Raw genomic sequence first — 72089 nt, forward strand, 5'->3', positions numbered from 1 at the left:
GGCTGGGAGCCTGGGTTCACTTGTGGCTGCGGCCATCTTGTCTCATTGCTTTAAATGAGACATTAAAGTTCAGCGTTTTTACCTCAACAGTGTTTGTAATGTGATCCTATGTGTGTGCCAATCTGAAAGCAAACACAGCCCAGTGCTGCAGATATAATGTAGGAAACGCAGCAGCCAATTTGCGCACAGCAAGCTCAAACATCAACGTGGTAATCAGCAAATCTGTTTTTACAATGTTGATTGTGGGATAAATATTAGCCAGGTCACCAGAGATAACGTCCCTGCTCTTCTTCAAAAAAGCACCATGGGATCTTTTACTTCCCCTCAAGAAGGCAGACAATGGCCTTGCTTTAACATCCCATCTGAAAGATGACGCCTCTGACAGTGCAGCACACCCCCAGTACTGCAGTGGAGTGTCAGCCTTGGTTGTGTTACTGCAGAGGCACAGTCTTTGTGTGTGCAGGTTACGTTAGACTTTGGGCAGGATTTTCAGGTTGTTGGGCAGGCCTGGGAATGGCCATGAAACGGTCCACCTCCCGTGATCGGCCACCGACTGCGATTTCACCCTGGCTGGGAGCTCAGCGCTGCCGGAGTGGGGGTGGGAAGAGTCCTAGTGCAAAAGTCTGTGCATGTGCGGGGTGGGGGGGGTGGTGGGGGTGGGGGGAGTGCGCACTGAAAGGTCCCTGAAGGCAGGAGGCTGCCTCAGGGAGCTGAACAATTTTAAAATTACAAATAAAGATCCCGGAAATGAAAACCAAATGGCCCCTTGCAGGACACACTCACAGGACCATAAACGTTATAAAAATGATGTCGAAACATTTTTCTTCTTGTTTTCATTAATGCTGGAAACCTCATCCCGCCCGTGGATGAGGTTTCATAAAAAAATCCAAAGGCCGCCTGGCCGATTTGCCCGCCTGCCAACTGTCAGGTTGGACGGGCAGCGAAAAATAGGTTCCAATTAATTGTTCAAGGGCTTTATTAGGCCTCTTAATTGTCGGCGGGGTGTGATGTCGAGTCTCGCACGCGCCCGCTGACCGAAATATTGGCATGAGTGTGTAATGATGTCAGGACGCTTACCCGACGTCATCATGCTCTATTTACGCATGATTAGGTGGGGCGCACGCCCACCTGCAGGACATAAACTCCTGCACTTGGTATTGTGTAATGTGACAGGATTAATTAATGATCTCAGAGTAAAGGCACCCCTGGGTAGCAGCGACCACAATATGATTGAATTTTACATCCAGTTTGAAAGGGAGAAGAGTGGGTCTGAGACTAGTTTCTTAAACTTAAACAAGGGCAACTATGTGGGGATGAAAGCTGAGCTGGCTGAAGTGAACTGGGAAGCTAGGCTAGAGGATAGATCAATAGCGAAGCAGTGGCGGACATTTAAGAGGATATTTCAGAGTTTTCGGAATAAGTACATTCCTATTATAAAGAAAAATTCTAAGGGGGGGACCTACCATCTGGTTAACTAAAGAAGCCAAGGAAAGCATCAAACTTAGGGAAAAAGCATACAACTCTGCAAAGATGAGTGACAGGACAGATGATTGATCAGAATATAAAGAACGGCAGAGAATGACTAAAAGGTTAACCAGGAGAAAAGAATTAGTGTATGAGAGGAAGCTAGGTAGAAATGTAAAAATGGATAACAAGATTTTCTACAGGTATTTAAAAAGGAAAAGAGTAAGTAAAGTGAGTGTTGGTCCTCTAGAGAGTGACAGTGGGGAGATAATGGTAGACAATAAGGAAATGGCAGAAGAAATGAACAAATATTTTGCTTCTGTGTTCACTATAGAGGATGCAAAAAACATTCCAATAATAGCTGCAAATCAGGAGGTGAAAAGGAGAGAAGAACTTCGGTGAAATTGAAATCACTAGGGAGACGGTACTGAGCAAATTGATGGGGCTGCAGACTGGCAAGTCCTGATCGATTACATCATGGGGCCTTAAATGGGGTGCCTAATGAGGTAGGCATTACGCTGGTGTTAATTTTCCAAAATTCGCTAGATTCTGGAAAAATTCCATCATGCTAGAAAGTAGCAAATATAACCCCTCTATTCAAGAAGGGAGGGAGGCAGAAAACAGCAAACTAATGGGCCAGTTAGCTTGACATCTGTTGTGGGGAAGTTGTCAGAATCAATCATTAAGGAGGTATAGCTGGGCATTTAGAAGAGCTCAAGGCAATCGGGAAGAGTCAGCATGGTTTTGTGAAAGGAAAATCAAGTTTAACCAATTTATTGGAATATTTTGAAGGAGTAACATGCACTGTGGATAAAGGGAGCTTGTACACGTTCTATTCTTGGATTTCCAGAAGACATTTGATAAGGTGCCATATCCAAGGTTATTATGGAAAATAAAAGCGCATGGTGTAACGGGTAATGTATTAGCATGGATAGAAGATTGGCTGACTGGCAGAAAGCAGAGTATGCATAAATGTATCTTTTTCGGATTGGCAGGATGTGACGAGCGGAGTCCCACAGGGGTCTGTGCTAAGGCCTTAACTTTTTACAATTTACATCAATGACTTAGATGAGGGGAGTGGAGGCATGGTAGCTAAATTTGCAGATGATACAAAGATAGGTAGGAAAGTATGTTGTGAAGAGGACATGAGGAGGTTGCAGATGGATGTAGTTGATTGCAGATGGTTGCGTGAGTGGGCAAAGATCTGGCAAAAGGAGTTTAATGTGGGAAAATGTGAAGTTGTTCACTTTGGCAGGAAGAACAAAAAAAGTAGAGTTTTACTTAAATGGAGAACGGCTGCATAATTGTGAGGTTGTAGAGGGATCTAGATGTTCTCGTACATGAGTCCCAAAAAGTTAGTATGCAGGCACACAAGGTGATTGGGAAAGCTAATGGAATGCTATCCTTTATTATGAGAGGAATTGAAGATAAAAGTAAGCATGTTATGCTTCAGTTATACAGGGCATTGGTGAGACCGCACCTTGAAAATACTGTGTGTAGTTTTGGTCTCCTTATTTAAGGAAGAATGTAAATGCATTGGAGGTGGTTCAGAAGAGATTTCCTAGAATGACACCTGGAATGAGTGGGTTGTCTTATGAGGAAATGTTGGACAGACTGGGCTTGTTTCCACTGGAACAAAAACAGAATTACCTGGAAAACCCAGCAGGTCTGGCAGCATCGGCGGAGAAGAAAAGAGTTGACGTTTCGAGTCCTCATGACCCTTCAACAGAACTGAGTGAATACAAGGAGAGGGGTGAAATATAAGCTTCTGTTGAAGGGTCATGAGGACTCGAAACGTCAACTCTTTTCTTCTCCGCCGATGCCGCCAGACCTGCTGAGTTTTTCCAGGTAATTCTGTTTTTGTTTTGGATTTCCAGCATCCGCAGTTTTTTGTTTTTATTTTTTTGTTTCCACTGGAGTTTAGAAGAGTGAGGAGCGATTTGATTGAAGTATACAAGATCCTGAACGGCCTTGACAAGGTGGACATGGAAAGGATGTTTCCTTTTGTGGGTGAGTTCAGAACTAGAGGGTACTGTTTTAAAATTAGGGGTCGCCCTTTTGGGACAGAGATGAGAAGAAATTTTTCTCTCAGAGGGTTGTGCGACTTAGGAACTCTTGGCCTCAGAATGTGGTGGAAGCGGGGTCATTGAATATTTTTAAGGCGGAGGTAGATAGATTCAAGAGATAAAAACAAAAAACAAAAAACTGTGGATGCTGGAAATACAAAACAAAAACAGAATTACTTGGAAAAACTCAGCAGGTCTGGCAGCATCGGCGGAGAAGAAAAGAGTTGACATTTCGAGTCCTCATGACCCTTCGACAGAACTAGGCGAATCCCAGGAAGGAGTGAAATATAAGCTGGTTTAAGGTGGTGGTGGGCGGGGGAGGGGGGTGGGGGGGTTGGTGTGGGGAGAGAAGTGGAGGGAAGTGGTGTGGTTATAGGCAAAAGCAGTGATAGAAGCAGATCATCAAAAGATGTCACAGACAGCAAAACAAAAGAACACATAGGTGTCGAAGTTGGTGATATTATCTAAACGAATGTGCTAATTAAGAATGGATGGTAGGGCACTCAAGGTATAGCTCTAGTGGGGGTGGGGGGAGCATAAAAGATTTAAAAATATTTTAACATAATGGAAATAGGTGGGAAAAAGAAAAATCTATATAATTTATTGGAAAAAAACAAAAGGAAGGGGGAAGAAACAGAAAGGGGGTGGGGATGGAGGGGGGAGGTCAAGACCTAAAGTTGTTGAATTCAATATTCAGTCCGGAAGGCTGTAAAGTGCCTAGTCGGAAGATGAGGTGTTGTTCCTCCAGTTTGCGTTGGGCTTCACTGGAACAATGCAGCAAGCCAAGGACTTTTTCCAATAAATTATATAGATTTTTCTTTTTCCCACCTATTTCCATTATTTTAAAATATTTTTAAATCTTTTATGCTCCCCCCACCCCCACTAGAGCTATACCTTGAGTGCCCTACCATCCATTCTTAATTAGCACATTTGTTTAGATAATATCACCAACTTCGACATCTATGTCTTTTGTTTCGCCGTCTGTGACATCTTTTGATGATCTGCTTCTATCACTGCTTTTTCCTACAACCACACCACCCCCCTCCACTTCTCTCCCCCCACCCAACCCCACCCCCTCACCACCCTAAACCAGCTTATATTTCACCCCTTCCTGGGATCCACCTAGTTCTGTCGAAGGGTCATGAGGACTCGAAACGTCAACTCTTTTCTTCTCCGCCGATGCTGCCAGACCTGCTGAGTTTTTCCAGGTAAATCTGTTTTTGTTTTTTAGATAGATTCAAGGGTTGATGGGGGTAGATGGGAATGTGGAATTCAAAACACAAGCAGATCAGCCGTGATCTTATTGAATGGCGGAGCAAGCTCGAGGGGCCAAATGGCCTACTCCTGCTCCTATTTCTTATGTTCTTATGTCCTTATGCTGGAACTCGCTACAGTCTAAGTAGCAGGCACATACAGGAACTTTATAGACATTAGGCCTTGTGGCCCACATCCTGTTCTGTCATTGCAGGTCCTCCTTCAGTGACCCTAGCAACTAGGCTGCTGAGTTGACTGAAAGATCCCTGAGTATTTTCTGCTTGGCTTACTGGTCAAACATTAGTGCTTCTTTCTTGTCTGTTGGCGTCTGCTTTCATTGTGGAAGGTTAATCAGTCATAGCAATTAAGTAATTCCTGAGCAGATTTCCCATTGTTCATCAATTACTGCACAATGCTGATAAAAATCCCTTTAACAGCAGGGTCTTTGCATTGGTGTGTTAAACCTGTTTACTCCCAAGAGCACTTTAGGAATGTTGGCAAATATTAATGACCTCTCTTAATGCTAACATACCGTGACTTTGTATGGCAGTGTATAAGAGTGATAACGAATTGGCAGCCCATTTTACAAAAGATGGCACAAAATCAAGGCCAGCCCAAAGTTTCTGAGCTCTCAGACATAGGTGGATTTAGCCCCCAGTAAGTCCTTAGCTTTGTGTATTGTGGCTGGTGGACAACTGATTTGCATTCTTTGTTGAGATCTTGGGTTAATATAAGGTGTACGAATTGGATAGTATTTATTTTCGTGGTGTTATAATTATCTTGAAGGCTGTAAGTGATACTTTCACAGTAAACTTGAGAATTTTGTCAACCTTTACTAATCTGATTCTCATGCTCGCTCTCGTTGAAAATTTTCCAAGAAAATTGTGGCAAAATTTATGAACTGGAAAACATCAAAGAAGTAAGCTGCCATATTGATTTGTAGCACTGCTTCTTAGCATTTATATTGAAAACTGTATGCAAGACTGCAAAATTTAGAATATAAACTGTACTTGGCTTGAAGCATTTGGTGACTCCAATTTATTGTTTAATTTCAGCAAATTAACTTAAAGCATTGGAAGCTACGTCACTTTGTGATTGAAGTTCATTTTAGTCTTCATCCTGATTACAGCTGCACTTACAGAACACTTTACAGAAACCAATACTTCAGTTGACACTGACTCAGCTGCAGCAGCAGCAGAACTCTGGGCTGAGTATCATCAACCAGGTGACTTTCTCATGCCCTATCCATCTTAAATTGCTTTTAATCTTCATGCTGCTGAATAAACAGAACCTTCTGTTCCAGTGTTTTAAGGCTTTTCAGAAAACACAGAGCCAGGAACACTAAACACCTTCAACAGAAAGTTTTAAAAAATTGGTTTCTTGTATGGTTAGATCTTGTATGCTTGTAGCCTTCTATTTTAATATGACTGTAAAGTGATACTAAAATGCACATGCAACACCAACTGTCAACACCAATACTTTTTCCAAGAGACAATGGGTTTCCATTGGAGACTGAGCTTCTCCCACCTCAACAGCTCAGTGGTTGAACGTACTGTTTTTTGCCCTTTATTCTTTCATGGGATGTGGGTGTCACTGGCAAGGCCAGCATTTGTTACCCATCCCTAATTTGCCCTTGATCTGAGTGGCCTGCTAAGCCATTTCAGAGGGCAGTTAAGAGTCAACCACACTGCTGTGGGTCTCGAGTCACATGTCGGCCAGCCCAGGCAAGGATGGCACATTTCTTTCTGTAAAATACATTAAAGAATCAGGTGGGCTTTTACAGTTAATAGTTCAATTCCTTGACTGAACTGTACTGTTTCACCTTGACCTTGACCAGTTGCAAATACACTCAATTGCCACAAGTTATCCTAGGGGGGTGGGGTGGTGGGGAGGGGGAGTGAAATCAGAGTACATTGGTTACTAAGCTGTGCTTGAGGTTAAATGAGGCTATGCCCAGACTTTGCTGTGACCACTCATGGTTAATGACCTACAGGATCCTGCTCAAATTCTTGTAATGTTTGACCTTCAGCAGTAGAGCAATTTGGTCAAAGGCTACCAGAGGACTGCTGTCTGTGGAGCGGAACGCCAGTGTAAACCCATGACTTCAGGAGAAGGAAAGGGGAGAATAATTGTGGAGGAATGATGCAAGCAAACGCCTTGAAGATGGCACGTAGTGAATGGGATGGATTTTCTTGTCTCTGCACCTACTGGATTGCCAGGCGCAATCCACAGTGGGGAATAGTGGGGAAGTGATGAAGCCCATAAGGGAGAGTGCTTTATTAGTCCATTTTAAATGAATGGAAAGAAAATTGGTTGGTATCCCTAAGGGTACTTGATTCACCCTGTCAAGTTTTCCGCTGCACATGTCAGCTAGATGATCCAACACGCCCAGGAGCAGGACAATCTATCCTGACAGGTTGACTAGGTAAAGCGATGATGAAATTAAAATGTTCTTTTACAAAGCCTGGTAATGGATAGATATTTGAAGAGAGGGAACGGGTTAACCTGAGCTCTATTCTCCATTTGCCATGAAAATGAAATGCTCTTCATGGCCTGCTCCCTCAGTGCATCAGTTACTTTATAATCCAATGTATAACCTGAAACTCTTTGAGAATGAAAATGATATTTCATTTCAATCTAATTGCTGTTTGATGCTTAATATGGAAATTCGCAAGGTCTTCTGAGCACCTGAAGGCAGTAATTATAAAATCTGTCTTGCTCTTTTTTGCCTTGAGCCATGGATTTGCCCTCAAGTGACTAAATCTTCCAAAAAAAGCACTTTCAGCAGTTAATTCTTCAGCCATTTAAAGACTGAAATAACAGGTCTGTACCAAAGTAAAGGTTGCAATGATTTTTACATTTACGATTTGGCATTATTAAAATATTCCACTTCAGAACACTGCATGGAAGAAGCTTGACAATTGAGAGCTGAAAACCTGACCTGTCTTCAACAAGTAAATGGCCTTGATGAAGAAGACCATATGGATTTATTAATGTCTGTTAAGCATTGGGATAGGGCATCCAGATATCCTGAAAACCCTCCAAAGTGGCAACCACAGAGCCTGGGTAGATATTAGCCTCTCCAGTTCATCACTCAAGGCCTGAATACACCAATCAAAGTCTACTCCAAGTCCTAGGCTTCAGGTATTATTGACAAGTCCTTTTTAATGTTTCAAGGGAGGCTTTAGACTTTAAAATGGAGACTGAATTATGTTTGTACATCCTGGTCTAATTATCACCTGCTCTCTAAATCTGGAGGCTATACTCTCCACATACAACATCACAAGAGATCAACTGGTATACTCTTTATAAATCTTCAGTTTTAAACGGGATACTGAGGGTTGCACTGTGCCCAGCTCCCTCTGATAGCTGAAGCTATGGCAGAGTAACTTGGGACCTATTTACAATAATTCACAATATATGCATTTATACAAAAGCTATTGATTTATCTAGCAAAATGATTTAAGTGTGGACCAGGGCACAAAATACTGTATGACAAAAAGCAGTACAAAGGACAGTGAATGGGTTCACTAGTGATATCAAGAGAAAAATGTTGATATTACAGTTAATAGATGGTGGACATCAAAGCTAGCAGTTTAAAGAGACAAATATATAGTGTTTCTTCCCGTGGGGAAGAGCATAGCTAGAGGCCATCGATATAAGATAGTCACCGAGAAATCTAATACAGAATTCAGAAGAAACTTCGTTACCCAAAGAGTGTTAAGAATGTGGAATATATCTGCAGGGTGAATTAGCCAGAAAGTGGTGAATCTATGGAATTCATTGCCACAGAAGGCTGTGGAGGCCAGGTCATTGAGTGTATTTAAGACTGAGATAGATAGGTTCTTGATTGGTAAGGGAATCAAAGGTTACGGGGAGAAGGCAGGAGAATGGGGTGAGAAACTTATCAGCCATGATTGAATGGTGGAGCAGACTCGATGGGCCGAATGGCCTAATTTCTGTTCCTATGTCTTAGGGTCTTATGGTCTATAGATGCATTTAAGGATAAGCTGGACAAGTGTTTGAGGGAGAAGGGAATAGAGGATTAAGATGGTAGATTTAGATGGGAGGAGGTTCGAGTGGAGCATAAATACTAGCACAGACTGGTTGGGCCGAATGGCCTGTTTCTGTGCTGTATACCCTATGTAATCTTATGGGTGGAATTTTCTGCTCTGAAGTCTAATTCGGTGGCGGGTGTGGAAGTGGAAGTGATTCCCGCTGAGTGGCAGGATGGCTGAACACGGGTGAGCTTGCATCGTTCAGCTCATTGCTCATTATTCAGACTGAGCCAAAGACTGAAGGAGTCCATTCACATTCAGTCTGTAATCATTGCTCTGGCTTGTGAGCACTTGGCTGCCTCAATGGAAAGGGCGGCAGCCGCTTTGGAGACCCAGGTCCAGAAGAATGCACAGTCGCTGCCGGATATGTGCTCAGACCTGCACTCGGTCGCTCAAGCATTGGTGCATTGCAGCAGTTGCTAGGCGAGAGGGCGATGGGCCACCTCGACCTTCCTCCCTTCTCCTTAAGGAGTCAGGGAGGTGCCATCGGGCACCCACAGGGAGGAGGAGCCCCAGGCAGGCACCCTGGGGTCTTTGTCCCAGGAGAAGAGTATCCTGCTACTCCACTTCTCCTCTGCCAGTGACCCCATCACCTCCAGCAGAGGAGGGTGCACCTGTGTCTGGGCAGGAGACCTTTAGCAGGCCAGGGCCCTCTAGGCTTCAGGACATCAGAGGACACCTGCCAAAGTCTCCACAGTCAACAGGGCATGGCAGTTAGCAAGCAGGCTGCCTCTCAGACGAAGCGACAGGCAATGAATGAAGTATTGAAGGCACACAGGTGAAATGGATGTACATTCATTGTTTATAGTTTTGGCACATGTAAATATATGTTCACTTGCACAGTTTGGAAGTCTCCTGGATTCCATCTCGTTGCCACTTGCTTCAATGGTTGTGGGGCATTTAAGGCTCTGAAATGTGGGACCCCATCAGAGTCCGATAATGAAGTCTGACAAATTCAGCTCTTCCGCATTATCAACATAGTCCTTACTCAATAATCCCATGTCTGCATGATTAAACACTGGCCGTCATTTGTGAGTGTGCGGCCTGGCCATGCATCATGCAAGCCAACACTTGCAGCTCACCATGTTCTGACCTCTGAAAATGTGTTCAGCGAGGTCATTGCAGCTCCTGCTGGTGTTGCCCTGATGTGAGATGTGGGTGGATGCCATGGTTACTCGAGGGGAGCTAAACCTGCTATGTGAGTGGCAAGGGTCTGAGAGAGTGAAGCTTAATCCTGTCTTCCTAACCATAGAAAGCCAGATGCTTCCCGACATGTCTGGAGGAAGCTGTGTGGGGTATGGCCTTCCTTGATGATTTGTCAGTTTGAGTTAACATGCGAGCGAAGATTGCAAGGAAAAAGGTAATGAGCACATTAGCCTTGACTGCAAGAGGGATTTGAGTGTAGGATTGACGAGGTATATATGCAGTTGCTTGAAGCCTCATATGGAGATTTGTTTAGCTTGCTTGTCTCCTTTTCAATGATTACAGTAGACCTTGCATAAAGGGTTTGCAACCAAAAATGCATTGGACATAATTGAAAGACCAGAGTTTTGGTGATTGAGGAGCGAGAGAGTAAAATGGACCTGTTCTGGATCGTGCGAGGACTGTGAGGCTATCCATGTAAAGCAGCAGCAGCTCTAGCAGGGCCCATGTAGGAAAGAAGCTTACCTTTGCTGGGGTATCCACAATGATGGATCACAGTCTTGCACTAATGCTAAGGCCACCTAGGACTGAGACTTGTAGGGCTCTCTGCAATTAGAGGGTCTAGAGAGGTTGCAGCTCAGCAACCTATAGTGGAGGTGAGGTGACCTCAGGGAGTGGACTACCTCAAAATGTCTCGGTATGATAAAGATTTCAAGGGATATGGGTTTACTGGGGGCAAGCGGCCATCGGGTGGGGTTGGGGGAGGGGCCGCAAGAACACGATATACCCTTATCAATCTGCATGGAGGAGTGATCTCAAGGGGTCAAATGGTGTTCTCATGCTGCTCCTTCCTGCAAACCCATCTATCTGGTTCGGCCCTCCCCCTCTTTGGGGGCAGGTGTCAGGTGACACGACTGCATCCCCGCCATGTTTAGATTTGATATTGCTTCCAGGTTGCAATGCATGCCCTTTGTAAGAGCATGGTGAAATCGCATTTCTACTTATAGGTGCCTGAGGTTGTGGGAGAATGGAGTGCTGTGCGGGTTCTAATGAACGCATTCAGTGCCAGGACTCTGCGTGTTAGCATAGTTTGGCACATGCAAAGTTTCAACTCAGCAGCAGGGCAGCCGGTAAGTAGTGCAATTTAATTCAGCTGTCATAAATCAAGGTATGTTAGAGAAAAATAATGTCCGTAACCAAAAAGGTGCTGGGGCCTTCCAGCCAGCAGAGGATAGAAAACCAATAAGTTCAAAAAAACGTGCCGGCAGCTTACTCTGCCTGGATTCAGGTAGCGATCAGATTGGCATGGGCCTGTCATAACACTGCTACGGCCTCTGCACCTGGCTTGGTGACATCCTGGCCCTTGTCAGCTCCATCCCCTTCGCTATCGTCATTGTTGGAGGAGACATATCCGTCCTCCATGTCTCCCTCAGCCAAGACATCCGTCTCTGTAGTGCCAGGTTGTGTAGGGCGCAGCAGACATTTATGACCTGGGACACTCTCTGTGGTGAATATTGGAGAGCCCTGCTTGAGTGGTCCAAGCATCTGAACCTCATCTTCAGGAGGCCTATTGTCTACTCAATTACGAATCTGGTAGAGGTACGTGCATCCTTTTAGCTCTCCTCAGCAGCACTCTGCGGACGGCAAACTGGCGTCATCAGCCAGGTCTTCTAGGGGTATCCCTTGTCCCGAGGAGCCAGCCCTGCAATTGCCAAGTTCCTTCAAAAACCTGTGGCATGTGGGAGTGTGTCAGAATGTATGTGTCGTAAGAGCTTCCTGGGGTTAACCGGCCACAAACATGTAGGATTTGCCTTCTGTGATCACAGATGAACTGTACACTCAACGAGTGGTAAGCTTTTCTTTTGATGAATGTTACTGAAGTATAATAATTTTCACAATATTATTGTGGTTTATTGTAGAAGTAGGTTAATAGTGGGGTTTGGATAGTGTGTTGTGTGTATGAGTGTGTGTGTTTGTGCGTGTGTGTGTTTGTGTGTGTGTGTGTTTGTGTGTGTGTGTGTTTGTGCATGTGTGTTTGTGTGTGTGTGTTTGTGCGTGTGTGTTTGTGTGTGTGTGTGTAGAGACGGCTGGCCTGGAAGCTTTGACTCATCAAAAGAAGCTAGGTTTAAAATGTTAAATACGTAAACATGGCTGGAGCCTTAGAATGTAAGGTGTGAGGAGAATTTGCATTTTTAGATAAATCGGGACAGTTTGAATTTCAAAGAGATAGTAGGATGTTTCTGGGCTTGTTTGGCATCTCATCCACAAATATTCACTCCTCCACCACTGACGTACAGTAGCAACAGTGTGCACCATCTATAAGATGCATTGCAGGAATTCACCTCCAAAAGCACCTTCCAAATACATGACCACCACCATCTAGAAATACAAGGGCAGCAGATAGAATACCACCTGAAAGTTCCCCTCCAAGTCACTCACCATCCTGACTTGGAAATATATCACCATTCCTTCATTGTCGCTGGATCAAAATCCTGGAACTCCCTTCCTAACAGCACTGTGGGTGCATCTACACCACATGGACTGTAGTGGTTCAAGGAGGCAGCTCATCACCTCCTTCTCAAAGGCAGTTAGTGATGGGCAATAAATGCTGGCCCAGCCAGTGAAGCCCACACCCTGTGAATAGATAAAAAAAGAATCTAACAAGAGATGAAGGCCAAGTAGTGTGTTTATTTTTCCCAAAGGTTACTGAAAATATTAGCACCATGAAAAGTACAATTTCAAAGATATATGGGACAATGGAATGCTCAGATTAAAAAGAGAGAAAACGTATATAAGGGAGAATGAAAGGCCTGTGACATCTAGCAGAAGCTTGTGAAACATCCTCAGAAATGCCTCCAGCCATTTCTGTATGAGTCTGTTGCATCCAGCCTCTAAAGGTGGTAACTGTGCTGGCCTGGTTTTTTTAACTTTAAAATCTAGTTTGTACTGTTGCCTTACAAAAGGGTGTATTTGGGAGTTATGTTAGATAGGAGTTTAGTATCTACTATAGCATTAAGTAACTGGAATCTTATGTATGTGCTTGACATCTTTTCTTTTGTTAATAAATATTTTAATTTAGTTTTGTAAAAAAAATTCTCTAAAGGTTTTGCTGGACTTATTACTTCTGAATTCAATGCACGCAACTTGAAATAAATACATATTGCAAAACTCATGATAGCAGGATCAGGTTTCCCTCATGGATTTGATCATCTACCACATCATAACAATGAATATGTTTCCATGAGCTCTCAAGGCCACATGTGTATAGTCAATAGCACCCTCCACTTGCGGGAAACCTGAGATTACTGCAAATCCCAAAGGCCTTGCATCCCGGCTTTCAGGATTCAGGTGGAATTGAGCGTGCTCTCCTGAACAGGGCATTGGTGACTTCCCGTATGTACATGTGTGTCGTTGACTGGGAGGTGCCACACAGGCCCCCACTTGAGCCCTGGAATAAACCATTGGCAAAGGATTCAAGGTGGTGGTGACCGTCAATACCACCAGTTTGGCATTCCCTCCAAGCTCTTGTGACCACTGCTCGTCATAGAGAAGCTGGCAGATGTGAGCAACCAAATCTCAGGACATTCAAAGGCACCTCTGGCATTGCCTTTTACTCGTTTGTAGATAAGAGCACCACCCCCCCGCCCCCCCACCCCCGCAATACACCTGTGTTTGGGCCAATGGTCACCATTGCAGTGGACCCAAGCTGGCAGCATCTTGACCTTCTTAAGGCCCCACTCCCTCTTGCTGCCTCCGTGACCACCCCCCCATGAAACCTTAACCTACCAGACTATCACTCCGAACCTGCCACCCTACAGCATCCCACCCCCACTCTGACTGTGACTGATCCCTTCTCAGACCAGTACCCTGAGTTCAACTCCCAGGACCCACTGTTGACAGCACTGACCCCGCCCTCTAGGACACTCCCCACTCCCCGCTTCCCTGGGTAGTCTCTCCCCCCGACCTGACCCGGACAGTCTCCCCAACTTCCAGCCTTTGCCCGCCTTCCCTGTTCGCCCTTTGCCCCACCCTTCTCTCTTCGCCTGCCTCCTGTTTCCAGCCTTGGCACAGCTTTTGCTATTGGCACCTGATAGGAGTGAATTTATGTGAGGTCCCTAAGAAGGCGAAAGCAACATCTACTGACCTCAAAGTCATTGAAGGAGTGAAGCTCGCCAGCAGCATGCCACTTATATACAGTTGTAAAACTGAACTTTCTAATTTCTCACTGGCAGAGTACCTAACTTTGGAGGGCAAACTTAATCCCAGCAAAGTGGCTTCCAATGAGCATGCGTGACATGCTAATGCATGCAAAAGGGGCTTCCCAACAAGTTTTTTCATTCTTTCAGGGTTTGCAGGTGTCATTGACTAGGCCAGCATTTATTGCCCATCCCTACCTGCCCTTGTTTAGGGGGCATTTAAGAGTCAACCACGTTACTGTGGGTCTGGAGTCACATGTCAGCCAGACCTAGGTAAGGATGGCAGATTTCCTTCCCTCAAGGGCATTAGTGAACCAGTTGGGTTTTTACAACAATTGACAATGGTTTGGTGGTCATCATTCCAGATTTTTTTTTTTAATTGAGTTTAAATTCCACCATCTGCCGTGGCAGGAATTGAACCCAGTCCCCAGAGCATTACCCCGGGTTTCTGGATTACTAGGCCCAGCAGTAATACCACTACGCCATCACCATCGCCATCACCTCCCCCTTGCCCTGTCCTTCAGGAACCTTGACCCACTTTTAAACAGAATTATGACAGTTCGCCCTGATGTCGGGAAGCTGACCTTTGGCCTCACACCAAGTTAAGTTCCCCTGCTCACCATGCTTCCTGCTGCTGGTTGGAGTGGAAGAGTTCACCCAATGTAGCTAAATCATTTAGTCACTCTGTTGGCAGTGGTTGAGGATGGGAAGCATTATAATGAGAAATGACTACATTAAAAAAAATAATTTGTGACTAATATTACCGGCAGTAAAATCTAAATAATTTCTTCATATCCCTTTCATTTTTAAAACTAACCTTCTACCCATCCTACATCAACAACAATGCAAATATAAACCCCATTCCCATAACCCAACACTCCTCTTCCATTCTCAACACACTATGGCTTCCAATCATTCTGAATAATAACAGAAGAGATTCATACAAACATCACATCCAATTATCTAAGACGCCCATATCACACCGCGCTTCAATGTGTCTTTTTTTCCATAAATGTTATTTTCTCTGAGACATTTTTGTGACCTTGTGGAGGTTTCAGTACAGTTGCTAAACTATGAAGGACCAAGCATTGCAAAAGCGCTTCTAATCTGCAAAGTGCTAGGGATTTTCCAAGCAACTGCTAATCTACAGAGGAAGAACTATTCTTTGGTTAACCTCAGGAAATGCCTGCCAGGAACTAGCCTCTAATCGATCTCAGGGTGTGCCTTTTTACAGTAAACCTTGTGGTTTTAAAGGGATGGGCAGATTACACACTGCTTCATTCTAGTAACAGAATAATGCAACGTGAAAAAAAAAAGTTTGCATTTTTAGAGTTGTTTTCAAAACCGCCAGGCATCTCAAAGCATTTTACAGCCTTTAAAGGCTTTGAAGTATGGTCATTGCTCTAATGTAGGATACATGACAGCTAATTTGCACACAGCGAACTCATCCAAAAGATGGGACCTCTGAAGAAGGGTCATATGGACTCGAAATGTTAACTCTGTTTCTCTCTCCACAGATGCTGCTAGACCTGCAGAGTTTTTTCTGGCATTTTCTGCTTTTGTTTCAGATTTCCAGCATCTGCAGTATTTTGCTTTTAACTCCAACAGTGCAGCATTCTCAGAGTACTGCACTGAAGCGTCAGCCTTGATGTTTGTGGAACCTTACGATGGACAGACAAGAATGCTACCAGCTGAGTCATGACTAATACAGAGACATACTTTATAATGTCAATGACTTCACTAAACAGCAAACCCTTCAACTGACCATATTGTCTGGGATTGGGTAAGTAAATTTTGCCCCATCTAACGTATTCATTATCTTAAGATTGTTCCCTTCCATTTGTATTTGTAGCCAATACCAAGGGAATTCAGTTGATGTTTACCCTTGCTATTCACTGTACTAATTAACTGCCCCTTCATATATATTATTTTCTTATTGAAGGCTGAATTTACCATTGCACTGTTTGCAGTGATTCCTCTTAATTGTGACATGAAGAGAATGTGGCATATTCCAGCACATCTTAATCCTGAGTAAGGTTGGATATACATAATAATTCTCCTTACATCTTAGAAACGTGCGTAAATTTCAAACTAGGGTAATTTGTTGACACTATTACAGTTCAGCAGTTTGAGGTGAAGAAGGAAAGAAAAATTAAATCAGATCACTGTAAGTAAATTTATGTACTATATTAATGCTCAATCCTTTAAATTACCAATTAAGCAATATTAAAGTTTTGCTCCTGTGAGTTCAATACCTCCAGGCAAAATGAATAACACGTCTGCATGTGCCTTCAACGCAAATTTCCGCCATGTCTGTTATGAAAAACGGAACAAGCCGTTTATGTGATCTATTATCCACTTAATTCAGTGCCCTTAAGCCATTCTGACCAGCTAACACAATGTAGTCAGTCGCATGCATTTTTAAAAATGTACACAGATACCGAATTGATGAATAATTAAGTGACGAGAAGACCACAAAGGTCACCCCAAAGTAAGAATTTTTCAATGCTGTCAGTCGAGAAAATGGCAAAGGATTGGTAAAAGTCATAAAAGAAATAATGCTTGATTATCTCCTCTGTAGATTAATTGACTCTCATCAGATGAATTTGGCTGTCTGATCCAACAGAGGGCAGTAGTGAGAAGTGACTGAGAAGCGTTCTGGGAGAAGTCAGCGCAGTCACCGTAACTCAGAAGAGGATTGAGGAGGATCCACTGTCAAAGAATGAAATAGCCCCAAACATTACATTGCTGAAGTGTTGCTATCCCTCTCTCCTCCACAAACCAAAAAAAAAGAGAGAGAGGGAGAGGCAGTACCTTCAGCAGTGCACCAGACTGCGAGGGACACTCTTCCCGAAAGTGGATTTTAAAAAAAGCAGCTGATTGGTGAGTAAATCCTGGTGTGTTATTTTTTTCAATCTATTAAAGTAATTCATTGTTTAATACTGAGGTAGGAGCTAAAAAAAAAGTTCTTAAGTATAGCATAGTACTGTACAAGTATAATTAGTCAAGAAACAAGGTTCCTAGCTAACATAAATAAGGCCCCAAGCTAGTGTATTTTTTTTAAGGGGATAACTAGCTTAATCGAGAGGGATGTCGTGGCAGGAGAACTCAGACCCATGATATGCTCCTCCTGCAGGATGTGGGAAATGAGGGACGCTGACCATGTGTGCAGAAGGTGTGTCCAAATACAGCTTCTAGCTAACTGGACTTCACAGCTGGAGCTGCGGGTGGACTCATTGTGGAGCATCTGCGATGCTGAGCAAGTCATGGATAGCACATTTAGCGAGGTGGTCACACTAGAGGTGAAGATCACACAGACAGAAAGGGAATGGGTGACCATCAGGAACAGTAAAAGACTCAGGAAGGTAGTGCAGGAGTCCCCTGTGGTCAACCCCCTCTCTAATAGATATACCGCTTTGGATATTGTTGGGGGGGGGATGGCCTCTCAGGGGAAAGCAGCAACAGCCAAGTTCACGGCACCGTGGGTGGCTCTGCTGCTCAGAGGGACTGGAGAAAAACAAGTGGCAAGGCTATAGTGATAGTGGATTCAGTAGTTAGGGACACAGGCAGACGCTTCTGTGGCTGCAAACGTGAATCAAGGATGGTATGTTGCCTCCCTGGTGCCAGGGTCCAGGATGTCACAGAGCGGCTGCAAGACATTCTGGGGAGGGAAGGTAAACAGCCAGTGGTCGCGGTACACATTGGTACCAACGACATAGGTAAACTAAGGGATGAGGACCTGCAAGCTCAGTACAGGAAGTTAGGAGATAAATTAAAATGCAGGACCTCAAATGTAGTAATCTCAGGATTACTCCCAGTTCCACGTGCCAGCGAGAGCAGGAATAAGAGGATAAACCAAATGAACACGTGGCTGGAGAGATGGAGTAGCCGGGAGGGATTCAGATTCTTGAGGCACTGGGACCTGTTCTGGGGAAGGTGGGACCTGTACAAACCGGGCAAACTGCAGAGCTGGGACCAGTGTCAAAACAAAAACAGAAACAGAAATACCTGGAAAAACTCAGCAGGTCTGGCAGCATCGGCGGAGAAGAGCACAGTTGACGTTTCGAGTCCTCATGACCCTTCAACAGAACTAAGTAAAAATAGGAGAGGGGTGAAATTACAATTTACCCCTTTCCTATTTTTACTTTGAAACGTCAACTGTACTCTTCTCCACCGATGCTGCCAGACCTGCTGAGTTTTTCCAGGTATTTCTGTTTCTGTTTTTGTTTTGGATTTCCAGCATCCGCAGTTTTTTTGTTTTTATCTCTGGGACCAGTGTCCTTGTGGGGGCTTTTGCTAGTTCTGTTAGGGAGTATCTAAACTAGTGTGGCAGGGGGATGGGATCCCAGGAGTAGGTTTAGATAGGTCAGATTCAGATCAGAGAAATGGAGGAGAACATTAGCTAGGGATGTTGTGATAGACATGGAGTTACAGGAGAAGCAAAGTTTACAAAGTGTCCAGCAAGGGAAATTGACGGGGTTAAACTGTTTATACTTCTATGCAAGGAGTATTACAAACAAGATGGATGAGTTAAGGGCACAGGTAGACACATGGCAGCAGGATATCATTGTTATAACAGAGACCTGGCTAAAGGAGGTACAAAACTGGCAGCTTAATATCCCTTGTTATAGAGTCTTCAGACACAATAGAGTAGGAGATAAAAAAGGAGAGGGGGCTAGCACTAATGGCTAAAGAATCAATTCCAGTTGTGAGAAGGGATGATATACTAAATGGGTCAACAAACGAGGCTTTATGGATTGAGCTTAGAAATAAAAAAGTCACACTACTGGGAGTATACTACAGACCCCTAAATAGTGAAAGGGAGATAGAAGAACAAATATGTAGGCAAATTTCTGCTTGTAAGAACAAGAGGGCAATAATAGTAGGAGATTTCAACTATCCCAATATCAACTGGGATTCAAACAATATAAGGGGTACTGAGGGAGAAAAATTCATGCAGTGTGTCCAGGAAAATTTTTTTCAACCAATTAGTGACAAACCCAATGAGAGAAGATGCATTCCAGACCTAGTCTTGGAGAACGAAGAAGGGCAAGTGGGTGAAGTGACAGTTGGTGACCATATCGGGGACAGTGATCACAATTCAGTTAAATTTAGCATTACCAAGGGAAAGGACAGAGATAAGGCAGGAGTAAAAGTCTTGATCTGGGGGAAGGCAAATTTTGCAGAAATGAGAAGGGACTTGGCTGAGGTGGACTGGACAACACTGCTGGAGGATAAAACAGTGGAAAACCAGTGGGAAGCACTAAAAAGTGAGATCCTAATTGTACAAAGCAGACATGTCCCCTACAAAATTAAGAATGGTGCTGCCAAATCTAGACCCCCCTGGTTGTCTAGAGGAATACAGGGGAAGATCAAACAGAAAAAGAAAGCATATGATAGGCACAAAGAACTAAGCACTGCAGATAGCCTAGACGAATATAGGAAGTGCAGGAATGAAGTAAAAAAGGAAATAAGGAAATCAAAGAGAGGGCATGAAAAAAGATTAGCAAGTAAAGTTAAAGATAAGCCAAAGATGTTTTACCAATATATTAATGCTAAAAGGTTAGTTAAGGAAAAAGTGGGGCCTATCAGAGATGAAGATGGAAACTTGTGTGTAGATGCAGAGGCTGTGGGAAGGGTTTTGAATTAATATTTTGTCTCCGTGTTTAGGAAGGAAAGGGAGGATGTAGATATAGTAGTCCAGGAGGAACACTGCGAGATATTGGATGGGATCGTCATAAAGAGAGAGGAAGTACTCGAAGGGTTGAAATCCTTGAAGGTTGATAAGTCACCAGGGCCAGATGGATTGTTTCCGAGGCTGCTGAAGGAAGTCAGGGAGGAGATAGTAGATGCCCTGAGGATGATTTTCCAATCTTCACTAGATACAGGAGAGGTCCCGGAGGACTAGAGAAATGCAAATGTAGTTCCCTTGTTTAAAAAGGGATCAAAGGAAATGCCAAACAATTATAGGCCAGTTAGTCTTACATCGGTGGTGAGCAAATTAGTAGAATCAATCCTGAGAGATAGGATTAACTGTCATGTGGAAAGGCATGGACTAGTCAGGTTTGGTCAGCGTGGATTTGTTAAAGGAAGGTCTTGCCTCACAAATTTGATTGAATTCTTTGAGGAAGTGACAAGAAGGGTTGGTGAAGGTAGTGCAGTGGATGTTGTGTACATGGATTTTAGCAAGGCATTTGACAAGGTCCCACATGGCAGATTGGTCAGGAAAGTAAAAGCCCATGGGATTCAGGATAATGTGGCAAATTAGACAAAATGTTGGCTTTGTAACAGGAAACAAAGGGTAATGGTCGATGGATGCCCTTGCAAATGGAAAGTTGTCTTAAGTGGTGTTCCACAGGGCTCGGTGTTGGGACCCTTGTTGTTTGTGTTATATAGTAACGATTTGGACGTGAACGTGGGGGGCACAATTGGGAAATTTGCAGATGACACAAAGATTGGCCGAGTAGTGGATAGTGTAGAGGATAGCCATAATCTCCAGAATGATATAGATGGGTTGGTGGAGTGGACGGTAAAGTGGTAGATGGATTTTGACATAGAGAAGTGTGAGGTCATACATTTAGGGAGGTCAAACAGTTACAGGGATTACACAATAAATGGGAATATACTAAGAGGTGTAGATGAAGTAAGAAATCTTGGCGTACAAGTACACAGGTCCCTGAAGGCAGCAGTTCAAGTAGACAAGGTTGTAAAGAAGGCATATAGAATGCTCTCCTTCATTGGCAGAGGTATAGAATATAAAAATAAGGATATCATGTTGGAATTGTATAAAACACTGGTGAGGCCACAACTGGAGTATTGTGCACAGTTCTGGTCACCACATTACATGAAGGACGTAATAGCTCTGGAGAGAGTGCAGAGGAGGTTTACAAGAATGTATCCAAGGTTAGAAAAGTGTAGCTATGAGGAGAGATTGGATAGGTTGGGGTTATTTTCCTTAGAACAAAGAAGGCTGGGAGATGACTTGATTGAGATGTACAAAAGTATGAAGGGAATAGATAAAGTGGATAGGATAAAATTGTTTCCCTTGGTGGAGAATTCTAGAACCGGGGACATAGATTCAAGATAAGTGGCAACAGGTGTAGGGAAGACATGAGGAAGAACTTTTTTACACAGAGGGTAGTGGGTGTCTGGAATTCACTGCCCAAGTTGGTGGTAGAGGCAGAAACTCTAAACTCTTTTAAAAAGTACCTGGATCTGCACCTTTAGTACTGTAAGCTGCAGGGCTATGGGCCGGGTGCAGGAAGGTGGGATTAGAAAGGGCACCTGGGTGTCCTCAGGCTGGCATGGAAAAGATGGGCCGAATGGCCTCCTTCTGTGCTGTAACTTTTCTATGGTTCTCTGGTCTGTTGATACCTGGAGCTTACTCAAAGGGGGAGGTTTGCTCTGCTAAATATACATATAATCCTAAGTAATGAAGAGGTGCTTTTGCCAATGTTTCTCAATCCTCTTTATTCCTGTACTTCAGGGTTTCGAACCAGTGGAGACTTTGTGGGAGCAGATATTTCCTCTAGATTTCCCTCTTCAATAACATCATGAATTGGAAGTAGCGTTTACAAGTTGCGCAATCCTCACTCATCATAGTGTGCACCTAATAACTACCCAAGGTAAGAAATAAAAACAGAAAATGCGGGAAAAATTTTGTTGGCCTAGCAGCATCTGTGCCAAGAGAAGCAGAGTTAACATATCAACTCTTCTTCAGAGTCATACAGACTCAAACATTAACTCTGTTTCTCTCGCCACAGATGCTGCCAGACCTGTTGAGATTTTCCGGCATTTTCTGCTTTTATTTCAGATTTCCAGAATCCGCAGTTTCTTGCTTTTATCTAGATGAGGTAAAGGTCGCCGAGGAAGAGAGGACTGAGAGAGAGCTATGAGTATCTAACTGTCTTTTTCCTAATTACGTGACAAGAGCTAATGTCGCCTTTAAATCTATATATTCCTCTTTACAATAACTCAAAAACAAAAAAACAATGTATTGCCCACAAAGAAAGGTTTTCCTGTGATGTGTGGGTCCACCCCCATGACTGGGATGTGCAAATGTTTTAGTTGATTGTGAGAATCTATTTTCCTGCCTTTGTTCTGAACAGAACAATTTTTTGGCAAGTGTAAACCCAACATGTCAATGAACTATGTCGAAAATGTTCTATTTTATTTGATGTGGTCAAGTGAAGGGGAGAACTGAGATGACCTCGCAACACAGGACAATGACAGACCCTGTAGTGATTCAGTTGCTATTGGAAACAGCCAAAAAAAAAAAATTACAGATGATACAGGAAACAATTAAGAGGCAGGCCACTGATTTACAAATAAATCTATGTCCAGTTTTACAGCGAGATTCCTAGCAGAGTTTTGTGATTGAATTTTGAGATTCCCTTGGTGGGGGGAGTAACAGTCCCTGCCCAGAGGAAACCAAGCGGGTTGGCAGGGGGAGTAGTTGCGGGGGGATGGTGGTGGTGGGGGGTGGGTGTAGTAATTAAAATTGAGAGGACAATTTCTCTAATCCATTTCTGCCCTGCTCCTACCAACCGTGATTTCAAATAGTAGGTGGCAAGGAGATCTAGCTGAAGCTGGCAGTTTCCCTTTATAAATCCACCAATCGGGTTCTGATTATTTTAGGCCCAAGCAGGGGAGCAGTAGCGGTGTCCCTGGGGTCAAACCTGCTGTGAACAGGAGCCAGGACCAGAGGTGATCCTCAGGGTCCACAAGGAAACCATGGGCCTCTCTTGGAAAGCTCCCTCCTCCACCACCCTTCACCCCCCCACCCCCCCCCTCCACCTCCACCCACGCCCCTGCCCCTTCCCCTTCCCCATCACAATTCCCCTCTCCAAGTCCTTGAATCTCCCCATTGTGAGGTATGATTCAATCAGTTAAAGCCACGCAGTTTAGTACTATAGAATATCTCTCACTGACTTTTCAACCATCCTACTTGCTATGGCTTTGTTTTGCAACGTTATCTGTACTCAAGAGGGAGAGCCCTAACTCTCAATGACAGCTCAGCCCCTTCAGTTTCCATTAGTGAGCCTACACTGACATGTCAATCATCAGCGGCACTCTGAGTGCCTGTCTGGTTCAAACATTGGAGTACTGAGCCTGTTGCAAACAGTTGACTGAAACTTCCAACTCGCTTGCCATCTTGAAAGCAGATTGAATCCATATGATTAACACCTTCCCAAGGAAGATATCACCAGTTGGTTGCAAGACAAGCATAGGATAAGCTGTCTGTGGTGGTGGTGTGTAACGGTCCACTCAGGGATTCTGAGTTGTTGTGGAAACATGCATTTTTACATGCATGATGTAGTCTGGAACTATGGGGAGTCATGTTAGAGGCTCCAACTTTATTTTCATCACATGGCTGTCCCGGAATCTTTCCCACTCTTACCATTGGCGTGTGTTGGAAGGAATTAAAAGTTGATAATCAACCTTTATGGCCATGTTATGAATGCACCTTCCTTGGCCATTAAATCCTGGAGTGGGACTTGAACCCAGAGCTTCTGGTTCAGAGGCATGGATACGATCCACTGTGTCACAAGACCTCCCTAAGCACTCTGTATATAGGCAGAAAAAACCTTATGCTTGGTAATATAAGCAGCACAAATAACCATAAATTCTGTTGCCACCATCCTTCTGATCATGGGCACACCATTCCTTATGGAATAGTGGTTTAACCAGTCGAATGTGTAAGGTTTCAGCAGTAGTTGTAAGTCTCTCTACAACCTAACAAAGACAGATGCCTAGCCCTGGCAATAGGGCCCCCAGGTAATATCTTCCAGCAGCAATAACCCTGAGCATTTCCTCAGCAGCAAGTTGGTGAACATCTGCGTCCAGTAGGGTGTAAGTGCCTACATAGGGCAGCTGGCATAGTGCCACATATCATAACTATCTGCTTAATCCAAGGGCCTCATGTGAGCAACTATGTCAAAGAGGTGTGCTTTCCATGAGGCTGACTTCCTGTCCAGGAAGAGGGTAGCTGTAATAAATACTAAAAAAGCTGGAAAATCTCAGCAGGTCTGGCAGCATCTGTGGAGAGAGAAACAGAGTTAACATTTTGAGCCCATTTGACTCTTCTTCCGAGCTAAAGAGAAGTAGAAATGTAATGGATTTTATACTGTTTAAGAGGGAGTGGAACAGGTAGAGCAAGATAGAAGTTCAGTGATAGGTGGGAGCTAAGGAGAGGTTGACTAAGATGTCATGGACACAAGACAGAGGGAGTGTTAATGGTAGTGGTAAAGACTAAAGAAGGTGTTGATAGTGACATAAAGGTAAGATAGCAGAATGTATTGATAGCAGAACAAGGGTCAGTGATCTGTAAAAGCACAACGTAGAAATCAGTGACAGATGGCCATATGGAGTGGGGGATGGGAGGTTGGGGGTTTGGGGAAAAAGGGTAAAAAATGAATGAATAAAAATAAATAAACAATGAAAATAAAAAGTAAAATTTTAAAAAATGAATTTAAATAAGGGCATAAAGATGGAGGAGAGAGTTCATGGTTTGAAGTTGTTGAACTCAATGTTAAGTCCAGAAGGCTGTAAAGTGCCTCGTCGGAAGATGAGGTGCTGTTCCTCCAGTTTGCATTGGGCTTCACTGGAACAATGCAGCAGGCCAAGGACGGACATGTGGGCATGAGAGGGAGCTGTAGGCTGGAATCTTGTCTCTCTGCAGCCAATTCTTTCTCTAAATTCATTTATGGGATGCGGATGCCGCTAGCTAGAACAGCATTTGTTGCCCATCCCTAATCGCACCTGAGAAGATGGTGGTGAGCTACCTTCTTGAACCGCTGCAGCCCATTGGGTGTGGGCACACCTACAGTGCTGTTAGGGAGGGAGTTCCAGGATTTTGATCCAGCGACAGTGAAGGAACGGTGATGTATTTCCAATTCAGGATAGTGAGTGGCTTGGAGGAGAACTTCCAGGTGGTGGTGTTCCCCATGTGTCTGCTGCCCTTGTCCTTCTTGATGGTAGCAGTCATGAGTTGGAAACACTGTCTAAGGAGCCTTGGTGAATTCCTGCAGTGCATCATGTAGATGGTACACACTGCTGCCACAGTTCATTGGTGATGGAAGGAGTGAATGTTTCTGGATGGGCTGTTGATAGTGGGGGATTCAATGATGGTAATGCCATTGAATTTCAAGAGGCGATAGTTAGATTCTCTCTTGTTGGAGATGTTCATTGCCTGACAGTTGTGTGGCACATATGTTACTTGCCACTTGTCAGCCCAAGCCTCAATGTTGTCCAGGTCTTGCTGCATTTGGACATGGATTGCTTCCATGGTGCTGAATAGTGCTGAACATTGTGCAATTACCAGAGGACATCCCCATTTCTGACCTTATGATGGAAGGAAGGTCATTGATGAAGCAGCTGAAAATGGTTGCACCTAGGGCACTACCCTGAGGAACTCCAGCAGCGATGACCTAGAACTGAGATGACTGACCTCCAACAACCACAACCATCTTCCTTTGTGCTAGGTATGACTCCAACCAGCGGAGAGTTTCCCCCCCTGATTCCCATTGACTCCATTTTCCTTGATGCCACACTCGGTCAAATGCTGCCTTGATCTCAAGGACAGTCACTCTCACTTCTGGAGTTCAGCTCTTTTGTCCATTTTTGAACTAAGGCTATAATGCGGTCAGAGGTTGAGTGACCCTGCCAGAACTCATACTGAGCATCAGTGAGCAGGTTATTGTGACGTGCTGCTTGATAGCACTGTTGATGACCCCTTCCATCACTTTACTGAGAGAGAGCTATGAGTATCTTGTTTGTACTATTACTGTCAGAAATGCAGCTTATGTGACTTTATCAAATCTGTGAAGAAAGTGAGAAAGACCAAAGGTTTAGTCCAACAAAGACATCTTGCAGTTTCTGTGTAGAAGGTGGAAACTACATTGCCAAATCCTTGATTTTATTAAGGAATTTATACTTCAGTGAGAGGCTTCATATCAGAATGGATTAGACATTTATTGAACCTCTTTATCTCAGAAGAAGACAAGGTTGTCCACAGTTACCTTGGGGAAGGCTGTGGTGTAGTGACAATGTCACTGGGCTAGTAACCCAGAGGACCAGGCTAATGCTCTAGGGCTTGAGTTCAAATCCCACCATAACAGCTGGAGGAATTTAAATTCAATTCATAAATTAGAAGCTAGTCTTGTCAATGGACGTAAGGGGAGGGGAATCTGCTGTCCTTACCCGGTCAGGCCTACATGTGACTTCAGATGCACAGCAATGTGGTTGACTGTTAATGGCCCTTGGAAATGAAACCACTCTGTTGTATCAAACTGCTATAAAGTCTAAAAGGAATAACACCGGATCGACCAAGATATCGGAAACGACAATGGCATACCCAGCCCTGTCAACGCTGCAAAATCCTCCTTACTGACATCTGCTGGCGTGTGCCAACATTGGGAGAGCTGTCCCACGTCCTAGAGATGTAACAGCCTGACATAGTCTTACTCACGGAATCAGACCTTGCAGACAATTTCCCAGACACCACCATCCCTGGTGCCACCCGAGGTATACAGTCTGGGAGGAGTTGCGCTGGGAATCCTCAGCAACGATTCTGGACCCCATGAAGTCTCACAGCATCAGGTCAAACATGGCAAGGAAACCTTCTGGTTATCACCTACCTACTGCACCCACATCCTTCCCTGCTCAACCCCTTCAGCTGATGAATCAGTGTTCCGCCATTTTGAACACTAATTAGAAGAAGCACTGAGTGTGGCAAGGGCACAGAATGTACTCTGGGTGGGGGACTTCAATGTCCATCGCCAAGAGTGGCTCGGTAGCACTGCTACTGACCGAGATAGCTGAGCCCTAAAGCTCATAGTCCCTAGACTGGGGTCTCATAGAGTCAAAGAGTCATAGAGGTCTACAGCACTGAAAAAGGCCCTTCGGTCCATCGAGTCTGCACCGGTCGAACAAATACCTAACTATTCTAATCCCATTTTCCAGCACTAGGCCCATAGCCTTGTATGCATCGCAAGTGCACATCCAAGTACTTCTTAAATGTTATGAGGGTTTCTGTCTCTACCACCCTTTCAGGCAGTGAGTTCCAGATTCTCTCCATCCTCTGGGTGAAAAAATTCTTCCTCACATCCCCTCTAAACCTCCTGCCCCTTACCTTAAATCTATGCCCCCTGGTTATTGATCCCTCCGCCAAGGGGAAAAGTTCCTTTCTGTCTACCCTATCTATGCCCCTCATAATTTTATACACCTCAATCATGTCCCCCCTCAATCTCCTCTGCTTCAGGGAAAATAGCTTCAGTCTTTCCAATCTATCCTCATAACTAAAACTCTCCAGCCCAGGCAACATCCTGGTAAATCTCCTCTGCACTCTCTCTAGTGCAATCACATCCTTCCTACAATGCAGATTCCAGAACTGCACGCAATACTCTAGCTGTGGCCTAACCAGCATTTTATACAGTTCCAGCATAACCTCCCTGTTCTTATATACTGTGCCTCAGCTAATAAAGGCAAGTATCTCATATGCCTTCTTAACCGCCTTATCTAACTGTCCTGCTACCTTAAGGGACCAGTGGACAGACACACCAAGGTCCGTCTGATCCTTGGTACTTCCCAGGGTCCTACCATTCATCATGTTTTCCCCTGCCTTGTTTGTCCTGCCCAGGTGCATCACCTTACACTTGCCTGGATTACACTCCATTTGCCACTGATCAGCCCATCTGACCAGCCCATCTACATCCTCCTGTAATCTATGGCTATCCTTCTCACTGTTTACCACCCCACCAATTTTCATGTCATCCACAAACTTACTGATCAATCCTCCTACATTTAAGTCTAAATTGTTTATATATATCACAAACAGCAAGGGACCCAACACTGATCCCTGTGGAACCCCACTGGACACAGGCATCCAGTCACAAAAACACCCCTTGACAATCACACTCTGCTTCCTGCCACTCCTGCCAATCCTGGATCCAATTTGCCAAATTGTCTTGGATCCCATGGGCTCTTACCTTCATTAACAGTCTCCCATGCGGGACCTTATCAAAAGCCTTGCTGAAGTCCAAGTAGACTGCGTCAAATGCATTGCCCTCATCAACACACCCAATCACCTCTTCAAAAAATTCAATCAAATTGGTCAGACATGACTGCCCTTAACCATGTTGACAGTCTTTGATTAATCCCTGCCTCTCCATGTGTAGATTAATTCGGTCCCTCAGAATTGCTTCCAGTAGTTTCCCCACCACTGAGGTTAGACTGACTGGCCTGTAGTTCCCTGGTTTATCCCTTCCTCCCTTCTTGAATAACGGTACCACATTGGCTGTCCTCCAATCCTCTGGCACCTCTGCTGTGGCCAGAGAGGTATTGAAAATTATTGCCAGTACCCTTGCTATCTCCTTTCTTACCTCACGCAACAGCCTGGGATATATTTCATCTGGGCCTGGAAATTTATCTGCTTTTAAACTTGCCAGACCACTCAGAACCTCCTCCCTTTCTATGCTAATTCCTTTAATTATATCACAGTCCTACTGCCTGATTTCCATACCCACATCATCCCTTTCACTTGTGAACACCGACACGAAGTATTCATTTAGAACCTTATCTACACCTTCCAGTTCCACACACAAATTTCCACTATGGTCCTTAATGGGCTCTACTCTTTCCCTAGTTATCATCTTACTCTTAACGTACTTGTAAAATAACTTTGGGCTTTCCTTTATTTTACCTGGATTTGTTGGTCCCATCCTTTGTCTTTACTGCAATATGTTGGCCCTATACTCTCCCTATTTCCTTCTTGAATGAGCCCCACTGCTCTGACACAGATTTACCTAAAAGTAGCTGCTCCCAGTCCACTCTGGCCAAACCATATCTGATCTTATTAAAATCAGCCTTCCCCCAATTTAGAACTTATGGCCCATTCTTGTCCTTTTCCATAACAACCTTGAATCTAACGGAGTTATGATCACTATCTACAAAATGCTCCCCCATTGATACCTCTACCACTTTCCTGGCTTCATTCCATAAAATTAAGTCCTGGACTGCCCCCTCTCTTGTAGGACCTTCTACATGATGGCTTAAAAAGCTCTCCTGGATGCATTTTAAGAATTCCACTCCGTCTAAACCTATCACAGTATGACTAACCCAGTTAATGTTGGGGAAGTTGAATTGCCCCACTATTACTACCTTATTATTTTTACACTTCTCTGAAATTTGCCTACATATCTGCCCTTCTATTTCACTCTGGCTGTTTGGGGGCCTATAGTACACTCCCAGCAATGTGATTGCTCCTTTTTTGTTTTTAAGTTCTACACATATGGCTTCATATGAGGAGCCTTCTAAGATGTCATCCCTCCTTACTTCTGTAATTGATTCCTTGACCAATATTGCGATACCGCCTCCTCGTTTACCTCTTTCCCTATCTCGCCTGAAGACCATATATCCTGGAATATTGAGCTGCCAAACCTGTCTCTTTCTCAACCATGTCTCTATGACAGCAATGACATCATACTTCTGTGTGTTAATTTGTGCCCTCAACTCATCTGCCTTATTCGTCAGTCTCCTTGCATTAAAATAAATACCATCCAACCTTGCCAAACTCCCTTATGCCTTAACTGGCCTATCATTTCTATGCCTTCCAGACTCGTTTGCTGTCTATTCTAATTTTGGCTGTGCATGTCCCCCTGCTGAACCTCCTCTCAGGATCCCACACCCCTGCCAAGATAGTTTAAACCCTCCCCAACAGCACTAGCAAACCTCCTCGCAAGGTCCCATTCCGGTTCAGGGACAACCCGTCCGCCTTGTACAGGTCCCACTGCCCCCAGAAAAGGTCCCAATGTCCCAGAAATCTAAAGCCCTCCCCCCTGCACCATCTCTCCAGCCATGCATTCATCTGGATTAACCTCCTATTTCTATACGCACTAGCACGTGGCACCGGAAGTAATCTAGAGGTTACTACCATTGAGGTCTTGTTTTTTAATCTGTTTCCTAGCCCCCTAAATTCTGCTTGCAGGACCTCATCCCTCTTTCTACCTATGATGTTGGTGCCAATATGTACCATGATCTCTGTCTATTTACCCTCCCCCTTTAGGATGGCCTGCAACTGTTCAGTGACACCCAGGATCCTGGCACCAGGGGGCAACACACCATCCTGGAGTCACACCTACGGCCGCAGAAATGCCTGTCTGTTCCCCTTACTATCCAGTCTCCTACCACTATTGCTCTTCCCCTCTTTGTCCTCCACCCCTGTGCAGCTGAGCCACTCACAGTGCCATGAGCGTGGCTGCACTCCCCAGAGGAATTGTTTTCTCACTGTTTTCCAACACAGAAAAATGGTCCTCGAGTGAGATGCACCCTGGGGATTTCCTGGCCACCTGCCTGACACCTTTCTTCTGACTGATAGTCACCCATTCCCTCTCCGTCTGCATTTCTGTAAGCTGTGGGGTGACCACGTCTAAAAACGTGCTATCCATGAAACTCTCAGCCTCTCAGATGTACCTCAGTGTCTCCAAAACACTGTCTCCAAAACTCGGAGCTCAAGTAGCTGCAGCTGGTGGCGCTTCCTGCACACGTGGTCAGTCAGAGCGCAAGGAGCATCTAGGACTTCCCACATGTTGCAGGCGGTACATAACACGGGACTGAGCTGCCCTGCCACGCCTTTAGTTGAAAGAGAAAACCCTTACTTTAAGTTAAGTACAGTAAAAAAAAATTAAATTATTTATGTACTTTAAATAAAAACTAGAACCCTTACCTTTCCTTAGCTTAATCTATTTTAAACTGGAGAAAAAAACTGGAGAAAAATACTTACCTGCTACTCACCAATCAGCTCTCACCTTTGTGCTGACATTACTTTTTGAAGCTTCCCTGCACTCGCGCTGGTTCTGATCTCTCTTCCACTCTCTCGCACTGTCTTGTGGCGTCAGGCCTGAGGCGGGTGGTGAGGGAACAAACAAGAGGGGTAACAAAACTTGATTTCATCCTCACCAATTTACCTGTCGCAGATGCATCTGTCCAAGGCAGTACTGGTAGGAGTAAGCACCGCACAGTCTTTGTGGAGACAAAGTCCTGTCTTCACATTAAGGATACCCTTCATCGTGTTGTGTGGCACTACCATTGTGCTAAATGGGATAGATTTCACACAGATCTAGCAACTCAAAACTGGGTATCCATAAGATGCTGTGGACTACTCAGCAGCAGAATTGTATGTAGCCACTATCTGTAATCTCATAGCCTGGCATATCCCCCTTTCTACCATTACCCTCAAGTTGGGGATCAAACCCTGGTTCAACAAAGAGTGCAGGAGGGCATGCCAAGAGCAGCACCAGGCATACCTAAGAATGAGGTGTCAACCTGGTGAAGCTACAACACAGGACTATTTGCATACCAAACAGCAGAAGCAGCATGTAATGGAGAGAGGCAAGCGTCCTCACAACAAATGGATCAGATCTAAGCCTTACAGTCCCACCACATCCAGTTGTGAATGGTGGTGGACAATTAAACAACTAACAGGAGGATGAGGCTCCACAGATATCCCCATCATCAATGATGGGTGAGACTCGCACATCAGTCCCAGAGATGAGGCTGAAGAACTTGCAATCATTTTCAGCCAGAAATGCTGAGTGAATGATCCATCTTGGCCTCCTCCTGAGGTCCCCAGCATCACAGATGCCAGTCTTCAGCCAATTTAGTTCAGTCCATGTGATATCAAGAATTGGCTGAAGGCGCTGGATACTGCAAAGGTTATGGGCCCCGACAATATTCCAGCAATTTTATTGAAGATTTGTGCTCCACCTTTAGTCAAGCTATTCCAGTACAGCTTCAACACTGGCATCTACCTGGCAATGTGGAAAATTGCCCTCAAAAAACAGGACACATCAAACCCAGCCAATCAGTCTACTCTCTGTCATTTGTAACGTAAGGAAGGTGTCATCGACAGTGCTATCCAGAGCACTGAATCAGCAATAACCTGCCCACTGATGCTCGGTTTGGGTTCCAACAGGGCCACTCAGCTCCTGACCTCATTACAGCCTTGATCCAAACATGGGCAAAAGAGCTGAACACAAGAGGTGAGGTGAGAGTGACTACCCTTGACATCAAGGCAGCATTTGACCGAGTGTGGCATCAAGAAGCCCTAGCAAAACTGAAGTCAATGGGAATAAAGGGGAAAACTCTCCATTGGTTGGAGTCATAATTAGCACAGTGGAAGATGGTTGGGTTATTGGATGTCAATCATCTCAGTCCCAGGATACCTTTGCAGGAGTTCCTCAGGGTAGTGTCCTAGGCCCAGCCATCTTTAGCTACTTCACCAGTGACCTTCCCTCCTTCATAAAGTCAGAAGTGAGGATGTTCGCTGATGATTGCACAGTGTTCAGCACCATTCATGATGTCTTAAATGCTGAAATAGTCTGTGCTCATATGCAGCAAGATCTGGACAATATCCAGGCTTGGGCTGATAAGTGGCAAGTAACACTCACGCCACACAAGTGCCAGGGAAAGACCATCTCCAACATAAGTGAATCCAACCATATCCTCTTGACATTCAGTGGCATTGCTATTGCTGAATCCCCCGTTATCAACATCCTGGAGGTTACCATTGACCAGAAACTTGACTGGATCAGCCATATAAATGCTGTGGCTACAAGGGCAGAGGAATTCTGCAAAGAGTAACTCACCTCCCTACTCCCCGAAGCCTGTCCATCATCTACAAGGCACAAGTCAGGAGTAGAAACATAGAAACTAGGAGCAGGAGTGGGCTATTCAGCCCTTCGAGCCTGTTCTGCCATTCAATATGATTATGGCTGACCCTCTACCTCAACGCCATATTCCTGCTTTCTCTTCATACCCTTTGATGCTCCTAACGTCCAAAAATTTGTCCATTTCTTTCTTGAATATTCTCAGCGGCCTGGCCTCCACAGCCTTCAGAGGCGGAGAATTCCACAGTTTGACCACTCTCTGAGTGAAGAAATGTTTCCTTATCTCAGTCCTAAATGGCCTGCCCCATACCCTGAGACTGTGGCCCCTGGTTCTAGACTCCCCAACCAGGGAAAACATCCTCCCTGCATCCAGTCTGCCTAGCCCTGATAGAATTTTATACATTTCAATCAGATCCCCTCTCATTCTTCTAAACCCTAGTGAATACAGGCCCAGTCGAACGACAGCCCTGCCATCCCCAGTATCAGCCTACTAAACCTTCGCTGCACTCCCTCTATGGCAAGTATATCCTGGATGGTGATGGAATACTCTCCACTTGCCTGGATGAGTGCAGCTTCAACGATACTCAAGAAGCTCCACACCATTCAGGACAAAGCAGCCCGCTTGACTGGCATTCCATTCACCATGTTAAACATTCACTCACTCCACCATCAACACACAGTGACAGCAATGTGTACCATCTACAAGATGCATTGCAGCAACTCAGCAAAGTTGCTTCAATAGTACCTTCCAAACCCATGATCTCTACCACCTAGAAGGACAAGGGCAGCAGATGCATTGGAACACCACCACCTGCAAGCTCCCCTACAAGCCACTCACCATCCTGACCTGAAACTATATCACTGTTTCTTCATTGTCGCTAGGTCAAAATCCCAGAACTCCCTTCCAGCACTGTGGGTGTACCTACACCACATGGGCTGCAGCGATTCAAGAAGGCAGCTCACCACTGCCTTCTCAAGGGGCAATTAGGGATGGACAATAAATGCTGGCCTAGCCAGTGACATCCACATCCCATGAAAGAATAAAAAAACACTATTTGATATCTTCACGAAGATGTAAATAGGATTTTTTTTCATTCTCAGGATGTGAATGTCACTGGCTAAGCTGGCATTTATTGCTCATCCCTAGTTGCTTTGAGAAAGGGGTGGGATTTCTTCTTAAACTGCTGGTATCCATGAGGTGAAGGCGATTCCGCCTTGATGTTAGGCATTCTGGAAGATCATGACTAAGTATGCCTCAAACTGGATTTCATTGACTAACCTTAGAATTGTAGTTCCAAGGAGAATTGGTGGTTTCTGGAACTATTGACCCCTTGGCTAGAACAACATCTCATCCGTGCCTGATGGCCTATTGCTAAATTGGCAGCAGAGATCCACTTCCTCCATTTGAGCTGGTATATTAAGGCCAGCCATCCCCAAGGAACCCTCCACAAGTTATTCCAACATGTACAGCAGTTGGATCCTTGCTGTGCTCTTTACGTCAAGTGCCAGCTCGTCATGGTGCTAGTTTCAGTCCTCAACAGTTTCTCCAATGTTCTTGTTGAGAGAGTATAGGACGAATCATTCACTGGCATTAATAAGGCACCTTTTTCATCACAACTGGCAGCAGACGTTAACCAACAAAAAAATGATTTGGGTAAATTTTTGTGTAATTGCATGTCCTTGTCAATGAATTCAACCTAGCATTCCCACTCATCTGCCAAACTCCTGGCCTCACGACATGCTACATAGCCTACCTTTCCAGCAGCTCTTTCCAGCTGATCACTTTGTGGAGGGTTCAAGTACCACTTTGCAGGCTCATTGCTTCAGTTAACAGCTCACTTTTTCTTTGTAATTATTGTCAAAAGGGTGCTGCTTTGTGTGACTAGCTAGCTAGCGGGCTTTAGTTTTGATTTGTTCAGGACTTCAGCTCTCAAGGTCAGGAGATTTGTTGGCTACATGAACTATGAGAAAATCTATCTTACTGGTAGTCACACAGGTCCAGTCCCTGTGGGGCTGAATGGCCTTCCTCTGTTCCTATCTTCCTAGAATCATTCTTATGGCTTAGTACCTTGACCAATCACTTAAAGCACAGATTGCAAGATTTTAGAGGTGAGGCAGGATCTAGGATGATTTTACATTCTCCCCATTTTTCCATCTAATTGTGTTTTTAAATGATTCCAGAGCATTTGCCATTAGGACATTATTCAGAAGTCCATTCCAGATCAGTGGGTGTGAAAAGCTTCTGGATATCAGTCCTAAAATGACCATGTACTGATTTTAATCTGTATTGCCTTGTTCCAATCTGATAATTTAGTTAGTGGATAATTAATCAATTTACTTAAAAGATCACCTCCAGAATGCCTTTGCCAGGCTGCAAAGCACAAGTGTCTGCAGTCCTCACTCATAACCCAGAACCCTGACTCCAAAGCCTGGTGTTTTTTTCTACAATGACTCCAGTCATTGAGGTCTCCTTTGTTAATCAGTGACCAGAACTGCATAGCACTCAAGGTGCAGTCACTTCAGAATCCTCACAACTTTCCCTGGTTTATAGTCCACTGTTTTGATTATATGGCTCACATTCTATTGGTTTTCTTGATTGCTACTCTGTATTGTTTAGACAGACTGGTTATCGAGTCTGTTAAAACCCTTGGGCCTCTTTCAACTTAACCCTAAGTTGTTTCAACTTTATATTCATATTTATGTTGCCCATGTTTTCCTTTATGTTTGCAGTACTTCTTATTATTGACATAAAATTTCATTTCCATTGTTCAACTAACACCCATATTTAGTTGACCTCATTCTATCACTGTAACATGACAATTACTGTTTATGTCTTGCCCAGAATAGATGGAAGCTACCCTCTAAATGAAAAGGGTAATCAGCCAGTGGTCCAAAGTTTCCTGGTAGTATCCAGTACTACAGTTGGATGTGCTAAGCTCTTCACAGCATGATCAGTTGCCGTGCCCTTCAAATCATGTGCTGATGGCATGGTGTTGATTAAGCCTAGAAAGAAATTCAAAACCACCACTGCTAGAGACATTTGCACTGCCTTTGATGCTCTGCGGCTGACCGACTCCAGTAACTCATAATGAACAATAAAGAGAACAATCAAAGCACTCCTTCCAGGAGAAGCAGCAATCTACTTGTACTTTTTTCAATTTAATAAAATGTATTAATTGCTCACAATGCAGTCTCCTCTACACTGGGGAGACCAAATGCAGATTGGGTGACCATTTTGCTGAATACCTCCACTGAGTCTGCAATAACCCTGTTCTTCTGGTTGCTTATCATTTTAATTCACCACCTTGCTCTCATGCTCACTTTTCAATCCTTGGTATGCTACAATGTTCCGATGAAGCTTCCAATTAGGCATTTTACAGCCTTCTGGACTCAACATTAAGTTCAACAAATCCAGACTATGAACTCGGTCCCCAGTTTTGATTCTGTCTTTTTGCCATGTGCCAGTCTTGTTTTTCGTGTTTTTGCTTTGAGACCATTATCATTCCCTTGCCTTTTCTTCCATGATACCTTTGTCATTTAATCTCCCCCTACCCTCAAGACTTTCTTTTCTATATTGCTGAAAAAAGAGAAATGATACTGAAGCTTTTCATCATACATTCATTAAGACAAACACAAGAATGCCGGATTTCAAACAATCACAACAATGTATACTAAAGAAAAATGAGTGTTGTTTGGTTGAGAAGGTGACTGATTGGCCAAGGCATTGCTATGAAGAAAGCAATGGATAACTATAGGCTTCCCAAGGTCCCGATTAATTCAAAAAGCTTGTTCATATTCCTTTTGTTTGCAGAGAATGGGTCCCTGCATGTGAATGTATGTCACTTCTAGCTGAATTGCCCAGGAGCTTGGGGACTGTATGTTCCCCATTGCTTTCTCCAGGTGCCCTCTGGGAGATGTAGGGTGCCCTTTGGGAAAGGTCAAGTGCCCTTTGGGATTGTTAAAATTAGACATGAATTTGTGTAAAAAGTCCATAAACTAATTGGAACTATCAAAGCTGTCAAGAGACCTGTCAAGAGAACTATTGAGATCGATTTTGAGAGATTTGTCAGAGAACAGTCAAGTGAATTGTCAAAGGTAGTTGTTAAATGGAGCTGTCAAACTGCCAAGGAACTTAAATCATCTGCCCTTTAAATATTTGAAAAAAGCAGACTGCAGTTTAAAAGTAAACAGTGTTTGTATTTCACTTTGTCTGTTAACATAAGCCTGGGGTTACCATTATAGGATTAGTGCTGCATGATGGATTTCACAACCTACCATTATCACTGCAGGGTGCCTGTCAGTTCACAGTTTGATAGCATCAAGTGCTTTGAAGTGAGACTACTTGTGTTTACAAGGGACTAAAGGAAGTTAAATGCATTGAATAGGTTTTATCAATTTGAGTTTTTTTTAAAAATAGTGAATTCATCAGTAGACACTTAAGAAATGTATTTAATCTCAGCATGGGTCCTGAGGTCTGCCCATGGTTGATACTGGGTCTGTTGGCATGGAGGGTGTAAGGGAAAAGGTAGTGGAGCGGGGCATGGGCTGACATGAGTTAGCATTAAGGGTGGCCATGAGGGGTAGGTGGGAGTACATGAGGTGGCATGGAGGATAAGTTGGCATGGGGCTATAAAGGGCTATAGGGATGAGTGGGTGCATGTGTTGTCATTGGTTGGTGAGGGTGGTATGAGGGGCCATGAGGTAGCATGGGTTGGCATGGAGGGTAGGGTGGCCATGGGGGATGGGCGGGAGCATGAGGTGGCTTGGGTTGGCATGGATGAAGCATGGGAAGTGTGTGGGCTGAAGGGATGTGAGGAATGAGGACTGTAGGGCTGTTTTTTGTTTTATTCCTTTCTTCCATTGCTTCGACAAAGTTCTGGACCATTGAAGGTCGCCAAGCCCACCTCTGCATCCTGCAGCCTCTGAACTCTTTTCAGGGGTGGCAGCCACAACTCCAATTTTCACCAAATCCCTGGAATGAAAACTCAAACTTTGGGGGGCACTTTCTCCCAGGCCTGGTTTGTGAAGCCGGGAATTATTCCATCTCTGCACTCCCAACCTGGGAGCAAAAATTCAGGCCCATGTCTCCAGGTTTGCAATTCAACAAAGGAAAGCTGATGAGACCGTTATCCACAAGTTAAGTGTGAAATACTACCACCTATCTGCTATTGCATGTCAATCGCCTTATGCTTTAAGCTACTCTGGCTGGACAATGGCCGTTAAACATGTGACTGAAACTGGCTTTTGATATCCTTCATTGTGAGATCTTTTATTATCCCAAGTCCCAGAAAAGGCCTGCGGAGACTAGAGAAGACCAGCAAAAACAACAAGGCATCAGCTGCAGGAAAGGATATGCCATCTTTGCCTTTTAGGAACTATCAGCCATCAGCCAGTCTCAGAACCACACTCTAAATCTAGCTGCAAGTTATCAAGCAGCCAAAGTAATTAATCTGTTCCAGTTTCAAAGTTCACCTGAGAACCAGCATCCAAGATATTCAACGACAAGAAACTTTGCAACTTGCCATGAACCCTTTGCTTTACAAGACTATCATTTCAACTTTAAGTTATCGAATCCATTCAAGGAACCACGGACCTGCCACGTGGGAGGCCAGAAATCATAAATCAGAGACTCAATTAACTATTCTGTTAAACCATACTATCTTTATGTGTGTGTGTGTGTGTTTGTGTCATGCATGTACATGCATGTGACTGTGCGTTAGCTGTGGTGTCAATTTGGGGAAAGTGTGTGAGAAGAAATAACCTTCATTATTTTTAAACTCGCAAGAGCTTGCTGCTGAATATTTTAATCGGAATACACACTCCAAGGGTAAGAAAAGACACACCTCCTTCCATATAAAACATACTGATTATAGTCAGTAAGAGAGCAAATACATTCTGTCCATGACTCTAACTGATGGAGTGTTGCAGTCCACAATCTATTTCAAATAGATATACCAATTACTCCCTTAAGAATTGGGCTTACTCATTTCAAGGGCAGATCTGACTAACATGCCAGTTAAAAGCCTGTGAGCATTAATTGGTCCCAAAACTCCACAATTCAGGCCTTTACACATTACTCAGGCTGTTTTATGCTTTATGCTTAAAGCCAGACACAGATGTTAAAGATAGTAAAAGAAAATACATTTTTGAGGTTCAGATTTCACACCTTTACATTGTCTGTATGAAACAGCTAGACCACACGTGTATATACAGATATAAGTCGGAGGTTAAGAAAATGATTATTTAATGAAGCTGTCTGCATCATGTGCAATGAGACATTGTGACTGGATTGTGGTACCTATTCTCAGTATAAATATATTCCTTTTAATCTGCTCCGTTTATGTTTCTAACCCCAATGGAGGGCAGAGGTGGGGAAGGTAAGAAATCTATGGGATTTTATATTGTGAGACAATTCTTGTTGAAAACTGGCATGTCATGTTAATAACAAATGGAGAAGCTGTTAGTGGCTGGTACCTGCAGGAGATTTAAAAAGTCAAAACTGACTCAGGAAGACAGTAATTAGTCTCAGTAGGCACTTGTGCAAAACAGAGGAGCTGAAGGATTATAGGAAAAAATACCAAAAGACAGATTTGTGACTGGCTTATTTGGCATCAACTCAGTGATGCATCACTTGACAACTCAATCAACAAAAGGCCACCCTGCATTTTGTTTTAGATTACCTGAGAGAACACGGTTGGTATAAGATTGCATTGCCTCCAATTTTTCTCCCTCAGGGATTGGAAGGACTATGACTGGGATTTTATGGGACCCCAGGAAACATGCTGGGAGGGTGGGTGGACATTGGGTGGGAGGGGAAGTGTTGATGTGCCCCTCACCTTCCTACCACTGCTGGCTTTTTACTAGTGGCAGGGAAGGTGAAAGACAGCCCTCCTGCTTGGGGCCAACTGAGGCCTTTACGGGCCAATTAAGGGCTACTTAACGCCCTCTCTCCTTTGCCATTGGTCTTGGTGGGGAACCTCCTAATTGGGCTCCCCAGTGACACATAGACGGCCCTCCCATCCCAGCAGCGAGAGCCACTCCTGTGGAGGTCCTGAAAGCAGATTTTAGGGAGTTAGGAAAGAAATTAAAAAGCAGAACCTCAAAAGCAGTGATCTCAGGATTACTCCCAGTGCTACACGCTAGTGAACATAGGAATAGGAGGATTAAACGATTGAACACATAGCTGGAGAATTGGTGTAGGAGGAGGGGATCGGATTTCTGAGGCATTGGGACTGGTTCTAGTGCAGGTGAGACCTGTACAAGGTGGGCAGTTTGTACTTTAGCAGGATCAGGATTAACATCCTTGCAGGGAGATTTGCTAGTGCTGTTAGGGAGGGTTTAAACTTGACTGGCAGGGATATGGGAACCTGAGAGGGAGCTCAGATTGAAGAGAAGCAAAACTGGCAACAGGAAATAGAAAAGTAGTAAGCAAAATTAGAAGGCAAACAAAGCGAGGGCAAGCATCAAATAGGATCAGAATGCAGAATAATATTAAAAAGACAGAGTTAGGGGCACTCTATCTGAATGCACTAGGTAAATGATTTGAAGACAAGTGGAGGCAAATGGGTATGATTTAATTGCCACTATGAAGATGTGGTTACAGGGTGACCAAGACTGGGAACTGAATATTCAAGGATATTCATCATTTATGAAGGATAGGTGAAATGGAGGTGGGGTAGCACTGTTAATAAGGGACAAGATCAGTACATTAGTGAAAGGGGATCTTATATTGAAGGATCAAGATGCAGAATCATTTTGGGTAGAGCTAAGAAACAGCAAGAGGCAGCAAACATTGGTAGGAGTTGTTTATAGGGTAATGTTGAGCACGGTATATATCAGGAAATTAGAGATGCATGTAAGATCAGTAATACAGTAATAATGGGCAACTTCAATTTACATATAGAATGGGTAAACCTAATTAGCGCTAATACTGTAGAGGTTGAATTCCTAGAATGTGCACAAGATGGGTTTCTGGAGCAGTACATTGAAGAAACAACTGGGAATCGGGCGATTTTAGATTTAGTATTATGTAATGAGAAAGGACTAATTAATAACCCTGCTGTCAAGGAGCCTTTAGGATATAGTGACCATAATATGATAGAATTTTCCATTAAGTTTGAAACTGATACAGCTCATTCTGAAACTAGCGTCTTAAATCTGAAAAAAGGAAACTATGAAGGTATGAAGGGCAAGTTGGCTATGGCGGTTTGGGAAAATATGTTGAAAGATTTGATGTTTTACATGGTCTACAACAAACATACATTCCTCTAAGACACAAAAACCCAACAGAAAAGGTGAATCAACTGTGGCTAACAAAAGAAGTTAAAGATTGCATTGGATCAAAGGAAGTGGCTTATAAGGTTGCCAGAAAAAGTGGTAAACCTGAGGATTGGGAGCAATTTAGAATCCAGCAAAGGAAAGCCAAGAAACTGATAAAGGAAAAAGAGAACATGAATGCAAGCTAGCGAGAAACATAAAAGCTGTAAAAGCTTCTTTAAGTATGTGAAAAGAAAAAGGTTAGCAAGGACAAATTTGGGTCCATTACAGGCGGAGATGGGAGAATTTATAATGGAGAATAGGGAATTTGTGGAGAAACTAAACAATTACTTTGTGTCTGACTTCACAGAGGAAGATACAGAAAATCTCCCAGAAATACTAGGGAACCAAGGGACTTGTGAAAATGAGGAACTGAAAGAAATTAATAAAGAGGTTAATAAAGAGGTAATACTCAAAATTGATGGGTTGTAGGTTGATAAATCCCTTGGACCAAATGAGCTACGTCCCAGAGTGTTGAAGGAGATGGCTGTAGAGATAATGGATGCGTTAGTGGTTATCTTTCAAAATTCTATAGACTCCAGAAAGGTTCCTGCAGAGTAGAAAGTAGCAAATGTAACTCCACTATTTAAAAAGGGAAGAGAGAAAATGGAGAACTTCAAATAACTTGACACTTAGAAAATGATGATATGATTGGGCAGAGTCAACATGGATTTATGAAAGGGAAATCATATTTGACAGACCTGTTGGAGTTTTTTTGAGGATGTTACTTGTAGCATAGATAAAGGAGAACCAGTGGATGTGGTATATTTGGATCTTCGGAACATTTTTGATAAGGTCCCACACAGGAGGTTAGTAAACAAAATTAGAGCTCGGGATTGGGGTAATACACTGGCATGGATTGAGAATTGGTTAACAGGCAGAAAACAAGAGTAGGAATAAAAGGGTCATTCTCAGCGTGGCAGGTTGTTACTAGTGGGGTACCGCAAGGATCAGGGCTGGGGCCACAGCTGTTCACAATCTATATAAATAATTTGGATGTGGGGACCAAATGTGATATTTCCAAATTTGCTGATGATGCAAAACTAGGCAGGAATGTGAGTTGTGAGGAGGATGCAAAGAGGCTTCAACTGGATTTAGACAGACTAAGTGAGTGGACAAGAACATGGCAGTTGGAATATAACATGAATAAGTGTGAAGTTATCCACTTTGGTAGAAAAACAGAAAGGCAGAGCATTTCTTAAATGGTGAGATGTTGGGAAATGTTGATGTTTAAAGGGACCTGGGAGTCCTTGTTTATGAGTCACTGAAAGCTAGCACGCAGATGCAACAAGCAATTAGGAAGGCAAATGGTATGTCCACCTGCATCTCAAGGGATTTGAGTACGGGACTAAAGATGTCTTGCTGCAATTGTATAGAGCCTTGGTGAGACTGTACCTGGAGTATTGTGTACAGCTTTGGTCTCCTTATCTAAGAAAGGATGTAATGTCATAGAGGGAGTGCAACAGAGGTTCACCACTCTGATTCCTGGGATAGTGGGATTATCTTATCAGGAGATATTGAGGAAACTGGGCCTGTAGTCTCTGGAATTTCAAAGACTGAGAGGCAATCTCATTGAAACATACAAAATTCTTGCACGGTGTTACAGGGTAGATGTAGATAGGATGTGTCTAAAACCAGGGGACACAATCTCAGAATAAGGGGCAGGTTGCTTAAGACTGAAAAAGGGAGCAATGTCTTCACTCAGAGGGCAGTGAATCTTTGGAATTCTCTACTCCAGAGGGCTGTGGAGGCTGTCACTGAGCACACTCAAGTCAGAAAGCGATAAATTTCTAGAGACTAATGCATCAAGGGATATGGGTATAGCGTAGAGAAATGGCATAGAGGTAGGTAGGTGTTCAGCCATGATCTGTTTGAATGGCGGAGCAAACTTAATGGACCGAATGGCCTACTCCTGCTCCTAGGGTCCTATGGGGGAGTAAGTCCTAGGGTTGATGTGCAAGGGGCGTTGCCAGGCCATGACAAGTGGAAACACAGGAGGGGATGTCCCACAAGTCTTCTTCGTATGTTATCTTCTGTCCCTTCTCACTGCAATCTCACCTTACACAATCTGTAAGAAACTGTTGTGGCTTTCAATAACTAGCCAACTCTCTGAAGTTTACCCTTGTCACTCACTAAAAGCTAACGCCCATCACTGAAAACTGACCTTTGTCTGTATGTTTCAATACAGATGCAGAAAATGTTGATGCTCCTGTGCCAGTTCAGGGAAAGGAATTGGATAAATTCTTGAAGTAGTAAAATTTGCAGGGCTATGGGGAAAGATCAGGGAATAACTGGGTAGCTCTTTCAAAGAGCTGGCAGAAGCATGATGGGCTGAATGGCCTCTGTGGTAAAGTGAGGTACCCTGTCCCTTTACCTGCGGCAAAAACTCAAGCATAGATGAAGACTGCATTTCTTTTATGAGGCTGGTGTTCTTTTGCAGAGATGATCCATGTGTCGCCTAATTATTCAGTCATTTACCAATACATTATAGGAGAGGGGTCCAGTTACCGCACTCGCCTTGCCTAACAGCCAATTGGGCCCATCTTCAAAGTTCTTCGCGAGGACCGCATCTCCCTTTTAAGAGAATGCAAGTGTACTGATCATGAGACAGCAATGACGAATCACCAGACAGCACAGGCAACTGGGAACTGTAAGTCTAATTTTGGAGGTTTCTGAGTGAGCACGTATGATCTGGTGCTCTGCCCTATGTCTCAATAAATCATCACTGTTTATTCTTATATCAGTATGTCCCCTTTATTGATTGTGAGCAGCAATTGAGGAGAACATAGGAAGGTGTGTAGTTAGAGTTCGGTTAGCCTACAAACTCATTTACCCAAGACATAAAAGCCTCATTCTGTGCTGTATCATTCAATAATTCCTGAAGAAGGGCTGCACTGACGTGATGGCCGAGATTATATTCCCCTTATGAGAGAAACTAGAACAAGGGGACACAGTTTGAAAATAAGGGTTCACCCATTTAAGAGGTGAGGAGAATTGTTTTTTCTCTCAGAGGGTCATTAGTCTGTGGACTTCTCTTCCCCAGGCAGCAGTGGAGGTTGGGTCATTGAATATTTTTAAGGCTGAGCTGGATAGATTCTTGATTGACAAGACAGTCAAAGGGTATATGGGATAGACAGGAAAGTAGAATTGAGGCCACAATCAGATCAACCATGATTTTGTCAAATGGCAGGGCAAGCTTGAGGGGCTGAATGGCCTACTCCTGCTCCTAATTGGTATGTTCATATGCTTGTATTTGTAATTCAAGTGTCTGAAATATGGATCTTCAGAAATTAGTCTGAATGTGCAACCTGACCTATGCCACTTAGAAGGTCAATAAGAGTTTTGATAACTCCATGTTGCTAGGTGCGGTCATTGCAAATGTTGCTCACTTGTTAGCCTCTGTCTAAATTGCACAATGTACAGATGTGTGAATACAAGGTAAACGACACTGTTATCTCACCTATGGTCTCATTTTTTTTAAGTCTTGCCAGCTATGTGGTGGGTGTAGTGTACACATTTAATTTTAATTACTATGTTCAACAAAACATGCTTCAAAGATTTCACTAGTCTCTATGACAACATATGGTTGTCTTGGAATCGAAACTGTTTGAAGTCACTATGACCCTAAGCAGCTTTGTGTAAACTATTATTCTCTGAAGCAATGTGTCAGATTGTAATGAACATTGCCTTTATTCATACACCATTCGCTGCTGTTAGAAAATTCGATTAGCACTGATCTTTAAAAGGCTAATACACAGGATGTTTTAAACACTTTCCCTCTGGAAAATTGCAAAGCCCTTCATAAATGGGAATTTGTAGCAGTTAAGTTTCAGTTGTGTACCATTCATGGTAATCCATAACTTTGTGTAAAATCACATGTTTGCAGCACTGAACAAGGCCCTTCAGCCCATTCTATCCATCTTGTTTTGTTTCATTGTGTTGCTCCATGCATTGAATCGCAGAATCGTACAGAGCAGAAGGAGGTCATTGAACCCACCATCCCTGTGCTGGCTCCCTGAAAGAGCTATCACTTTGACTCACTCCCCTGTGTTTTCCCCTAGCCCTGCAATGTATTTTTTTCCTTTTCAGCTATCAATCCATTACCTTTTAGAAGTTCCCATTGGATCTGCTTCCAGCGCTCTTTCAATCAGTGCATTCCAGGTCACGACAACTCACCCTGTGTGAAAGAAACCTCTCATCTACTTCTGGTCTTTTGCCAATTATCTCAGATCCGTGTTCTTTGGTTATCAACTGACAGTGGAAACAGTTGCTTCCGATTTACTCTGACCTTCATCATTTTGAACTCTTCCTTTAAGTACCCTTTGAAATTTCTCTTTGGAGACCCGAAAAGCTTTTTCTTTTTAAAAGCCATGATAGATTTCCTTTCCACCACAGCTACTGGAAGGAAATTGTGTGTCCAAATTTACAAAAAGTTCCCCATGTCTCTCCCTTTAATCTTTTGGTGATTTGATGTGCTTTCTAGTTACTGACTTACTAACCAATGGAAATAATATTCCCTGAACTAACCTCTCAAATCACTCATAATTTTGACTCGAGGACACAAGAATTAAGAGCAGGAGTAGGCCATTCAGCCCCCTCAAGTCTGCGCTGCAATTTGATAAAATCGTGGCTGATCTGATTGTGGCCTCAACTCCACATTCCCGTCTGGTCCCCATAACTGGGTTTTAGTTACAAGGTTAGGTTGGAAAATCTGGGGTTGTTCTCCTTGGACTGAGGGGAGATTTAATAGAGGTGTACAAGATTATAACAGGCTTAGATAAGGCAGACAAGGACAAGCTGTTTCTCTTAGCTGATGGTACAAGGACTTAGGGGAAACAGTGGCATTATGAATTAAAAGCAACCATTTTTTCTTACACTGAACAGCAATGGGCAGAGAATTGAATGGAGATTGCTCAATAGTGGCATTTGATGTACTGAATGCTTTTACATTGCATCACCATCACTGACCCAGCAACTGCAAGAAGAATAATCCTCTATTCAACCTAATAGTGTATCGGGTCATGTTGCTTGACAAAACTAAGTGGGGATGGGATGGTGGTGAAGGAAATTGATGTCACCTGTGGCTCAATGGTAGCTTTCTGAGTTAGAAGGTCAAGGGTTCAAGCCAGGTTCCAATGACTTGGCTGCATGCTCCAGGCTGGCAATTCAATGCATTGCTGCTCGGGAGCGCCCCCTCTGTCTCTTGGATCAGTTGTTAAACTGAAACCCACTCGAGTGGATGTCAAAGATCCCAATGCACTAGTTGAAGAAGTACACTTGGCCAGTGTTGTGGTCAGCATTTATCCCTGAACCAATGCCCTAGAACAAGTGATCTTATCATGTGTTTCATTGTTACTTGTGGGACAAAGTTGTGCTCAAATTGGCAGGTGTGTTTCCCAACATTAACATAGTGGCTACATATCTGGAAAACTTATCTGGCCGTAAAGTATTTTGGAACATCCTGCGGTCATGAAAGGTGCCATATGAATGCAATTTCTTTCTTAAACCATGAAAACAGCGCAGGAACATTTTAATGTGGGTCAGGCAGGTCAATTGTGAAGTAGAACTGTTAACCACAATTATTAATATACCCTTTGAAGGGATTATTACTGGAACAGATGCTTCTCAATTAAATCCCATTACTAATATAAACTCATATACCATAATGGATAGGCTTCTCCTTTCTTTCTCATTGTTGGAGATGCCAACCTTGAGCACAGTGTTGCATCCTGGAAACTCTCACTACAAAATCTACCAACAGATGTAACACAGAGTCTTGTCAGCACAATACCTCGCTGAATTTGAAATGACACTGTGAGCTACACAGCTAATGAATCAAAAGCTTTAAGTAAATGTTACAATTTATAACACAAACCTCTGGAACATAATGCAAATTGATCTTCCTTCCTTCTTTCAAGCTTAATTATTTTTATACTGCTCTCACTGTGACTGGATATTCACATCCTGGTGCCAGCTTCCATACACATCCAGCAGCCAACACAGGATGCAAGTGATACCCATGGCCCTCTCCATTAACGTTTGATCATTAAGTGGGCACACGCTAAACAATGGTGCTGTATCTGTAGGAAGCGATAAGGGAGGGACTGCTGTCCATTATGTAGTGATACTCTGACTCATTCGCATCCAAAATAGGTTCAGGAAAATTAATGAAGGGATTTTAAAAAAACACTGCTTAGCTCATTAAGGCCTTGGTAAAATTAATCGTTCTCAACTTGTGTGGAAGTATGCCAGGCCAATATGAATGAAAAGTAAGCCAGATCTGGCCGAGCCTTGGTCAATTGAATATTGCCAAAGCACTGGCAAAACTCAGTTGTAGATAAAACGTTTGCTGGAACACATAATGGATTAGTCTCGTTGCAGGGTGAGGAGGAGGGGAGGGAGGTTTGATGGAGCACAGAGCTCAGCTTTAGAACAAGTTACCCCAGGGAGACAATCCATCAACCAGTTACCCAAGGACAAGATGGAAGAATAGTGCATGGTGGTGCTCAGCCTAGTAGGCTGTGACGTGACGCGAACCACTTTGTAAAAATTAATTCATGGGGTGTGAGCATCACTAGCTCGGCCCGCATTGGTTGCCCATCCCTAATTGCCCTTGAGAAGATGGTGGTGAGCTGCCTTCTGGAACTGCTGCAGTCCATGTGGTGTAGGCACAAGCATAATATTGTTCAGAACGGATTTCCAGGGTTTTGATTACTGACAGTGAAGGAACGGGGGTACAGTTCCAAGTCAGGATGGTTTGTGGCTTGAAGGGGAACTTGCAGGTGGTGGTGTTCCCATGCTTCTGCTGCCCTTGTCCTTCTAGCCACCCATTCCACCATATCCTGTACTTACAATCCACCGTCCACACAGCCCAAGCAGTGGCAGTAAAAGTCACCAGTGTTCCTAACACTGATGTCACACAGTCTTTCCGGGCACCTGAAGGGTCACCATAGGAGTCAGCTTCTTATCCGTGCACTGCAGAATGAAGGAATTATCAGAAATTATGCCCACCTGCTTATCTCCATACACTTCAACAAGAACCAAACTCACTAGGGGTAGCTCAAACATTTTCAGATTGCTGGACATGGAGGGGCAGCTGGCCATGAAAGACCAGGAGTGTGTGCAGCAGCAGCCAACATCTGAGCAACAACTGAGCCAAGGACACAAATGAAAGCAGCCTCATTGCTAAATTCTCCTCCAAGTATTACTTTCAGTTGGATGTACTTACTATCACTAGACAACTTTGTAGATGATATCCTCCTGGAGTCAGAGTGTGACTTTAGAGCTAACCGTGTGACAGCCGATATGGTCTTTGCAGCAAGACAACTTCAAGAAAAATGCAGACAGCAACATCAGGATCTAGATATGCTGTTCACAGAGCTAATGAAAGCTTTTGACAGTATGGTTCAAGGCACTTGGTCTCCAAACTAGGATGTCCGAATAATTTTGTCAAAATCCTGTGCTCCCTGCATGGTGGCCTGGTTGGAAGCGTTTGTACCCTTGCCGAGATGTCCAATGCCTTTGTGGTAACCAGCAGTGTAAAGCAAGGATGTGTTGTGACTTTCCAACTCTTCAATCTCTTCTTTGCTGCAATGCTTAAGAAAACCAACAGAGACATGCCTGTATACAATACATTGTGTTCAGGGAAACTCGCCAATCTCTCCAGACTATGTGACTCCACCAAAGTCACAGTGGCAGTAATCAGAGAGCTTCTATATGCAGATGTCTATGCCCTCGCTGCCCACAGCAAGGGAGATATCCAGATTATGATAAACAAATTCCCAAGTGTTATCAAAAACTTTGATCTCCAAATCCGTGCCTCCAAGGTCAAGGTTATGTTTCAGCTGGCACCAGGCACGCGCTATGAAACATCAGTGTTGGCACTTGTCTCTTATGAAATGTTCTCTTATGGCAGTGTGCACTCTAGGGATGCTGCTATCATTGAAGATATTTGTGCACACATCCAGAAAGCAAGTCCTGCTTAAGGCTGACTCCATGATCATGTCTAGAAGCAGCGTGACATTAAACTGAAGATTAAAGTCAAACTCTACCAGGCCATTGTCCTTACCACCCTGTTGTACAGTGCAGAATACTGGGTCTGCTGTAGGTGTCAAAGCTCTGGAACGCTTCCACCAAAGACACCTGAGGTCCATTATGAGAATTTGATGGCAGTATAAAAATCACAAACAATGAAGCCCTCCATTGTGTTGGGCTCAACAGCATGGAGACCACCCTCCAGAAAATTCTGCTTTATGTGGGCAAGGATACCCTAAAAATTGCCTTACAAACTTCTGCATCGCAGACCGCCTCCCTTGGGAAAACATTGCAGCCCACGTAGAGGCAAACACTGAAACTTGGCTCAGCATGTTTCAAATACCAGCTACATCAAACCCCCCACATCCACAGGGCCCAGAGGAAGGCACAACTGTGGAAGTTCCCCCAAGCACCCCAAGAACAACATAATGAACTGCCAATTCTTTAACATCCATGCCGACCTTGCGTCAGATCTTCAACCATGAGAGGACCCACAGAAAAGAGTGAAATCACTTACAGATTGGGCATGCTTGACCAACGAGGAGTTTACCACAACTTACAATCAACGAACCGATAATTGCTTCATCTGTTCCGTTTTTGCCAAGATCAGCATCTGTTCTGTCGGCTTTACTTTTGGACAGCTTATTCTTTTTTATTCAACAAAAGGTTGACAGATTGCAAAGGATGACAGACTGCAGGATGGATTTAATATTATTCAGTGTTTCAGTGCATGTGGAGTGCTTGTTGGATGTTTTCTCATTATGTTTACCAGAGGGTGAGTCACAAACTCCTATGTAAGCCTAGTGTATGCTTCAAACGCTCCCCTAGCTGACAGTTGGCTCTACATGACATCCCTCCAACTTTAAGACTTTTCCAACCTTTGGGCAGATTGCCAAATGAGTCAGGATTGACTGTGTGGCGCCAGTGACAGCCTTTGATCCAATTAAAGGAATGGCAGAGCCCTTTGGAGAAAATAAATAATATGCCTGATTTCTCCTCTAGGCGGGAAAGCTAGTAGGTATCACCCTGTGCAGCAAAACCGAACATTGAAATGTTGTTATCTGTCATTCTCATGTTTTCACATCCCCCCATGGCCTTGCACCTCCCCATCTCTGCAACCTCCTCCAGAATTTCAGCCTTCCGAGATATCCGTGCTCCTCCAGTTCTGGCCTCTCGTGCATCCTCAATTTTCGTTGCTCTCCCATTCAGCCGGTCTTAAACGGTGCCCAGTATTCGGAACTTCTCACCCAATCGCGGCTGTCACAAGAGATGAATCACGGGCAGGATTGTTAGGCTGTAATGGAGGCGAGTACAGAGGTGGGTGGGTGGGCATGGAAATTTGCGCAGCCGGTTGACATGCCGGTTTGCCGGTACCATCCCATCTGGGTTGAGGGGTGCAGCAAGGCTAACTGCCCACAAGCATTGCCAATTAAGGGTCTTTAAAGGCCTAAGAAGGCCTATTTATTGTCAGAGGCTGACTAGAATTTTCCAGTCAGCCACTTGCCCACCCCCTCCGCAACCCCAACAAGGCATTGAGGGCCACACAGCAGCACCTCAGGCAGGGTTTGAGGACCTCCCTGCCTGTCTGGCCATGGCTGCGGCTACACATCTGGTGTTCAGATAAGGGAGAGAGAGGGTGCCTCAAAATGGACGCCCCCTCCATCCCTTATCTGAACTGCAAGCTGCTGCATCTTCAGTGCTGGAGAGCCTCTTAATGGCCCTCCAGCTTCAGAGCCCACCCACTGTACTGGATGGTGAGGGTGCCCCCTGGCCGATAATTGGCCAAATCAGGAAAAATTACTGCCATCTGACTGTTCCCCACACGATGCGGGGTTATGACCCCATTTAACCCTGATACTGGGGTCCTGACCCAAGGGGCAAAATCCTGCCCTATATATTTGACCTATGTGTCATTTTAAAACTATTTTCATAATTGATTTGTTTTTTGTTTAACTCCTTAACTTGCCCGGATTAGTTTCCCTGCATTCCTTAAACTCGGAGAATGGGATTACCTGTTCCATGGTTTATATCTAATATTGCTCAATCGGCTAAAAGCAAAATACTGCAGGTGCTGGAAATCAGAAACAAAAACAGAAAATGCTGAAAAAACTCAGCTGGTCTGACAGCCTCTGTGGAGAGAGAAACAGAGTTGACGTTTCGAGTCCATATGACTTCTTCAGAAGATTTCTCAGTTGGCACTTGGCATACATTTTTTGCTGTAGTCTTTACACGACACAAGTTAAATCAAATCCTAATCAGAAAAATGTAGCCTTGGGGCAATTAGCCCGTAGGAACAATGTCTTGCTTAATGTATAATTTACTTTTCCGATCTTCTTTCTCCTAGTCAGATGTTTGCCTTCCTTGGTTGTGCATCAGATATTCATGTAGATTACCATGTGCCATCCTGGAATAAACCTAGGGTGTGGATTAGCCATTATAGATTCCTTGATTTTCATTACCATTGAAATGACTTGCTCTCCAGCAAGAGATAGAGAGCTAAGGATCTTTGATCCTTCTAAGTTGTTAGCATATGTCTCCGAGAAATACCACTCAAAGTAACCGTTTTGAACAAGGCCAAGAAAGCTAAATTGGGTTATAGCCTACCTCAAATTTGAGTGGATTACCTGTTTTTACGGCAAGGCATGTAATGCATCCTGGAGGCATGGGGTTAACCCTCAGTCAATGGGATCGATCAAAATAGTCCCAAAGACCTTTGAGACATACCTAACACAATGCGGTTCCAATTGAATCCAGGATAAAAAAAGGGTTAATATAATACGGATTTCTTTAAGCCTCTTGAAAGAGCTCCTATATTTAGTGTTTCAATAGTACCAGGACTTTGGTTTGAATTGTGAAAAGCATATCAAAAGAGAACAGATTGCTATTCATCCCCTACTGACAGGGCCTTGTGAATACCAAAGGTAATTATGCCATTCTGGACTGAAGGCAGTGCAATCAAAGTGATTGAAAATTTCCACTAAATGGAGAAGCACTGGTGCAGTTTTCTAGGAAACAGCACATCAAAAGAGAACAAAATTGCAAATCACTGTATACTGCCTTATAAAGTTTATTGGTTCAAGACTGTATTCTTGGAACACATTTTCATTAGCAATCAACATCAATGGTGAATTCGCCAGTACTATGTGGAGATATTTTGTGTTGGAGCTGCTCTTTCTCTAAAGACTGCACTGACTTTATCTTCTAATTTTCTGTGAACTGCTTCAACAACACAGGCCCAAATATGACTTATGTTTTGGAACATTTTTCATTACTAGCCCAGATGCTAAGGTGGGGTGGGGGTCGGGGGTGGGGAGGGGGGCGGGGGGGGAGCTGAATTTGGAGATAGAGGGACAATTTTGGAGACCAACATCTTGCGGCCAAAAACTTCTGAAAGACCGGTTTTTGGGTCAGGTGGGTTTTCGGGCATTCCTGCTGGCCGCCTAAAACAGATGCTAACTGCTGACAAATATAACCGGAAAGTGCCTGAAAAGCTCAGCGGGTCTGGCAGCATCTATGGAGAGAGAAACAGAGTCAACGTTTCGAGTTCAATGTGACTATTCTTCGCAATGTTAACCATTTACATATGTAAATTAGATTTTTTTTTTGCCCATTTTCAGACTACTCTATCAATTTGAACATTGTAGAGTAGAGCCGGTAATGAGCCTGTAGATTATTCAAAAATACTTTTTCCAATATTTCTGTGGAGCCAAGAGGAGCAGATAAGCTCCCTGACTACAGTATTCCAATGTTCCCCTCTTCACTATTGCTGCCCCACTGACCCGCCCCTCGAATTTACTTGACGGTGACGCAAAATTTATCTTCTTAAAATGGACAGGCCACTTGTGGAAGCATGTGAGGTTCAGAAGCTTGTCCATACGATGTAGAAGGGGCCCTGGGCCTAATTTCAGCAGCACTGTAGCATATAGTCCTGTAGGTTAACTGAACATTACCCGGGAATGGGTGATCTGGTAGGGCTGTATTTGAGGCTGGAGAAAAGGGAGCAGCATGAATAATAGGAGAAAGCAAGAGAAGCTCACAGACAGGGGGGGGCAGGGAGGGTACTGCTCATAAGGCCACATCCACTGCGTTCTTCAGGGAGTGTTTCCGTCACTGAATCCTCCACTGTCAACACCCTGAGGGTGACCATTGGCCAGAAACTTAACTGGAACATCTACATAAATGTTCTGGCTGCAAGAGCAGGTCATCTCCTGTTCATCCTCTCATCTCTTTACTTTTCAAAACCTGTCTACCATCTATAAGGTACAAAAGGAGTGTGATGGGATACTCAATACTTGTGTGGATGAGCGCAGCCCCAACAACATTCAAGAGGTTTGACACCAGGACAAAGCAGCCCACTTGATCAGCACCCCATCCACCACCTTAAACATTCATTCCCTCCACCACTGATGCGCAGTGGCAGCAGTGTGCTCTATATACAAGATTCACTGCAGCAACTCACCGAGGCTCCTCCGCCAACACCTTCCAAACCCACAAGCCATACCCCTTGGAAGGACAATTAGGGCAGCATGCACATGGGAACACCACAGTCTACGCCATGCTACTCACCACCCTGACTTGGAATTGTATCGCCATTCCTCCACTGTCACTGGGCCTAAAACCTGGAACTCTCTCCCTTACAGCACTGTGGGAGTACCACGTGGACTGTAGCAATTCAAGAAAGTGGCTCACCACCACCTTCTCAAGGGCCATTAGGGATGGGCAACAAATGCTGGCTTTATCAGTGACAATCATATACCTAAAGAATAGAAAAAAATATCTGAACTCCTTGGAGGAACCATGCCTCAGGAACCTCTGTGTTACAGAAGAGGCTGCATCAAGATATATTACAGTTGAAGCCCCATCATGAACCTCACCACAGGGCATGGAGCACTGCCTGTGACTGTTAAAGCCACTGTGACACTCAAGTCTAATGTCACCGGCTGCTTTTGGGCCACAGCAAGTAACATCAGTCACATCCTCCCATGAATCACTAGCTCTTATAGGAAAAACGCTGTACAAACACTGGCATGGACCACAAGTTGAACTGAATGGTCTTTTTCTGGGCTGTACATCGTATTTAACATAGAGCAGCCTTTGATCTGCTTAGTTCCCAGGTCATTTCTTTGCCTCACATGAACTACACGTTCCATATCATGGGACGAGTCTTGCAAAGAATTCTGATAATCCATTTGAAGGTAAGAATTAAGACCCAATCCTTTCTTGGTCAATAACACTAAAAAATGCAGCTTTATTTTCAATGGCAGAGGTAAACTAGAATTCAATCTCCCAACAAATCTGCAATTCCTCAGACATTTTTAGATAATTGATGGCCTTTTATAGTCCAATCAATAGCCTGAGCCGCATAACAACAACACTACAAACCTACTCATCCATTTTATGAATCCATCAAATCTTAATGTGTTACATTAACTCGGTGCATCAATATTTTAAACCTCACACGTTCAGATTTATAATTACTGCTGGTTGTAACAGAGTGGTAGATGCCCCATAAAGAGCTGTGCACCATTTACAGTCCATTCCAGTTCGGATCCCACTCTTCAGCATATTTTAGGGGCTCCTGTTAAGCAGAGCGGGGCCCTGCCTGAATCAGGGGCAGGGACACTCAATACAATGGGTCACTGCCACTCTGGATTCCCCCTCTCCCCAGCCCTCACTTCACAACCGTTCACCTCTTCACCTCCCTGGACCTCTCTGCCAGCCAGTTTGTTCAGAAATCTGGCCTGTTCCATGTTTAGGCTGGCCGGGAACCAGCAAGCCACAGCAGGAGATACCTCTTCTTGTCGAATAGTTTGCAGGCACGGGCTTCCTGCTGGCATTAGTGAGCAGGCGGTCTCCCCTCTGCCAATTCAATGCCTGGAGTTAAAACCTACTCCACAATTTTTATATGCAAGGTCCAAATGCCTAACTTTGCCCCATATCCTTTACTACTTATGGTTAACAAAAATCTATCAATCTTGGATTTAAAATTAACACTTGATCTAGCATCAATTGCCTTTTGCGGAGGAGAGTTTGAAGCATCGACCAGCCTTGAGACTGAATTTTTCCCTTGTCGGGCGGATGTGGTCTGTGGGCCCAGGAGAGGTCAGGAAACGGACCCCCGAAAGCGATCGGCCCCCGGCCGCGATTTCACGCTGCCTGGCCAATTAATGACCAGCCTGTGTAAAACGTCCGCTGAAAAGCTCAGCGCTGCCGGGGGTTTGGGGGGGGTGGTGGGGGGGGCGGGCGGGGTGGGGTAGGAAGACGGTGGGTGACGATGTTACCGTGGGTGGGGGTGAGCGCCGTTAGACAGCCCCCTGAGGGCAGACGGCCGACTCAGGGAGCTGCCGACCTTCACATGATTAAACAAAGGTTTTAAATAGCTGCCGAAGAAAAACGTCCGCGCGTCACAATCAAGCATCTTAAAGCATGCCCCGTAAAAATCCTGTCCCAGGTATTTATTTTTATTTTATTTCCCAAGGGAGATTTCACCCCGCCCTTGGATGAGGGTTTCGTGAAAAATGTAAAGGCCGCCTTGCCCGATTTGTCCGTCCGCCAACCATGAGAACCATAAAAATCGTGTTCAATTGCGTCGTTAATGGGCTGAATTGCCCACTTAATTATTGGCGGGCGTGCTTTTGGCTGCCACGTGTGCCGCCAAGCAAAATATCTATCGCCCAACAATTTTACACCCGATCCAGGCGGGTGCGTGCCCTACTGCGGAACGTAAAGTTCTGCCCTCGTTGTGTAGAACCATTTCCTAATCTCACTCCTGAAAGATCCGTCTCTAATTTTTTTAAACTATGACCCCTCTTCTTAGACTCTCCAGCCAGCAGAAATTGTTTCTCTCCAGCTACCCTACCTATTTCCCTTAATACCTTGAAAACTGGAGTCCAGGTCATCATCTTTCTGGTAAACGTACCCTGCAATCTTCCAAGGCCAATTTATCCTCCTTAAGGTCTGGTGGCCAGAGCTGTTCACATTACTCCAGGTGTGGTCTATCCAGGGCTTTGTACAGCTGAAGTATAACTTCTACCCCTGTGTACCTGAGTCCTCTAGGTATAAAGACCAGCATTACATTAGCCTTGTTTGATGATTCCCTGTACCTGTTCATGCCATTTTAATGCCATGTGCTTGGACCCTTAAATTTCTTTGCACCTCCACTCTTTCTAGCTTTTTCCCATTTAGAAAACACCCTATTCCATCCTTTTCAGGTCCAAAGTGAATGATGTCACATTTGCGCACATTGAAATCAATTTTGCCACAGTTTTATTCTTTCATTTAATTTGTCAAAATCTCTTTGTAAAGTTATGTTCCATACTGTTTACAGCAACGTGTTATCAGCAAATTGGGATATGTGGCTTTCTATCCCATCATCTGAGTTGTTAACAGATATGGTAAATAGTAGGGGCCTCAGTACAGCTCCTTGTGTGACACCAATCATTATCCCCACTGTTGATGGGGATATGGAGAAGTCAATAGTCCAGGCAGCCTTGCCTTCCCTTGAAGAGAAATGAGTATGGTGATGGGAGAATATAAAGTGAGGCACTTTAGGGAATTTTAAATTGTATTTTTATTAAATGCTGCTCCCGGGACAGTACAAAGCATGTCCTAAATGCTAAGAACAGCAGGAACTGCAAGACATAATAAAGCTTGCTTTTCAAGGATAGTTTCATTTATTATGACAGAATGAGTTTTCAATATCATGCAATCATATAATGAAATTTGGTACTATTTGAATTCTGATTAGATGTGTGGAGGATTACAAGTCTGATGCTTGAGAGTGAAAGCAGCTGGAACATGTGCAAAACCTACATGGATTAAGTCTGTAAAGTGTTGCAAAACATTACTAGATCAAAAAAATCCACGTTTCCCCAAAATTTGATCCATTTTTAACATTAATGCACAGCACTTCCACAGCTAATGGTATCTTAAGTCAAAAATGACCAAATTGAATACAAATTTAGTGGACAAATAAAAAATGTATTATGATGTAACTTCCTTGGCAATGATTAATAACGTGACTTTGTTAACAGGTTAGTAACGTTTGTGAGTTTGTTTAATGTCATAAGCTAGTTTCTTAGCACATTGTAGAAATGTTCTACTGTAATGTACTCAGTAAGAAGCTCGAGTATATCCAATGATTATTTTTTGCATTATAAAGCTGCGATGTAATGAGACATATTGAGGGCAGGAGAGGAAGGGGAGATGGAGGAAGGGCAGAAACCCAGGTGGGTGGGCAGTTAAAAGCAGCTAAGTTACCTACCCATCCTGCAGCACCAGGAGCTGACACAGCTTTGGATTTTAACCTGAGCAGGAAGCAAGGAGACCCATCCAAGGAAGGTCAGCAGGGTCCTTTTGTAAAACGTTTCTTAATAAATGATTTTCCGTCACCTGAATGTAAAAATTAAAATAGAGCGGGTGTTTTAAAGTATAAAACCAATTTCTTTTTTTTTTGCCCATAATAGACATTGGAGATAAATGTGTGATTCAATTAGGTATAACCTGGCTGGTTGCACGCAAACATCGACGACTTAATAGGAGCATTTCTGAGGCAAAAGGTGAAGATTTTGAGCTGCACTCCATGCACCCCCGGTGAGTGGACAGAACATGGTCTTTAAATACAAGGTACTCTTGCCTGGACAGATTGACTGTTGGCTGTTTCAATGGAAGTGTCACTGTCTTTATATCAGGAGGGGATGTGTTTAGGGGCTTCATTCCTGACAGCTGCAGTGAATGGAGACCAGAGTAGTGGCACTGAAAACGGGTTAGAGTTGGTATTTCCTTGAGCCCTCTCCAGTCTGCCCCACCCGCTTGCCCCTATCAGCCTTTAACCTGAGCAGGAAGCAAGGGGGACCAGCCCAAGGTCAGCAGGGTCCTTTTATAAAACACCTCTTATTAAATGATTTCCCGTCACCCTGCATATACAATTAAAATGGAGCGGGTGTTGTACAGTATAAAACCAATATTTTTTTGGCCACAATAGAAATTGGAGATAAAAGTGTGATTCAATCTGGCTAGGTGCACACAAGCATCGACTTAATGGGAGCCTTGGCTGCAAACACCGGAAGGTATCCCAAAGATAAAAAACTATGAGGAAGGCAATGGGGAAATCACCTCAGCCACTCTTCCCCAGTAAATGCCTCAAGAATCTCCTGCATTAGCCTCCAGTTAGAACCTTCCCAAAGGCAGAACACAGTGGAGGGGTGTATAGATCTCAAACATTGCTCTTTATCCCTTGTCCATTGAAATATTGCTAGGCCTTTTGCAAAACCATTCTCACATCACATTCGCCTTTTCCCTTGGTCCCTTCTCCAAAGAGCAAGTTATCAGAATAACGTATTCATTTCCATTTCATCACATCACAGAGCGATCCAGTGGCTATTCGGCTCACAGTGCCTGTGTCAGCTCTCTTTGAATCAGCTGCCTTGTTAGTCACATTCCCTTACTCTTTTTCCCAGGCCACTGCAAATTTCACTTTCTCAAGCATCTATCCAATTCCCTTTGAAAGTTTCAGTAGAATCAGCTTCCCCCATCCTTCCGGGCCGTGTATTCCAGATCGCAGCAGCTCACTGTATACAAAAAGAATTCTCATTTTCCCCTAGTTCTTTAGCCAATTATCTTAAACCTGTGTCCTCTGGTTACCGACCCTCCTGCCAGTGGAAACGTGCCAATATCCCTGAATCATTTAGAGCCCATCCTGTATTACACTTAAGAACAATTCCACACATGGAGGTGTTATAATGGGAAGTGCTTTTGTGAATGGCTGACAATCAGTTAGCTGAGATATTTTGATAGCGTTAAGGTTGGAGCCAAAGCTCAGATCTGCTTGCCTCCTGGGTCATCAGCTGTTTCTGCCCCACCACAGGATCTCCTTAACTGAGAAAGACCGTTGCTCTTGATCTCCAGCAAATGACATGACAGGTTGGAGTTCAGATAGTCTGGCGTCCAAAATTTGGACCTTTAACAGAAAAAAATGGAGACCTCCCTGTTCATCTCCAATCGTGTTGGAACATAACGTTGTAAGATCCTAGTGGGAGCACTCGCTGTTATCAAGCCCCAATGTATCAGCGTTCTTTAACTTGTCATTTACTAACTCAGCTGTACAGTTTGGAGCTGTCATTCCCGAGACATGGAGAGAAAAATGACGGCAATTGAAATAGAAACAGAAAACTCTGACAATGTGCAACGAGTTAGTCAGCATCCGTAAAAAGAAAGAAAATTTGTCTCTATATGACAACTTTCATATCCCCTGGAGACATCCCAAAACACCACACAGCCAATGAAGTGTAGTCACTGCTGTAATGTAGGAAAAAATAAGTTGATCTTCTATCTGTTGTCTCTTCATCAGAGTTTTTCCTGTGGCAAGTTATATCCAGAGCTGTATTTCAGCTACTAATAGTTCTAGAGTTGTCATGTTATCACAATTCATTTAATTTATTGCCCTGTTTTTTCCCATTCTCAATACTCCATGTCTATTCGGTTGCAATTTTCACATTATTGTATGTTAAGATTTTAACATTTGTTATAATAAATGTTCACAATAAAAGCTGAAAGCTCAGTGTGTCTTACCATATGGGCAAACTTTTTTTAGATTTTTAAGTTGATTTCAATTGTCATTTGACACCAACATAAGGGTAAAACACGGACAGTACAAACTTCCATTACATGGTGTCTAAACTCCACTCTCACACACAACTCATAAGATATGACATTTATAAGTAAATCTCACTTGGAATGAGCACTTTGATTGGAAAAATATGTTCAAACAAATTAATGGGTCAGGAAGTGCAATGGGCACACTGTCTACTTGTTCCATGCGGGACTCCATTAATCTCCTGCTTCAGGCGGAATGTCGTGCATTTATGTAGCACCTTTCACAACCTCAGGATGCCTCAAAGCACTTTACCACCAATAAAGTACAATTCAGATGTAGCCACTGGTGTAATGTAAGAAACCCTGCAGCCAATTTGCACACAGCAAGGTCCTACAAACAGCAAAGACCATATCGCGTTTGCTTTTGTGATCTGGGTTGAGGGATAAAGACACCAGGGAGAATTCTCTTGCTTTTCTTTGAAGTCGTGCTATGGGATCATTTCTATCCACCTGAGAGAGCAGACAGGGCCTTGATTTAATGTCTCATGTGAAAGATAACAACGCTAAGAGTGTAGCAGTCTCTCAGTACTGACCTGGAGTGTTAGTCTAGAACGGGAATTGAACCCACAGCTTTTTGCCTCCAAGGCAAGAGTGCTACCAGCTGAGCTACAGGAAATTATATTTTCTGCAAACCTATCTGTGATTGGAGAATTTAATATTTCCTATTTAATGGGGGGAAATTTCTGCTCATCCAGTTCTGCATGTCATACTGGTAATGTGGCAACAGTGGAGGAGTTGAGAAATGTCATGGTGAGGTCGAGCTAGGTGTTATCAACGTACACATGAAAACTACTGCCCTGCCATTGGATGATGTTGTTGAGAGGCAGCATGTAGATAAGAATTAGGAGGCCAAGGATCGACCCTTGGAGGACACCATCGGTGCACAATAATGTTCGGTGTGGATCAGAGGTTCCGTCTTGGTTTTTTTTCCTCCTTCCAGCCAAAATGGATCAGTAAGCAGGAGTACAATGCAACTGGGCACTCCATAGCCTATCGTAAGTGCTTCCAATGTGCCATAGGGATCAAAATTGATTTCCGCCTGACTAAGTTTGTACCTGAAATGTCTCCTTTTTATTTATCCACCATGAACGGTTTCCAATGAAGCCCCCTCTCTTCGTTTTTTGGAGTTTCATGCACTGATTTTTAAATGCCTGCAACAAATGCACATTAGACAAAAAGTGAGCAGAACCCTCTGCGGACTGTTCAACATCTGTTTTGTGCTCCATCTGTTTATGGGGTACAGTGGTAAGTCATTGCTAGTCGGCTTGGGATCAAGTAATCAAATGAAAACCTTAGTATGGAATACTGGACTCATCTGCTCCCTGCATCCATTGTAGCATCAATTTAGACAATTCAATTCCAGCGAGAGATTTTAGTAAACTGGTACTAATCTGGTATTAAAAGTCCATTTAAAACTTTCCTTTCTGTTTTATAATTGAAAAAAATGACATATTTTCATATCCATATTGTGTATAATGAATGTGCCTGCCTTTGTTGCTAACTATTTGATCTCTTGTTATCAATAAGCGTGCAGTGTACATTCTTTAGACTATTATAGTGAAATTGCCAGCGTTTGGGTCAGAGTGATGCCATTCATGTACTTTTGTAACTAGCAGTCTCTAGAGGCCCAAGTGTTACTCCAAATGGCTAATTGCAGTGATTATTGTGTTCCAAATATCCATGGTGTCCCGATTACAGCCATAAACTAAACATATATTCATAACAGATCAACAGTTTATGCTGAAAGACTGCAAATCATTATTACTGTCCATGGACATTTCATATATTGCCATGCAACCTATTATTGTTTATAAAGCTGTGAAATGATTAGTTTTGAAAAAGCAATGAGGCCACAATCCATTTACCACATTATGTCCATGTTCTGGTACATTAAGGAGCTGGAGGGTACTATGCTTTATACATGTCATTTACAATTCTCTTTGGGTTGTGTCGAATTATAGTTATAAAGATGATTTTCTAGACTTTCTTTTTCAGTTTGACTGTAACCAAAAACCAATTAGTAACTTTCCAAGGCCCCTTCGACAGCACCTTCCAAAGACACAAGATCCACCACCTAGGAGGGCAAAGGGCAGCAGACACAGGAGAACACCACCACCTGCAACATCCCCTCCAGTCCGCCTAGCATCCTAACTCGAAACTATGGGCGGAATCGTCCCAGATTTGCACTAAGTGCGGTAGCGGGCATGAAAAAAGACGTTTTACCCGCCGGTCACAATGACGGGTTTTTGCGCAGTATTGTCCCATTCCCTGCACATCCCATCACTTTAATAATGCATTCACGGGAACACTCCAGATCGCTGGCGGGTGGGCTTGGATTTGCCTGCCACACCGTGACTTCAGTGCTTCCGCGCTCCGGGCACCATATTTAAAGCGCACCAAGGCCCGGCCTACTTCATGTCTCTGGACCAGGGCTGCTCCAGGTGACAGGTGGCCCCGAAAGCAAAGAAGACGATAGCCCCCAAATTTAGGGATACCTGCTGGTGGCACTGGCAGACTGTTGCAATGTCCTCTACCCCCACTCAGGCCACAGGAGGTCCACCAGAGCCACCAATGCGGCCCAGGAGGAGGTGGCAGCAGCGGTCAGTGCCACCGGAGCACAGAGGAGGTCAGCCATCCAGTGCAGGAAGAGGATGAATGCTCTCATCCGTCCTGCCAGGGTAAGTCAACCATCTTATCACTCTTGACTCACACGTTCCCAAACCCATCACACATCCACAGGGATCTCACACCTCAAGGGACAACACCACTAACTCTCACACACACCCTCAAATCTCCATCAGGCTCATATCCTCTGGAGCTCTCATCCTCATCCTGTCCATGGCTCCGTTCACCACACAAACATTCCACACGATGCCATGTGTCCTGCTCACACTCCATTTGATTTCAAGTGGGAGAAACTGGCTCACGACAGCAGGGAGAGGTCCCAGACGAGGGGTGGAGTGGCCCACATTAGGCCCCTCGCTCACTGTGAGAACATGCCATTGTGCTGAGAAGATAGTGATAAGCTGCATTGTAGAACTGCTGCAGTCCATGTGCCTGGGTACACCCACAGTTAGGAAGGGAGTTTCAAGATTCTGACCCAGTGACAATGAAGGAATAGTGATATAGGCCCTCTCTCCAATGCCTTTACATCCTTCTTAACAAGGTGCAAAGCCCAGAGCTGGATGCAGTACTCCAGCTGAGGTTGAACTAGTGTCTGATACAAGTTCCACATAACCACCTTGCTCTTGTACTCTGTGCCCCTATTAATAAAGCCTAGGATACTGGATGCTATATTAACCACTATCTCAACCTGTCCTGCCACCTTCAATGACTTATGCACAAAAACCCCAAGGTCCCTTTGCTCCTGCGCTCCCTTTAAAGTCGTTCCCATTATTTTATATTGACCAGAATTTTCCAACCCCGCCCCCACCCACCCCACCACTGCCCCTGGCCCCGCCCCCTCCCCGAGGTGGGTCCCCTGTGACAGCGCCAGCGAGCCATTGAAATCTCTGTTCATATCACTGGGAGCGGAAGATCCCACCGATATGAGGGGCTAGGAAATTCCGGTCATTGTCTCTCATGCTCTTCCTACCAAAGTGAATCATTTCGCATTTCTCCACATGGAACATAATGTGCCACTTGTCTACTCACTCCACCAACTTGTCTATGCCCTTTTGAAGTTTTGCACTGTCCTCCTCACAGTTTACAATGCTTCCAAGTCCCATATCATCTGGAAATTTTGAAATAGTACCCTGTGATAGTGTGATAAATAAAATAAAATAAAACAAAATAAAGCAAAATAAAAGCAAATATGATAAGAAAAGCAAATGTGATGTGAGAGATAACTTTTTTGCAAAGTGGAATGCACTGCCTGGAAGTGTGGTGGAGGCAGGTTCAATCAAGGCATTCAAAAGGGCTCTGGATCAATATTTGAACAGAAACAATGTGCAAAGGTCTCTCGAAATGGAAGGTTTTGGCATGATCTGACATGTGGATGCTAAGCTAGGATTTGTTTTTAAAAAGGTCATAAGTTTACCTTGGAACTGTAAACAAGCAGGCCTCTCCCAAGAAACCACCTGACCTATATGGTACTTGAGAAGGAGTTGTCTATTTGTGTTGAACTGCGTAGATCTTTAATTAATCAAAAGCTGGGAGACAAAAAGGCAATCACATGGAGAGGAAATAAATGGAGAGAGGAAAACAACTTTAAGTTGTGAACCTGCTTGTTTTGAAGGAAGTCTTGTTGGAGAAAAAGCTGAAGAAAGAAGGCTACCTTGACGGGGTCCCTCTCTCTACCTTGCCTAAAATTGTTGTGACTATCGACCAATAGCCATCTGAGCGTAACTAGTCTGCATTTAGACCTGCAAAACAGACCAGTGATGAGAACTTCCAGGCATCCATCGGGACCAGTGGCCCATCTGCATATGAGAGAACTCCAGGTTGCCAGTGTCAAGACCTTATGGACTTTATCCTTTATTTTAGACTCATAGACATTTACAGCACAGAAGGAGGCCATTTGGCCCATCGTGTCTGTGCCAGTCAACAAAGATCTGACTACCCTAATCCCATTTTCCAGTGCTTGGTCCATAGCCCTGGAGGCTATGGCAACACGAGTGAATATCTAAGTACTTCTTAAATGTTACAAGAGTTTCTGACTCAACCATCCTTTCAGGCAGTGAGTTCCAGACTCCCACCACCCTCTGGGTGAAAAAGTTTCTTGTCAACTCCCTTCTTATCCCTCTACCTCTCACCTTAAATCTATGCCCCCTGGTTATTGACCCCTCTACTAATGGAAAAAGTGCCTTCCTATCTGCCCTATCAATCCCCTCATAATCTTTTACACCTCTATCAGGCCCCATCTCAACTTGCACTGCTCCAAGGAAAACAACCCCAGCCTATCCAATCTTTCCTCATAGCTAAGACCCTCCAGCCCAGGTAGCATCCTGGTAAACCTCTTCTGCATCCTCTCCAGTGCAATCACATCCTTCCTATAATGTGGTGACCAGAACTGCATGTAGTACTCTAGATGTGGCCTAACCAGCGTTTTATACAGCTACAGCGTAACCTCCCTGCTCTTGTATACCATGCCTCAGTTAATAAAGGCAAGTATCCAAAGGCAAGTATAACGTAATTCCTCCAAAGCCCATCTCTGCAGAGAGACTCCATCTGTTTTCCCTTTGTTTGTGTGTGTTGGGGAAATTCTTTAGAAAGAGATAGGTGGTTATACTTTCCAATTACAACTGTGTGTTAACCAGTACTTGCAACTTGTTTAAAGACATTTTGTTTTAAAATAAATTAATCATTCTGAGTTCTTGAAAGAAGCCTGGTTGGAGTCTCTTTTCTTCTGGGTACTGGAGGTATTAGGTACACAGTTGGCCACTTCAGTGAGAAAATTAAACATTTAAATTAATAGTATGGCCTGATGAGTAGTGGGACTTGATAGTTCACGCAGTCCTCCCATCCCGGTCATAACAACATCAGCAGCATAGCCTTCATCAACCCTTTCTGCTACCTCTTCAAAAAACTCAAGCAAGTTGGTTAAACACGATTTTCCCTTTGCAAATCTTTGTTATGAAAGTCTATCAAGAGCAGCATTGCAAGAAAGAAAGACTTGTATTGATAAAGCATCTTTTTTGATCTTCATATCCAATAAAGTATCTCTTGAAGTGTAGTCATTGCTGTATTGTAGGAGATGTAGCAGCCAATTTGTGTACAGCATGGTGCCACATGGTGCCAAATTGCAAGTTTTGTTGGTTAAAGAATAAATATCAGTCAGGTCATTGGGAAAATTCAATTGCACTTCTTTGAATTAGTGCAATGGGATCATTTATGTCTACCTGAGAGGGCAGGTGGGAGATTTATAGCAACACATATTGTTATGACATGGCAAGTGATGTGTGCCAGGCAGATCAAATCTACAAGGGAAACTTGGCCACGCTATCACAATGGTTTTTCAATTTGTATTTATTATGAGAAGATGTGTACATTGAATTCAGAACTAATGAGTCTACTAAGACCTTTAGAGATTTAAAAAATTAAATTAAAATATTTATTTACAAAAGGAAAGATTTCAAGTACAATCATTAGATTATAATTACTTAACACTATAACAAATCCTAAATTTCTTAATTAACCTAACTCCCAACTGCACACCCCTTTAAGGCAACAGTCCAAAATAGATTTTAAATTTAAAAAGCAAGCCAGCAAGTTATCACAGCACCCACTCAGCAGTGGAATTCCAAAGGCTTTTCTCCAACTTTAGTTGCTAAACACAGCAGATTTTTGCAAAAATGGCTGAAGGCTTCTTTAAGGCTGTTTTACACATTCCTGTTAGATCTTAGATGCCCCCCTCCCCACATAGTCTTTCATTCCCCTTTATATTTGTTTCTCTCCCTTTAATCTATAAATTCCATTGTTCCATATGTCTTTGCAAATTTACTTTTCCCATAATATAAAAATCTTTCATGTTGCCAATATGACCTCTTTCCTTTAGGGAAAAATAAACACACTGCTTGGCCTTGCTTATCTTACCAGTTGTAAACATCCTACCAACCCTTTGAAATCCAAACAACTCCTTCACTTATCTAAAAATGCAAATTTCCTTCACACTTTATATGCTAAGACCTCATCCATGTTTACTCATTAGCATATCCTCCTACACCTAACTCCTTTTGATAATTTCAAGCTTGCAGTCTAGCTGACTCCAACTCAATTAAACCATACACAGACAGAATCATATGAACATAAGAACAAGGAGCAGGAGTAGGCCATTCAACCCCTCGAGCCTGCTCTGCCATTTAATAAGATCATAGCTGATATGATAATAATCTGAAATCTGCATCCCACCTACAGCCGATAACCTATTACCCCCTTGCTTACCAAGAATCTATCCACCTCTGCCTTAAAAATATTCAAAGATCTGCTTCCACAGCCTTTTCAGGAAGAGAGTTCCAATAACTCACCACCCTCTGAGTGAAAAAATTTCACCTCATCTATGGGCGACCCCTTATTTTTAAACAGTGGCCCCTAGTTCTATATTCTCCCACAAGAGGAAACATCCTTTCCACATCCACTGTCAAGTCCCCTGAGGATCTTATATGTTTCAACCAAATTGCTTCTTACTCTTCTAAACTCCAGCAGATACAAGCCTAGTCTGTCCAACCTTTCCTCATAAGACAACCCATCCATTCTAGGTATTAGTCTGGTAAACCTTCTCTGAACTACTTCCAGTGCATTTACATCCTTCCTTAAATAAGGCAACCAAAACTGTACTCCAAATGTGGTCTCACTAATGCCCTGTACAAATGAAGCATAATCTCCCTACTTTTGAATTCAATTCCCCTCACAATAAATGATAACATCCTATTAGCTTTCATAATTACTTGCTGTACTCGCATGCTAGACTTTTGTGATTCATGCATTAGGACACCCAGATCCCTCTGCACCTCAGAGCTCTGCAATCTCTCACCATTTAGATATGTCTCTCTTTTATTCTTCCTGCCAAAATGGATAATTTCACATTCTTCTACGTTAAACTCCATCTGCCGGATCTTTGCCCATCACTTAACTTTTCTATATCTGTTTGTAGCCTCCTTATGTCGTCTTCACAACTCACTTTCCTACCTATCTTTGTGTCATTGGCAAATTTGACAACCATCCCTTCAATCCCTTGATCCAAGTCATTTATATCAATTGTAAACAGTTGAGGTCCCAGCACTGATTCCTCTGGCACGCCACTCTTTACATCTTGCCAACCTGAAAAAGACCCATTTCTGCTTACTCTCTGCTTCCTGTTAGCCAGCCAATCTTCTATCTATGCCAATATGTTACACCCTACACCATGAGTTTTAATTTTCTTCAATAACCTTTGATGTGGCACCTTATCAAATACTTTCTGGAAATCTAAGTACAGTACACCCACCGGCTCCCTTTTATCCACAGCAGGTTACTTCCTCAAAGAACTCCGATAAGTTGGTTAAACAAGATTTCCCTTTCACAAAACTATGTTGACTCGGCCTGATGACCTTGAGCTTATCCAAGTGCCCTGCTGTAACTTCTTTGAGAAAATAACTTTCTAACATTTTCCAAAATGTTAAGCTAACCGGCCTGTAGTTTCTTGCTTTCTGTCTCTCTCCCTTTTTGAATAATGGAGTTACATTTGCCATCTTCCAATCTAATGGGACCTTTCCCGAATCTAGGAAGTTTTGGAAGATTAAACCCAATGCATCAACTATCTCACTAGACACTTCTTTTAAGGCTCTAGGATGAAGTCCATCAGGACTCTGGCTCTTGCCAGCCTGCAGCTCCAACAATTTACTCAGTATCACTTCTCCGGTGACTGTAATTTTCCTGACTTCCTTCCCTACTTCCATTTCCTGGTTTATAGCAGCTTCTGGGATGTTACTTGTATCCTCTATGGTAAAAACTGATGCAAAATACCTGTTCAATTCATCTGCCATCTCCTTGTTTTCCATTATCAATTCTCCAGACTCACTTTCTATGGGACCAACGCTCACTTTTTTAACTCTTTTCTTTTTTAACTACTTTTACTATCCGTTTTTATATTTCAGGCTAACTTTCTCTCATACTCCATTCTTTCCCTCCTTATTAGTCTTTTAGTCATTATTTGCTGTTCCTTATATTCTGTCCAATCTTCTGACCTTCCACCTGTCTTTGCACAATTATATGCTTTTTCTTTAAGTTTGATACTATCTTTAACCTTTCTAGTTAACCACAGACAGTGAGTAGAATTTTCCTAGATTTCCGATAATTACGGTAGTGGGCAGGTAAAACAATGTTTTACCCGTTGGCGACGATGGTGGGTTTTCATGCCGCATCGTCTCAAACCCGCCACGTTATTTATGCACACCCGGAAGACACGCCGTTTCCATGGCGAGTGGGGTCTCATTCGCTCGCCCACCATCATTCTGCCGCTGCATCATGCCAGGCGCCATGTTCAAAGTCCAGCTGTGCGCACACCTGTCAGTGCTTCTAGACCATAACTGCTGCAAAGTAGAGAGCACCCTGAAAGGCAAAAAGACTGCAGCCCCCGGTTCAGTGATGCATCATTGGAATGCCTTTCGGATGTCATGCCCTGCCGGGATGTCCTATACCCCACCCCTCTGGCCACAGGATGGGCAGCAAACTCACTAATCCAGCTTGGGAGGTGGTAGCAGCAGTGATCAGTGCCAACGCCTTGCAAAAGAGAACAGCCATCCAGCGCCGCAAGAGAATGCCAGGGTAAATCACTCTTTTCATCACTCTCAACTCACACACTCACAAACCCATCACACATCCACAGGGATCTCGCTGACTGCCAACTCATGGGACATCACCATTCACTCTCTCGCACTCATCGTCATTGTCCTCATCCAGTCCATGGGACCATTTACCACCCACACATGCCAGGCATACTTATCACCTGGTCTGGCAAGTGTCCTGCTTACACCCTCTCCATCTGTATTCATGCAGGACAAGCTGGCACACAACAAGAGGGAGAGGTCGCAGACTGGTGGAGGAATGCCCAACATCAAGGTCATCATGAACTTTGAAAACAGAGCCATCCAACTGGTTGGCGAGGATCTGGACCAGTCCTGTGCTGATGGTGAGGTCAGCGGTGCCCTACCAAATGAGGGTCCAGCTGAGGAACATCCATCAGACAACCATGCTGTGAGTGATGTGTCCTATTTCACAGGCCAATGCCATGCATTAATTATCTCCCCTTGCTTCCACAGGCACATCTGGGAAACAGTCAATGGAGCCCATGACCCAGGGCCTCCAATCAAGCCCCAAAGAAACCTCTGAAGAGGAATCTGGAGGCACCCTCCCTGAAGTCCCATCACAGCGCTCACCCACACCCTCCACCAGCGCAGAGACACACACCTCGGTGGGTCCTAGCTTTAGAATAGCCTCGTGATCACCATCTGGTGAGCACATCGCACTGTCTGATCCACAGCCAGCAGAGGCAGGGACTTCCCAGGTGTCAGGCTGGGGGTACTAGGGGTGGGGGGGGTGAAAAGCTTTGGAGCACTTGGTGACAGTTTGATGCCTCTGCAGTGCTGAGCGGGCGGAGAAGCTAGAAGCCCAACTCCAACCATATCAATGTGGCTGTGCCTGAACTGTCTCAGCTGCAGAGGAATGGTCGCTTTCTACAGGTTTCCCAAATGTGTGGCTGCTTCCCTCACCCACCCTACCCCCCCCAACCCCCACTTGAGTGCTATATTGAATGGTTGGACTGTCCTTAACCACCCCTCTGGCCCCCACACATCACCTCAATCGCTGGGATGTCCTTAATCCCGACCCCGCAATGTCCCTCAAGTTTGAAGTCCAACAGGCAACCCAGGCGAGCACTGCACGACGTTACTGCGCACTCACCTCCGAGTTCCCCTCAAAGTGCAGGCCGCCATGTGCGTGTCTTTCATGTGTTGTTGTGAAACACGTCAGCGTGCTTTCCCGTCAACGTGGACGGACGATCCAGTTGTGGGGGGGTGGGGGGGGGGGGCGCGTCGATTCCGGTGGGCTGGCCTGATAATTACCTGCTGGTGTATTACAATGAAGCTCCCGACATCCGAAGGCAGGGAACACAGCCTGCCGTCAGCGGGCTGAGCGGACAATGGCGCACTGGTTTCACGCCGTCGTGAAACCGATTGTGCCGTATTGTCCGCTCACGCCACTGATCACCCCCGACATTGGCGGGCACGGAAAATTCTGCCCGGTGTCCGTCCCTTGGACTTTTACTTCCTCGTTGGAATGTATCATCCATACTCACTCCTGTAAACCTAATTTACAATAACTCACAATAACGCTATGAAAATTATTATAGTTTCGTAACAATATATCCTGTATAAACTCCAAAGAAGTTATATTGGACTCAAAACATTAACTCTGTCTCTCTCTCTCTCTCCACAGATGCTGCCTGACCTGCTGAGTATTTTTCCAGCATTTTCGGTTTTTATTTCAGGTCTCCAGCATCTGCAGTATTTTGCATGTATGTAAATCTTGTGTCCTGACCAACCTTTGTTGCTGAAATAACATCACCAAAGCAGATTAGCCGGTGATTATCTCATTGCTCTGTGTGCGACCCTGCCGTGTGCAATTTGGCTTTCGTGTTTCCTACAGTAACTAGATTTAAAATGTAATTAATTGGTTGTCAGCCCTTTGGGGTGACCTGAGGTCAAGGGAAGTGCTATATAAATGTAATTCTTTCCTTTCCTATCTATGTCAATTGTAAGTGTTAAGCCAGCGTTGCAAATATATATGTTGCTCCGCTGTGTTAGGACAATGATGCTTTCCACCACGATGAAAAGGTTGATGCAACTTTATCAGTTCGTTTGTTTTCTTGTGTGTTCACAATCCCCAGATAAATTGTCAGCTCTGCCCTCTGGGTCTTGTTACATTTCTCCTTATCAGCTTCCCTGCCTCCTTAGGCTGGGATTTGAGACCTCGTCGCTGGAAGAAAAGGGCATAAAGGTTCACAAAATGTGGGGAAATATCGCTTGCAGTTTCAGGCTGCCACGATGACCACGGCAATCCTCCCACTTGGACCAACGCCTGGAGGGTCGGCGTGCCCCCTGAGTCAGCCAGCGGGTCCCTTTCCGTGTCAGCCATGCCTCAGTGGGTAGCTCGCTTGCTTCTGGGTCAGAAGGTTAAGGGTTCAGAGTCCCACTGCAGAGAGTTGAGTGCAAAATATGAGCCGAGGCTGCCGCGTGATACTGAGGGAGTCAGAGGTGCCGTCTTTCAGATGAGACCTTAAAGTGAGACCCTGTCTGCCCCTCGGCACTGGAAGAGCAAGGGAGTTATCCTCGGTCCCCTGGCCAATATTTTTCCCTCAACCAACATCTCTTTAAAAAAGGCAGTTTACCGGGTCATTATCACATTGCTGTTTTTGAGCTTGCTGCGCACAATTGGCTGCCATGTTTTGGAACATTGCAAGAGCGACTACACTTTAAATGTTTTTCATTGGTTGGACAGTGATTTGTGATGCCCTGTGGTTGTGAAAGGCAGAGTGGAAGCTGTCATGTTCCTTCTGTCAGGTTGCTTTGTTCAGTGAACACGGTTGCACGCCTATCTACTGATGAGTGAGCTGGTAATCAAGATGATGTAGACGAAGAGACCATTGTAAGATGAAGCACGTGCTGCTAATTAACATAACACAAGTGTTTACCATAACACAAGCACTAACACAAGTGTCTTCTCAAGCCAAACCCTACTCTAAAACAAAAACAAAAATAAAAATAC

General features: G+C 44.0%; 1 long non-coding RNA gene across 1 annotated transcript; it reads left to right on the forward strand.

Moving 5' to 3' along the window:
• The first annotated feature begins 15473 nt into the window (after positions 1-15473).
• LOC121287749 lies at positions 15474-36029 on the forward strand. The gene is made up of 4 exons (XR_005945247.1): positions 15474-15964; positions 16763-17064; positions 21668-21806; positions 35689-36029. It is a non-coding gene; the product is annotated as an uncharacterized LOC121287749 (long non-coding RNA).
• Positions 36030-72089: the final 36060 nt, after the last annotated feature.

Source organism: Carcharodon carcharias, chromosome 15, assembly GCF_017639515.1.
Source record: "Carcharodon carcharias isolate sCarCar2 chromosome 15, sCarCar2.pri, whole genome shotgun sequence".
Lineage (NCBI taxonomy): Eukaryota > Metazoa > Chordata > Chondrichthyes > Lamniformes > Lamnidae > Carcharodon > Carcharodon carcharias.